Source organism: Hibiscus syriacus, unplaced genomic scaffold (genome assembly GCF_006381635.1).
Source record: "Hibiscus syriacus cultivar Baekdansim isolate YM2019G1 unplaced genomic scaffold, ASM638163v2 tig00110858_pilon, whole genome shotgun sequence".
In the NCBI taxonomy this organism is placed as follows: Eukaryota; Viridiplantae; Streptophyta; class Magnoliopsida; order Malvales; family Malvaceae; genus Hibiscus; species Hibiscus syriacus.
Genome location: NW_024062890.1, coordinates 551264 through 623352, shown reverse-complemented (window position 1 = coordinate 623352; position 72089 = coordinate 551264). Strand labels below are relative to the sequence as shown.

Below are 72089 nucleotides of genomic sequence, written 5' to 3'. Positions count from 1 at the left end.
TATCGACACAAAATTAAACAAGTGTCGATACATGTTGTAGACATATTCTCTCATAAAACTGGTATATTTATACCGATTACATTGTAAATTTACCTATTACATTATACTTATGGATGCATATGTTTATGGGATCGACACTTTTTGAAAATGTATCGACACTTTATGCGTTCACCCTTTTTGGCATCCATTCTGGACCAAAAGTATCGACACAAAATTAAACAAGTGTCGATACATGTTGTAGACCTATTCTCTCATAAAACCGGTATATTTATTGTAACATCCGCAATATCGGGTTAGTGACCAAATTGTAAAGTTTTAGAATTTGGTGACTAAAGTAGAAGAATGAAATAGTTCAATGATTATTGGATATATATGATGAAGGTTATTTAGTAATTATTAAAGGAAATAAAGGGCAAAAGGGTCAATTGACCAAGAAATGAATTAAAAATGGGATTGGTAAGGATAAAAACACGTGGAAAGGGAGAGAATTCTCCAAAGTTCTTTTCTCCTTTCTTCTTCTTCTTCACGTGGAAGCCAAGAGCAAAGGTAAGTTTGATTTAGTTGTTGATTTCTTGAAAGTTTTAAGTTGGATTTGAGTCTTTGGGGGTTATATAAGCTTAAGGAAAGCTTATATGTTTAAAACACCAACGAGAGAGAATTAGAAAGGAATTTCTATTAAGGGTTTATTAATGAACTTTTATTATAAAAAGGTTTTTGAAGTTCCAAGGATGAACTTGACTTGTCAAGGGTTTAATTAAGAAGTTAGAAGCAATAGAATTGATTTTGGAACATGTTGGAAATTTAGTGTAATTCTTTTATTACGTATGGAGAATAGGATTTTGATGTTAAAGAGGTGATTAATGAATATAAATGAGTTTGAATATGTGTATGTGAGTTGAGAACATGATAGGGGATGAAAGATGAAGCATTTGAGTTGATTTGAGTAGATTTTCGGGATTAAATTGAATTCTGAGCTATGTGCATCGATGCACATTCAAGGTGCACCGATGCATCAAGGGTAAATCTCTAGAAATTGTTCAGTGTGTATCGATGCACCCATTAAAATGGAAACATCGAATGGGATTTATGCACCGATGCATAGATAGTGCATCGATGCACCCGTCTAGGGATGCATCGATACATGGGGTAGTGCATCGATGCATGCCTCTATTAAAAGTTGAAAATAGCTTTCTTTTTATCCTTTGGAGTGATAGTTTAGAATATATCAATTGGATACTGATATGTATCAATGTATGATTATGTAGATATCGAACATGAACAAGTTCCGGAACGATTATCAAGTTAAGATTCGATCGAAAGAAAAGAAATCATAAAAGTGGATCAAACTTAGTGAGGCCAAGGTGAGTGCATATGCATTAGTATATGATATGTGGGGAAAAGACTCGCGATGAGTCTACTCCCAATATTTGATTACATGATTTGATATGATATTATATGTATGAATATAGTCATAGGTGTAACATGTGATATAAGATATAAGCTAAAGAATTATAGGATATTAGATAAGACATATATATGTGGTTATAAGAAACATGATATGAAAAATAGGAGAAAAGGAAATTGTAATATGTGAAAGTGAACTATATATATAGGAATATGAGAAATGATATAAGCTATATGACATGATCTATATGATTACATGCATATGCAATATGTGATACATGTGATATGATATGAAATATATGGTTACACATACATGTGGTATATGATAGAAGAGAAAGAACAAGTGATACGAAATGTTATAGATGATAATGCCCATGTTATGTGATATGAGAGCTAGGGGTATAGTTGGCATGCCAAGAGTCGAGGGTTTACCTATGTTCTACGGAACATATGGACAATTTTACCTATGTCTTTCGAGACATATGAACAGTATACCTATGTTCTAAGGAATATATGGACAGTTTACCTAGGTTCTTTGGGACCTATGGACAGTTCTCGAGGTTCTTTATGACCTCTGGATAGTTACTGGGGTCTTTGTGACCTCTGGATAAGTCCTTCGGGACATTTATATGAGTTGTGATGACAACATAATGGTGCACAACCTCAATAGACTCACATATCTACAGTTCTCACAGGTGCACATGGGCTAATAAGAGATAACATTGAATGTAATGTATGTGATGTATATATGTGTTCTGTGATATGAATTATATGATATGATATATGTATGTTAGTGATTATTGTATATTCTATAAGATATATGATATGAGCTTAATTGATCATATAAACAAAAGAATAGAAATATGAAAGGTGATAATATGATAATGATAGGAAAGAAGATAATTATATGTATGTGTGGATTATATATATATATATAGATAGATGAATATATGAAAGGTGCATAATATGAATTATTATATGTATATGTGGGTGTGATGATTGTATGTGATATGTTAGTAGAAATTGTTCAAGCATGATTACGAGTTAGAGTTTTATTATATGTTTTATGCCTCACTAAGTCAACGACTTAGCGTGTGATTGTTTCACACGTAGGTTACAGAAGTGAGAAGAGTAAAGAGCTAAGAGGAGCAAGACAGGTTAGCCTTTTCCTTACAAAGTTTCAGATCAGAAAATAGATGATTTAAATGTGTATGGTTAATCTGAATATAGTTGGCATGTACTAATTGAGTGAGTTGTATAGGCTCTGATCGATTTTTGCTTATTTTTGGTCAATTTATGTAAATAAACAACTTTTATTTTAATGAAAGTTTTGAATTTTCTTTGAATTTTGTTAAGAGTCAAAGGTTGAAAAGTCAATGTGACACCTCAGACTCGTATTCGGGTCGGATATGGGTTGAGGGTGTTATATTTAATGGTATCAGAGCTAAGATTTAGCCGATTCTAGGCTTAAACCGAAGTCAAATGAGGTTTAAAATGTTTACATGCCAACTAAAAGTGAAAATTTCTGATCTGATAGTGTAAGTAGTATGTTGTCCTGCTAATAGAATAAGATTTGTAGGATATAGTAGAAATTTATTATAGAAATTATCGAAGTGAATCGATAGTTGACAAAACTGATGGTGATAGCAATTCACCTGCCCTGGCTAGGCAGGATGAAGAGCAAAAACCTCAGAAAGTGTCTTATAAGATTAAAGGTTGATTTCAGAAAGTTGAAATCATATCTGAATAATGATAGAAATTTTTTCACAGTTTTGAATCGAAAAAGCGATATGGAGTAGTTTTATTATTTCATGGATAATATAGAATATGGTGAACAAGTATCACCATAAGAGCGTTAAAAGATCAAATGATGCAGTGAGAATTGGTAAAAGAGTTCAAGGATGAGTGTATCAGTGACAAGTGTATAAAATGTTTAAAGTTAGAGCTTATGAGTTCGAAACGAAGGGACAACATTGTGTATAAGCAAGAGTGTTTACATGATAAGGGTTTGTAGTTAAGACGAAAAGGGTTAGCGTTGGCTAACCAGAGTACGTGATAAAAATGTACTGGAATTATAAGATATTATCAGGATATGATAACCAAATATGAAATGGATTTGGATACATTTATATATTTGGAACATGATAATGTGGTATAGTAAAGGAAATAAGGATTTGTATATTTGAGTAAAGTTGAGGATTGATAAGAAGAATTTGAGAATGTGTATATTGATGATCAGATTATAAGACAAAGGAAGTCAGAATGTTGAGTTTGAGCAAAATAAATTTCAGGATGTATGAGAATAGAGGTGAAATTGATAAGTTGAGTAAGCGAATTTTGAGATAATTTCGATTGGAAATGATGTATATGATTGGTAGAATATGGCTTGTGCCCTAGATTAAACAGAAGTTATTATCTAGCTGTCAGAGTAAAGGTGCTAGAGTTATAAGATTGGAGGAAAGATAAATTTGAGTTAATCAAATATGATATGAATCTGGATGTGGTTATGTATTTTGATCATATAGATATTATGATGACAAGAAAGATTAATTAAATGAAGCAACATGAGAACTTTAGAAGATATGTTTCTATAAAGATGTCCAGTGAAAATTCGAGGACGAATTTTCTTAAGAATGAGGGGAGATTTGTAACATCCGCAATATCGGGTTAGTGACCAAATTGTAAAGTTTCAGAATTTGGTGACTAAAGTAGAAGAATGAAATAGTTCAATGATTATTGGATATATATGATGAAGGTTATTTAGTAATTATTAAAGGAAATAAAGGGCAAAAGGGTCAATTGACCAAGAAATGAATTAAAAATGGGATTGGTAAGGATAAAAACACGTGGAAAGAGAGAGAATTCTACAGAGTTCTCTTCTCCTTTCTTCTTCTTCTTCATGTGGAAGCCAAGAGCAAAGGTAAGTTTGATTTAGCTGTTGATTTCTTGAAAGTTTTAAGTTGAATTTGAGTATTTGGGGGTTATATAAGCTTAAGGAAAGCTTATATAAGTTTAAAACACCAAAGAGAGAGAATTAGAAAGGAATTTCTATTAAGGGTTTATTAATGAACTTTTATTATAAAAAGGTTTTTGAAGTTCCAAGGATGAACTTGACTTGTCAAGGGTTTAATTAAGAAGTTAGAAGCAATAGAATTGATTTTGGAACATGTTGGAAATTTAGTGTAATTCTTTAATTACGTATGGAGAATATGATTTTGATGTTAAAGAGGTGATTAATGAATAGAAATGAGTTTAAATATGTGTATGTGAGTTGAGAACATGATAGGGGATGAAAGATGAAGTATTTGAGTTGATTTGAGTAGATTTTCGGGATTAAATTGAATTCTGAGCTATGTGCATCGATGCACATTCAAGGTGCACCGATGCATCAAGGGTAAATCTCTAGAAATTGTTCAATGTGTATCGATGCACCCATTAAAATGAAAACATCGAATGGGATTTATGCACCGATGCATAGATAGTGCATCGATGCACCCATCTAGGGATGCATCGATACATGGGGTAGTGCATCGATGCATGCCTCTATTAAAAGTTGAAAATAGCTTTCTTTTTATCCTTTGGAGTGATAGTTTAGAATATATCAATTGGATACTGATATGTATCAATGTATGATTATGTAGATATCGAACATGAACAAGTTCCGGAACGATTATCAAGTTAAGATTCGATCGAAAGAAAAGAAATCATAAAAGTGGATCGAACTTAGTGAGGCCAAGGTGAGTGCATATGCATTAGTATATGATGTGTGGGGAAAAGACTCGCGATGAGTCTACTCCCAATATTTGATTACATGATTTTATGAATGTTAATATGGGTGATATGATTATTATTTATGCATGAATATAGTCATAGGTGTAACATGTGATATAAGATATAAGCTAAAGAATTATAGGATATGAGATAAGATATACATATGTGGTTATAAGAAACATGATATGAAAAATAGGAGAAAAGGAAATTGTAATATGTGAAAGTGAACTATATATATATGAATATGAGAAATGATATAAGCTATATGACATGATCTATATGATTACATGAATATGCAATATGTGATACATGTGATATGATATGAAATATATGGTTACAAATACATGTGGTATGTGATAGAAGAGAAAGAACAAGTGATACGAAATGTTATAGATGATAATGCCCATGTTATGTGATATGAGAGCTAGGGGTATAGTTGGCATGCCAAGAGTCGAGGGTTTACCTATGTTCTACGGAACATATGGATAGTTTTACCTATGTCTTTCGAGACATATGAACAATATACCTATGTTCTAAGGAACATATGGATAGTTTACCTAGGTTCTTTGGGACCTATGGACAGTTGCCGAGGTTCTTTATGACCTCTGGATAGTTACCGGGGTCTTTGTGACCTCTGGATAGGTCCTTCGGGACATTTATATGAGCTGTGGTGACAACATAGTGGTGCACAACCTCAATAGACTCACATATCTACAGTTCTCACAGGTGCACATGGGCTAATAAGAGATAACATTGAATGTAATGTATGTGATGTATATATGTGTTCTGTGATATGAATTATATGATATGATATATGTGTGTTAGTGATTATTGTATATGCTATAAGATATATGATATGAGTTTAATTGATCATATAAACAAAAGAATAGAAATATGAAAGGTGATAATATTATAATGATAGGAAAGAAGATAATTATATGTATGCGTGGATATATATATATATATATATATATATATATATATATATATAGATGAATATACGAAAGGTGCATAATATGAATTATTATATGTATATGTGGGTGTGATGATTGTATGTGATATGTTAGTAGAAATTGTTCAAGCATGATTACGAGTTAGAGTTTTATTATATGTTTTATGCCTCACTAAGTCAACGACTTAGCGTGTGATTGTTTCACACGTAGGTTACAGAAGTGAGAAGAGTAAAGAGCTAAGAGGAGCAAGACAGGTTAGCCTTTTCCTTACAAAGTTTCAGATCAGAAAATAGATGATTTAAATGTGTATGGTTAATCTGAATATAGTTGGCATGTACTAATTGAGTGAGTTGTATAGGCTCTGATCGATTTTTGGTTATTTTTGGTCAATTTATGTAAATAAACAACTTTTATTTTAATGAAAGTTTTGAATTTTCTTTGAATTTTGTTAAGAGTCAAAGGTTGAAAAGTCAATGTGACACCTCAGACTCGTATTCGGGTTGGATATGGGTTGAGGGTGTTACATTTATACCGATTACATTGTAAATTTACCTATTACATTATACTTATGGATGCATATGTTTCTGGGATCGATAAATTTACCTATTACATTACACATATGCTGACTTATTTTTTGGAAACTTAATGTTTGGGAATCATGCTGGACAAAATGTTGGAAACAAATCAGTGTTTATTAATTTTTCAGTAAAAAGTCTATTTTTACCAACTACATTGTCAATTTACCTTTTACAACAATATCCATATATCGTACGTATGAACATGACTCTTAATGTGTATAAGAAAATGTACAACATCCTACTACTAACTTTTCTCATCTCATACATAATTACATTCACATACAAAATTATAAATCTTATAAAAAATTAACCCTACATTTACATCATTGCATCCTTTTGTTATTGTAGTGTCTCATGACAGTTTTTGTTATCTCATATCTTCGTTGATTTTGATTGTGGCTTACGAGATCATTTAATATTCGCGATCGATCCCACTCTCCAACAACCTATATTCAAATTGTCAGAACGTTAAGTATTGTAAACCACAACATTCAATCTACGACTTTTAATAATTTTACCACAAACGAATTTTTAATTCCACTTACAAAATCACCAGTTGCCCCTGTAGAACCGATCGATTCCATCCTCATCATCACATACATGCCGCAATCATATCTGTTACAAAATTTGAAAACCACACATGTCAATTATGAATCCTACATAAATTAAGCTTTCTACTCATGATAACATCTCATACCCATTCAATTGCTTATTCTTCTTATGCTCCACAAATTTGAAATTTTTCAAGGGGAACTTTCCTAGAGATCCATAGTATTCAACCCAAATGCGTTTCTTATTATAAAAATCTAATATTTTAATCTAAATTAAAAAAGAAGAAGTTATGATCCGAAAAGAGTATGCATTATAATTTACATAATGTCCTTTCATACATACATACATACCAATCTCTTAGCATCTTTTACTCTTTGTTTAACTGCTTCAGATGTAAACATACTATCATATATTGTTGTAACACGATTTACCATATCCAACACCAACATATACCAATGTGAATTATGGTAGTTTATTGTGATCATGATCTGCAACAAATTTCACACCCAATTTGACAAAATTCAACATTCTATATCCGAAAATATAATTTGCAATTGGTATGGTGTCTTACCTTCTCACAGTCGGTGAATTTCACATAGTTATCCAATATGGGACCCCAAAAGGTATCAATACTCTCAACACTTTCTTTGTTGTTGGCATCCAACGCCTGTTGTTGTAATTACACAACAAACATTATTAATTTACCCTTTATAACATTACTTTTCAACATTTATTAATTTAACTCACCGCTAAGAGGTATGGAAGGTAGCCAATCCTCTGGAGTGACTTTTGAGAATCGTAGCATACTGTCCAGGCGAGCAAATCAATAACCTAACAAAATTAATTACACAATCAGAACATATTCAATAAGTTTTAACATTTTCTACTTTATACTTACCACACCGCCAACCCATTCCGTAGGCTTCAACGTTGCAACGTCGTATACACTAGCGAATTGATTTCCCATTGAGATTACAGAATATTTGTATGAATCATTAGGATTAATATGTTGTCATGAAATATTTAAATATCACTCACAAAGCAATATATTCCACTTACCCCGATTCTAATCCACTATTCCATAAATAATCACAAATTGCAGCTTCGATGTCATCAATTCCGCTTGGAATATCCGCTTTTTCAACCTACAATTTTGTATACAAATTTTTGTCACAACAACATGATAAAGATCAAATTAAGTTTTCTTTTATTCAACTTACCTTCTGCTTCTTCTTCTGGGGTGCAGGACATTCCGAATCAAAATCTGTTGCTATAACACTCTCCAGTGTATAAATGACATCGACTTTCTTTCTCCTTATTTCTTCAAACTTTTCTTCTTCATCCTCCCTCTTTTCTTCTTCATATTTTTTCAGTTCATCGTATTTTTGCTCTACATAACTCTTCATCTCTTTTATTTCACCCTTCAATTGATCTCCTTCATCCCAGTATTGATCAACCACCCCCTTCACCCCCGTAAGTTCACTCCTCAATTCCACAACCTCCTTCACCACTCCATCAAATTTTTCACGCGTTACCATCTTAAGATCACCCCTTAACACCTCAACTTCTTTCACCACTTCACCCCTCAACACCTCTACTTCTTTCACCACTCCATCTATTTTTCTTTCCACTTCCCCCTTATGCCTCTCAAGTGTATCTTCGACTCTCTCAAGTTTCTTTTCGACTCTTGATTGTCTTTGCATGATATCAAATTGGATTTTTTTATATCAGCCAATTCAGACATCAAAATGTCGAAGTTACTCTGTTTTCCCTCACCGCCATCCCCCTCACCGTTATCCCCCAATACAACCATCTATTCTTTCTTCTCCTCTGCCTCCTCTACATCCTTGCCAATAACCTTCAAAATTAAATTACAATATTAAGACATTGATTATATTCTTAATATTATTTAATTACATTTATTACCCTTTCGTGCTTCCTCGATCTATCCAACTTCAACTTCGCCATCACTCTAACCATCTCCTCATTCCCCCATGCACAGATGCGTGCCACTCCAGTTCTTTCATAAGCATGCACTGCCTCACAGCCCGACAAAAAATCGAACAGTGCAACATGTATTTATAATAAAATTTATAATTTTATATAATAACTATACTATCATTTTATATAAAAACACAAAAAAAGTTCTTCAAGTCATTTACCTCTAAGATTGCTATGCACCCTTTGAGGTATCTCTGGTTGCCCCTTTTAAAGGCGATTATTGATTCAATCAATCTCGAATGGACATATTCAGTCTAATTAAATTCACCCTTCAAGCCTTCATCGCAAATGAGCTTCATATAGTCATTGTTCGTTAACGTATCACCCGTTGGACAAAGAAAGATACCGATAAGGTACAATAGAACTCTGGCCTTCAGCTCATCCCCCCCGTAAGATCCACTTTGTATTTCCTCTTCAAGTTCAGCATATGTCACCTTCTGCTTCAAACCATATTTAGAGGCAAGTGATTTCCAGTTCTTACTCTTACAGACTTCTACAACACTTTTGCCTTCATTTTCTACCCCCAATACGGCTGCAGCACATTGGATCCCGAGAGGAAATGAAAAATCACCATACTTAGCAATACATTGTTTGACATCAAATTGTGCCATCAAGGATCGACACAATTCCCTCTGAATAGGTCGATCCCTTACTCTTACCAACGATCCAAACCCTATTTCTCCCAGCACATTCAACTGACCCTTCTCCTTAAGGTGTTTAACTAATGAATTCACCCTTTTAATGTTACACCTTGTCGACACCTCCTATATTTTTTAACAATATATAATGTTATAGTTCTTATATATTTTGCATCAACATATTTACAAGTTTAATGAATACCTTATTTTCATGTGCTTTCCTCCGTTCTTTGTATTTTTTACTATCATTCCTTGACTGTGTGATGTAAGGTTCCTTTTCAGCATCACTCATCGAATTCCATTTGGACATCACATCTTTTGTTACCTAATATTAAGCATAAATGTTTCTTAATCAATACATTAACACTAAATAATGCTCAATGTCAATTTCATTTTACATATCGAACCATTCTGTGTGCTATCTTCCTTCATCCTTTTGCATTCGGCCATACTGTCAACATTTAAAATTTGTCATCAATTTAATGTTCTTAAATACTTTAATCCTATTACCATTTCAACAATAATAACAAAAAGATATTGATACGTACTAGAAGTACATATATCCATCCTTTGGTTGCTTTCGAGTCTCGGCCTCAATTTCAAAGTCATCTGCGCCACCAACAATTTTTCCACCCATTGATTCCATTTTCCCTTCATATATCAGTTTACGCAAATTAAATCAAATACTTGTTACATAAAATTTATTCAATATACAAATATAGATAACTACTCTTGTGGTAAAATGGTTTTCTTCAAAAGAATTTGAATGGCCACTACAAAATGTGTCGGCACATTTATACAACCTATAATATCATTTTCTACCTATAATATTTAATAAAAGTATCGACATTTATATTTTACCTTGAATATCACTTTCTACCTGTAATCGATCTCAAATGCTTCTTTACTCCAAAACCCCAAACAACACATAAAAACCCTATTTACGATTACTGTAATAATAAAAAACTAGGGTTTCAACAACATACTTTTCGATTCAACTGCAGCAACAACAAACAAACTTCGCTTTAGAAACGCCTTCTAAAATGCATCAACAATTACGCTTCGATTTCAAAAACTTGTCCGTTCTATCTATTTTCAGAGGATATTTAGCTATGTCCTTTATATTTTCATCGGATATGTTATTTATATTTAATCGACATAACTACCAAAGTGTCGATATTTTTATGTCAGATGTCGATACTTTCGAAAGGATAATTACCTATTTCTTTGAAATTATCGATAATTTATTACACTTACTTATTAAAGTATCGACACTTTCAATATATCCGGTAGCGCTTTACCGGTTTTATCATTTTGATACCGGTTTTATCATATTTTTACATGTTATATCGTTATGGATTGATACATTTTTATAAAGTATCGACACTTTATAGGCGCTAAAACTGCTTCTCTTTTAAATTCACAAAGTGTCGATACTTATATTAAAGTATTGACACTTTGAATATATCCGGTAGGGCTTTACCGGTATTGTCTTTTCGTGACCGATTTTGTCATATTTTTACCTGTTATATTGATATGGATCGATACATTTTTAATTTGGATACCGACAAGTTAAGTTTGCCGGTTGCCAGATTTTTTAATATTTCTTCATGATTTAGACCTACTACATTATTATTACTCAACATTTTCGGTAGCGCTAAACCGAATTTATTAAATATCTTTTAATGTATCCGGTAACGCCGTATATTAATCGTATATTAACCCGCCTTTCCTGAGACAATCCCTATAACCACATAAAAGATCATAACATATATTTAAACCAAACACTAAATATAATATATTATCAAGTAAACTATTATAAATAATATATTATTCCAAGTTCCAACACAATATTTGAACAAATCTCAAAGAATAAAACAAAATATTTCGACAAAAAAAAATATTAGATGCGTAAGCATAAATAATATTCAATAATAAGACAAACTAATATAATAATAAATAATGAATATTACTTTTATTTAACTAATCTATAGGATTTTGATGTTTCAATTCATCAATATTAAAAAACTCATCAACTTCACTAATTCGTTATTTGATTATTTAAATAATTCAAGATTTCTACTCCATTAATTTTGGATCCTTTTCGAGGATTATTTACATGGTAATATCCTCACATACTACAACTCACCTCATTCAAGTGCAAATTGATTCAAAGAAATTATTACGATATAAGATTGAGAGATGTTAATAGACTTGGAAATATTTTTGATATTTCCTTTTGTGGTGGCCAAGATTTTTAAAATCTCTATATATTTTTTTTCTCTTTAATATTCATATCACTATGAATCTCAATTGTTTTTGAACGAATTTCGTACAATATTAATGAAGGATGTAATATCAATATTTTTTATTCTACGAACTAACAAGATTGATTTAAACAATACATTTTTAAAATTATAATAGTAAATATTTTTTTTTCAATAATTATATCAATAAATTCAAATATTCATCCACATTTACAATATACAGCCACCACACAACAACTTTAAAAAGTCTAAACTAATTATAATATCTCATCAATAAATATCATATTGCATTAATAAATATTTCAATATAATAGTAAATACAAATTTCCTTTTACGAAATTTAAAACCATCTTTAAGAAAAACAATAAATAATTATATAAAAATAACATAATTGAACGAAAATTCACTTATCCATCACAAATCAACTTTAAAAAACGTCAAAAACATCTTTGTTTCGGGCATAATATCAAAATTAGCGTCCAACATTTATCAAAATGATCATTTTGCCTCCTATTCTATTTTTTGAAACATTTTAGACCCTAATATTCCATTTTAAGGCAAAATAAATCCATAAAATTTGATAGAATAATCGCTCTATCTTTTTTTAGAGCATTTTAGCCCTTAAAATTTTGTTTTAGGTTAAAAGACTCCTATATTAAAATGTAAATCATGTATTAACTAATGATTATCATCTATAAAGGAAACTTTTTATAAAAAAAAAGGTTAAAAATAAAAAAACTCTAAGAAAAAAATCCAAAATGACCACTTTAATGTTCAGATCCGGTATATATAATAGTAAAGGTAAAATTTTAAACTCAGAAAAAAAAAACACACACACGTAGCACCAGTTGCTCCAAAGGAGGTTTTCTTTTAGGTTTATAAAAACGAGTTGAATAATGTGTACTATTTTTATAATTAATCTTTAAAAATATTATTTTATTACACACACACATATATATATATCTATCTTGAATAAAAAGCCAATCTAACTAAGATACCTCAACTTAGTTTTGTGGGGATTATCTCAGAAAAGACGGATTAATATACGATTAATATACGGCGTTATCGGATATATTAAAAGATATTTAATAAATTCGGTTTAGCGCTACCGAAAATGTTGAGTAATAATAATTTAGTAGGTCTAAATCATGAAGAAATATTAAAAAATTTGGCAACCGACAAACTTAACTTGTCGGTTTGTGTCAATCCAAATTAAAAATGTATCGATCCATATCAATATAACATGTAAAAATATGACAAAACTGGTCACGAAAAGACAATACCGGTAAAGCCCTACCGGATTTATTCAAAGTGTCGATACTTTAATATAAGTATCGACACTTTGTGAATTTAAAAGAGAAGCAATTTTAGCGCCTATAAAATGTCGATACTTTATAAAAATGTATCGATCCACAACGATATAACAGGTAAAAATATGATAAAGTCGGTATCAAAATGATAAAATCGGTAAAGCGCTATCGAATATATTGAAAGTGTCGATACTTTAATAAGTAAGTGTAATAAATTATCGATAATTTCAAAGAAATAGGTAATTATCCTTTCGAAAGTATCGACACCTGATATAAAAGTATCAACACTTTGGTAGTTGTGTCGATTAAATATAAATAACATATCCGATGAAAATATAAAGGACATAGCTAAATATCCTCTGAAAATAGATAGAACGAACAAGTTTTTGAAATCGAAGCATAATTGTTGTTGTATTTCAGAAGGCGTTTCTAAAGCGAAGTTTGTTTGTTGTTGCTGCAGTCGAATCGAAAAGTATGTTGTCGAAACCCTAGTTTTTTATTATTACAGTAATCGTAAATAGGGTTTTTATGTGTTGTTTGGAGTTTTGGAGTAAAGAAGCATTTGAGATCGATTACAGGTAGAAAGTGATATTCAGGGTAAAATATAAATGTCGATACTTTAATTAAATATTATAGGTAGAAAATGATATTATAGGTTGTATAAATGTGTCGACACATTTTGTAGTGGCCATTAAAATTCTTTTGAAGAAAACTGTTTTACCACAAGAGTAGTAATCTATATTTGTATATTGAATAAAGTTTATGTAACAAGTATTTGATTTAATTTGCGTAAACTGATATATGAAGGAAAAATGGAGTCAATGGGTGGAAAAATTGTTGGTGGCGCATATGACTTTTTGTTATTATTGTTGAAATAGTAATTGGATTAAAGTATTTAAGAACATTAAATTGATGACAAATTTTAAATGTTGACAGTATGGCCGAATGCAAAAGGATGAAGGAAGATGGCACACAGAGCAGTTCGGTATGTAAAATGAAATTGACATTGAGTATTATTTAGTGTTAATGTATTGATTAAGAAACGTTTATGCTTAATATTAGGTAACAAAAGATGTGAGGTCCAAATGGAATTCGATGAGCGATGCTGAAAAGGAACCTTACATCACACAGTCAAGGAATTATAGTAAAGAATAAAAAGAACGGAGGAAAGCATATGAAAATAAGGTATTCATTAAACTTGTAAATACGTTGATACAAAATATATAAGAACTATAACATTATATATTGTTATAAAATATAGGAGGTGTCGATAAGGTGCAACATTAAAAGGGTGAATTCATTAGTTAAACACCTTAAGGAGAAGGGTCAGTTGAATGTGTTGGGAGAAATAGGGTTTGGATCATTGGTAGGAGTAAGGGATCGACCTATCCGGAGGGAATTATGTCGATCCTTGATGGCATAATTTGATGTCAAACAATGTATTGCTAAGTATGGTGATTTTTCATTTCCTCTCGGGATCCCATGTGCTGCAGCCGTATTTGGGGTAGAAAATGAAGGCAAAAGTGTTGTAGAAGTCTGTAAGAGTAAGAACTGAAAATCACTTGCCTCTAAATATGGTTTGAAGCAGAAGGTGACATATGTTAAACTTGAAGAGGAAATAAAAAGTGGATTTTACGAGGGGGATGAGCTGAAGGCCAGAGTTCTATTGTACCTTGTTGGTATCTTTCTTTATCCAACGGGTGATATGTCAACGAACAAGGACTATATGAAGCTCTTTTGCGATGAAGGCTTGAAGGGTGAATTTAATTAGACTGAATATGTCCATTCGGGATTGATTGAATCAATAATCACCTTTAAAAAGGGCAACCAGAGATACCTCAAAGGGTGCATAGCAATATTAGAGGTAAATGACTTGATGAACTTTTTTGTGTTTTTATATAAAATTATAGTATAATTATTATATAAAATTATAAATTTTATTATAAATGCAGGTTGCACTGTTCGATTTTTGGTCGGGCTGTGAGGCAGTGCCAGCTTATGAAAGAACCGGAGTGGCACACATCCGTGCATGGGAGAAGGAGGAGGTGGTTAGAGTGATGGCGAAGTTGAAATTGGATAGACTGAGGAAGCATGAAAGGGTAATATATGTAATTAAATAATATTAAGAATATAATCAATGTCTGAATATTGTAATTTAATTTTGAAGGTTATTGGCAAGGAGGTAGAGGAGGCAGTGGAGGCAGAGGAGAAGAAAGAAGAGATGGTTGTATTGGGGGATGACGGTGAGGGGGATGACGGTAAGGGAAAACAGTGTAACTTTGACATTTTGATGTCTGAATTGATTGATATCAAAAAAATCCAATTTGATATCATGCAAAGACAATCAAGAGTCGAAGAGAAACTTGAGAGAGTCGAAGATACACTTGAGAGGCATAAGAGGAAGTGGAAGGAAAAATAGATGGAGTGGTGAAAGAAGTTGAGGTGTTAATGGGTGATCTTAAGATGGTGACGGGTGAAAAATTTGATGGAGTGCTGAAGGAGGTTGTGGAATTTAGTAGTGAACTTACGGGGGTGAAGGGGGTGGTTGATCAATACTGGGATGAAGGAGATCAATTGAAGGGTGAAATAAAAGAGATGGAAGAGCTATGTAGAGCAAAAATACGATGAACTGAAAAAATATGAAGAAGAAAAGAGGGAGGAGGAAGAAGAAAAGATGGAATAAATGAGGAGGAAGAAAGTCGATGTCATTTATACACTGGAGAGTGTTATAACAGCAGATTTTGATTCGAAATGTCCTGCACCCCAGAAGAAGAAGCAAAAGGTAAGTTGAATAAAAGAAAACTTAATTTGATCTCTATCATGTTGTTGTGACAAAAAATTGTATGCAAAATTGTAGGGTGAAAAAGCGGATATTCAAAGCGGAATTGATGACATCGAAGCTACAATTTGTAATTATTTATGAAATAGTGAGTTAGAATCGGGGTAAGTGGAATATATTGCTTTGTGAGTGATATTTAAATATTTCATGACAACATATTAATCCTAATGATTCATACAGATATTCTGTAATCTCAATGGGAAATCAATTCGCTAGTGTATACGATGTTGCAACGTTGAAGCCTACGGAATGGGTTGGCGGTGTGGTAAGTAGAAAGTAGAAAATGTTAAAACTTATTGAATATGTTCTAATTGTGTAATTAATTTTGTTAGGTTATTGATTTGCTTGCCTGGACAGTATGCTACGATTCTCAAAAGCCACTCCGGAGGATTGACTACCTTCCATACCTCTTAGCGGTGAGTTAAATTAATAAATGTTGAAAAGTAGTGTTATAGACGATAAATTAATAATGTTTGTTGCGTAATTACAGCAACAGGCGTTGGATGCCAACAACAAAGAAAGTGTTGAGAGTATTGCTACCTTTTGGGGTCCCATATTGGATAACTATGTGAAATTCACCGACTGTGAGAAGATAAGACACCATACCAATTGCAAATTATATTTTCGGATATAGAATGTTGAATTTTGTCAAATTGGGTGTGAAATTTGTTGCAGATCATGATCACAATAAACTACCATAATTCACATTGATATATGTTGGTGTTGGATATGGTAGATCGTGTTGCAACAATATATGATAGTATGTTCACAATAAACAGAGAGTGAAGGATGCTAAGAGATTGATATGTATGTATGTATGAAAGGACATTATGTAAATTATAATACATACTTTTTTGGATCATAACTTTTTTTTAATGAAGATTAAAATATTAGATTTTTATAATAAGAAACACATTTGGGTTGAATACTGTGGATCTCTAGGAAAGTTCCCCTTGAAAAATTTCAAATTTGTGGAGCATAAGAAGAATAAGCAATTGAATGGGTATGAGATGTTATCATAAATAGAAAGCTTAATTTATGTAGGATTCATAATTGACATGTGTGGTTTTCAAATTTTGTAACATATATGATTGCGGCATATATGTGATGATGTGGATGGAATCGATCGGTTCTACAGGGGCAACTGGTGATTTTGTAAGTGGAATTAAAAATTCGTTTGTGGTAAAATTGTTAAAAGTCGTAGATTGAATATTGTGGTTTACAATACTTAACGTTCTGACAATTTGAATATAGGTTGTTAGAGAGTAGGATCGATCGCGAATATTAAACGATCTCGTAAGCCACAATCAAAATCAATGAAGACATGAGATAAAAAAGCTGTCATGAGACACTACAATAACAAAAGGATGCAATGATGTAAATGTAGGGTTAATTTTTTATAAGATTTATAATTTTGTATGTGAATGTAATTATGTATGAGATGAGAAAAGTTAGCAGTAGGTTGTTGTACATTTTCTTATACACATTAAGAGTCATGTTCATACGTACGATATATGGAGATTGTTGTAAAAGGTAAATTGACAATGTAGTTGGTAAAAATAGACTTTTTACTGAAAAATTAATAAACACTTATTTGTTTCCAACATTTTGTCCAGTATGATTCCCAAACAATAAGTTTCCAAAAAATAAGTCAACATATGTGTAATGTAATAGGTAAAATTTATCGATCCCAGAAACATATGCATCCATAAGTATAATGTAATAGGTAAATTTACAATATAACCGGTATAAATATACCGGTTTTATGAGAGAATAGGTCTACAACATGTATCGACACTTGTTTAATTTTGTGTCGATACTTTTGGTCCACAATGGATGCCAAAAAGGGTGAACGCATAAAGTGTCGATACATTTTCAAAAAGTGTCGATCCTAGAAACATATGCATCCATAAGTATAATGTAATAGGTAAATTTACAATGTAACCGGTATAAATATACCGATTTGTAGAGAGAATAGGTCTACAACATGTATCGACACTTTTTTAATTTTGTGTCGATACTTTTGGTCCACAATGGATGCCAAAAAGGGTGAACGCATAAAGTGTCGATACATTTTCAAAAAGTGTCGATCCCAGAAACATATGCATCCATAAGTATAATGTAATAGGTAAATTTACAATGTAACCGGTATAAATATACTGGTTTTATGAGAGAATAGGTCTACAACATGTATCGACACTTTTTTAATTTTGTGTCGATATTAATTTAAATATCGCGTGTTTTTCCCCTCTTCATTATTTATTCTGTCTCCAAAATTGACAAATAAACCCTAAACCTAAAGGCTTCTAAACTCTTCCTCTTCGACGAATACTAGCGTTATCATAACAGTGACGATCAGATATTCAGGTAAATTTATCGATATTTTATGGGTTTGATTGATTTGTATATTGGAGTTTTTTTCCTGAATGTGTTTGTGTTCCATTGTAATAACATCCATACTCAAAATGGCTCCAAAACGTAAACGTCAGAAGCGCGAAGCGCGGTCTTTCTCAAAGCTCTTCTCAACCCAGTTCTTCTCAACCACAACCTCCTTCTGAAACAAACGATTCTTCTGAGGAAATCAGGTCCTTCGAAACTCTGAACTTTAGATCCGATATGGAGAAACAAAGATGGCAAACGAGTTTTAAAGTAAGGAAGATTCGTCCCGAACTTGTCATTGACATGGGTTTCTTGTTTGATGATAAATATGCATTTAGTTTTAAATCCACATTTACATCTTGGGGTTGGCTTGAATTCCTTGGTGTAGATCCAAAATATTACCCCAACCTAGTTAGAGTCTTCTACAACAATGTTTCCTTACAACACTAGCCTAATAAGACTAATATAATAGGAATTAATACCCATGTCATGGGGAAGGAAATATATATATCTCCAGAAATTATTGCAGAGGGTCTAGGTGTCGAGAATAAAGGGGACTCAGATGAAATTAATTTAGATACTACAATACAACGGGTTGCTAGAAATAGCCCAATTCACCTAGATGTAGAGTCGAGAGAGTTTCACAAAATGCTCACATGGTATATCCGGCCTAGTGGGGGAAAACATTTAACGCTTCGAGATAGCGATTATTGGTGGATAGAAAAGTATAAATCCAAATACAAAACAGCTCTAAACATTGCTAAACTGATATTTAATACACTTGTATATATGGTCATAATTGGAGAAACAATTTCAACTTCACTACCATATGGATGTGTCATCACCCATCTGTTGAAGAAGAAAGAAGTTGATTTTTCGCATGACGCCCCTGTTCGATTAATCCACAAGATTAACATGTTATTTTTTAAAAAAGTGGGATAAGATTTTGTTGAAAAACTCGGTTGGAAGCGTGTCAAGAAGGTCGGATTAGATCAAGAGAGGGAGGAAATGAACCTCATTGGCCATGAAGACGAGCAACCAATTGGAGACGCAATGATGGAAGAAGCTTCAGTTGGAGAGGATGTCACAATTAATACCGTGATGGAATACATGGTCAATTTTTGGGAGCATATTGATACCCTTGTGAGTGGAATACGAGCCGATATTTCATCATTGCGCGATGAAGTCTCCATGTTACGTGACGAAATACGTCAACGACGTCAAACGAGTTAGGTAATTCATTATTTATAGTTCTAAACATTTACACGTTCTGAAATGTATTTTATTTTCTTTTAACAGATGTGGAATAACAAGCGGTCAATGAAGATGAAGATGACGATGATGATGATGATGATGATCCAAACAAGTATATCGTGTCTGCAACGCCGCCTTCAAGAAAAATTTTAATTTTTGATCTCAATGGTCTCCTTGCCTACATCCCAAGACTGCCTGCAGGTTTTAGTTCTGTTCTTTTGTATCCTTTATTTTAACATATAAGCGTATAACTTTAATCTCATTTTCTTAATGTTGTATATCTTGTCATCAGAACATGATTATTTGAATTTATGCAATTTTGTGTAGACAATTTTGTTATTGCCATTTGGTCTTCCAAGATGATGTTAGAACTGTTGAGCAATTGAATTACTGTAGCCAAAATCGTTAATATACAATTGAATATTAACATTCAAACTTGATTACAATCTCAGGCATAACGTCGACCGTGTACTTGACAAACTACCTTTATTTTATGAGTATTTTCTATTAGTTTGGGTAAGATGAATGTCATTACAGTTTGCTGACTTTTCTTTGTCTACGATTCCTACATATTTATGTTCGACTGTTTGTGAACAGGATCAAGCAAAATGCAAAACATATGATAATGTTACCTACTGTAAAGATCTCAATGATGTTTGGAACGTGTGTCCTGATTTTAACGAGCTAAATACACTTTTGGTCGATGATTCAACGGAAAAAATGATTTATAATCCGGTAAGTTGCATTTATGCAATATGTTTTTCCGGTTAAACATGTGTTCATACATTGATTATTTTACAATTTATGTGTTTATATAAAAATACAATTACATATGTCCACATACTTTTGACGCTGCTTCCCATTCGAACGACAGTGCTCTAGGTATGACACAAATTTATTCATGCTTATGCGAATTTAGTTTATTATTAGTAAAATTGTACCTCATTAGTTTGATAATTGAAATTATTTATGTATGTCCTCAGAAAAAGGCGGAAACATACGAGTATTTGGAAAATTTGTTGAAGGCGCCTAATGTTCCGGACTTCGTTAGAAATAACCCTTTTTTGTCGGATTAATTTCGTTGTCAATACATTATTTGAGCATTGTTGTGTATGTATCTTTTGGTTTGATTATATTGTGTGTATATTTTCATTAATTATTCCATATTTTCTTCTCTGTATACAGATACATTTGAGGATTGTTGAAATATCAATATTAGTTATTAATGTATTTTACATCTGCGTGCAAATGTATCGAAACACATTATTAAAGAAATTTTTTCTATGATCTCCACAACAAAGTTTTCATACTTAGAAATATCGGTATATTTATAATCATTTTCTATAATGTATCCAAGCTTAAAGTTTCCCATAAAGTGTCGATCCATATATAAAAAGTAACGACCCAAAAAACATCGAAACCCATAATTATAATGTAATGGGTAATTTTTCAATATAACCGGTATAAATATACCGGTTTTATGAAAAATATGTCTACAACATTTATCGACACTTATTAGTATTGTGTCGATACTTTGTGTCCAGAATGGATGCCAAAAAGGGGGAACCTACAAAGTGTCGATACATTTTCATAGAGTGTCGATCCAAAAGGATTGCACGCATAAAGTGTCGATACATTTATTAAAAGTGTCAATCCCAAAAATATCGAAACTCATAATTATAATGTAATAGATAATTTTGTAATATAATCGGTATACATATACCAGTTTTATGAGAGAATAGGTCTATAATATGTATCGACACTTATTAATATTGTGTCGATAATTTTTGTCCATAATTTATGCCAAAAAGGGTGAACGCATAAAGTACATTTTCAAAAAGTGTCGATCCCAAAAACATCGAAACCCATAATTATAATGTAATAGGTAAATTTACAATGTAACCGGTATAAATATACCGATTTTATGAGAGAATAGGTGTACAACATGTATCGAGACTTTGTTGAAAAACCCCAGGTTTCATTGGCTATGCTGTCAACATGATTAACCTGGATAATCCCAGTTACAAAACTGATTCTGGCCATGATTGCGGGAGACTATATTCTACAGATTATTTGGCATTTATGTGATGATGCAGATGAAATATTAAACGGTCTCGTAATCCACAATAAAAATAGACTAAGAGAGTAAATTTTGTAAATATAGGGTTAATTTTGTATAGTTTACATTATACTCAAATTGAGCTTGACTTGAGGACATGTTAGTTTGTTATGTCCCTCATCGTTGCAGTACCCACATCGCCTAATTATCTTCTCGACCTTGTTCTTCGGTACTTCTTTTCGCTTGCGTTGTTTTCGTTGAGGGTCACGAACGTTGTTTACTACAATGCTCTGGTTGACTGAATCATTCAAACCAAACGAGTTTTCTAATTCTTCTATTAGTCTTTTCATCTCATCTCTTGCGGTTTTGAAAGAATCGTTTGTCTTTGATGCAATGTAGCATAACCTACTTGACGTTGAACGTAGAGCAACGAACCGTGCCATTTGTATCACTTCTGCAGACACATTCAAGTCAACATAACTTGGTGCAGAAGTGTTGAGTTAATCGATTGACGGAATCGACCAAGAGGTGGGTGAATTGGCAATTAAAATTTTGTGAAAGCTTTTGCAGAAAATTGAAAGTAATTGCACAGCGATTTAGAGTGGTTAGACTTTATCAACCAAAGTCTACGTCCACTACCTTAGCTATCCGCACTAAGGATTTTCCAACAAATTCATTAATTTGTTCTTTCTTTTGAGGCCAAAGAGATAACCTTACAACTCCCTCAAGAATATACCCCAATTCTTGAGAACACTCTTTTCTCAAAGAGAAGAATACAAATTTGCAAACTCACAAGGCAAATATGTTTGCACAATTCTAGAACAAAGGAAGAACACTCAAGAATAAATACAATTGAGCACAATAAGTGTTCTTGAAAGCAAAATGAATATTGAATGAAGAATAGGCTTGAAATGCTCAAACTTGAGGTTTGATGCTTTCTCTTTGATTCTCTCTTGATTCTAGTTGTTTGATGTTTCTTGTTATTGATAAATGGCTTCTAAGCTTGCTTAAATACACTTTGAATCACTTCTGAACGTTGGGGATCATTAATGAAGTTTTTGGAGCCGTTTAAGTGTGAAAACAATTAATATTTCTGCTTGGAGCGTGGGGAGAATCGGTACCCCTAATGGGGAATCAGTTCCCTCCAAGCATACTGGAATTCTCGGAGCCAAACCATTCAAGGGGAATCGGTTCCCTCTGAGTAATCTGAAAATTTTGGCTTTGAAATGGTTCGAAATATTTTGTAAAACTGTTTTGAAATTATTTTAAGACTAAAACTTAATTTTACACTTGAGTAAGGATTAAAAATGACATTTGAAAGATTTGGAATAATATTTTGATATTTGAATAATTATATCGAATATACTTAGAAAATCTTTTTGGAAAATCTTAAAATTCATTTAACTTAATTTGTTATATCGAAATATCAAAATGTATTCAACAAGAAGCATTCGCATCATTAGTCCGCCTACTTTGAATCAAAGTCCCGGGCAAATATGTGTAATCCAAGTGCTTCAAAATGTGAAGTTGATGGTGACACGGAAGTCCAACGGTCTCGAATTTTTTGCAGGAGCAAATTAGGGTTTTCGTACTAGAATCAAAACTAATTTCAAATTTCCTATTTTTTTTCTTTGTAGTTTGAAAAAATATAATGTTGACATTCATCTGATAAGGACTGAATCCCTGCCTCAATTCGATACAATGTCTCCCGTAGAAGTTCATCTTGGAACGCACAAAAAGATTCGCGGGTAAAAATCGCAGCAGCATGGCTTTCAAGGTCGAACATTTTTGTGATCTGGAAGGGCTTCGTATGGGAACTTAATTAATCCGCTTTCAACTCGTTCATACGCATTCTACTAATTCCATCTTCAATTGCACGAACAACATCTAAATATGTCTTCTTGTGTTTCAATGCAATCGCTAGTGAAGAATTCATAGACTCGCACCTTTGTGTTGAGCGAATATTGGCAAAGAAATGACCAGTTAGATATGTTTGTGCCCATAAGTGCCGTGTATTTCCCTTCTCAATCACCCATGGATTCTTTTCAACGTTGAATTCTGAAACAAGCGAACGCCATTGAATATCAAATTCCTCGGTTGTCCACCAAGAAGCCATGAATTTTGAGAATGCTGCTGTAAATTTTGGGTCACCAATGTTAGCTTGTGCATTGCGAGAAAGATGCCAAAAACATAATCTGTGCTTATCATAAGAGATAACAGATTTGATAGCCCTCTGCATTGCCCTATCCCCATCGGTGACAACTGAAATAGGTGATTTATTCATCATGGCTTCTAAAAAATTCTGTAGCACCCACTCAAAAGATTGAGACGTCTCGTCAGCGATTATGGAAGTGGCAAACACAATTGTGTTATGGTGATGATTGACACCGACAATAGGCATAATTGGTCGACCATACAAATTATCTTTGTACGTTGTGTCGAACGCAATTACATCACTGAAGCATGTGTAATCCGATCTCGATGTAGAATCCGACCAAATAAGATTATACAATGCCCTTGATTTGTCTACCGAGTATGTCATAAAAAACTCGAGATCATCATGTTTCTTATAATCAAAGTAGGCAATAAGCGCATTCACATCCCCATCGACAATTTCCTTTGCTTTACCTCTTTGAAGTGCATTGTAGAGGTCTTTATGTGTAAATCCAACATTATGATAGCCCCCTGCCTATAAATAGTTCATTACTTGTGACGTGCCAACACCGACCTCTTTCAATGTTGTTGCCTCATCGATATCAGCCTTACTTACAGCTCTATTAGAACGCATAAATAGTGTCATAGCAGGTGTGCACAATGCATGATTATGTTCCTGATAAGACTTACTTATAACCCACTGATTGTTTGTATTTGTTGCTGTAACTACGACTCTAGCCTTACATCCTGTTATTGTGACTAACGTATGAGCACGTTGACGATTAACAATATTATCTTTTGATGCTCGAAACCTTTTTTTGGAACAAGAAAATTCTTGTGTCTTCACATTCCCTTCCACGTCAAGTCGTGTTGTTCCCTTACGTGCACTAAACTCATGTTCCTGTGCGAATCCCTTGTAAAAGTACCAAGCTTGATCACGTGAACAGAAGAGCTGACCAACCAATCTGTCAGATTCATCAACATTATGTACTTCATGGCATTCCTCGGTTGGCTTAACATTGTCTGCATCAGTATGATCCATGGCAAAAATTTTATTGTGCAAGTTCAGTGAGTTGATGGATATGTAAGCAAAGGTTCATTGAACATGTTTCAGTCGTGTTGCTTTCAATAGGATTTGGTAGTTAAAGGGTGGGTCTAACATTAAATTCGCAGTACATATTTAGGTATGTACAATAACTACCTAAATATGTGTCGATACATTTTTTACAAGTATCGACCCAAAAAACATCAAAACCAATAATTATAATGTAATAGGTAAATTAACAATGTAACAGGTATAAATATACTGGTTAATTAGAAAACAGGTCAACATAATGTATCGACACTTGTGTAATTTGTGTTAATACTTATTGTCCAGGATGAATGTACAAACGAGGTGCACGCATAAAGTGTCGACACTTGATAAATTTGTGTCGATACTTTTGGTCCAGAATGAATACCAAAAAGGGTGCAACCATACATTTATAAAAAGTATCGATCCCGGAAACATCGAAACCCATAAGTATAATGTAATAGGTAAATTTTCAATGTAACCGGTATAAATATACTGGTTTTATGAGATAATAGGTCTAAATAATGTATCAACACGTTGTTAGTTTGTGTCGATACTTTTTTCCAGAATGAAATATGAATGCCCAACCAGGTGCAAGCATAAAGTGTCGATACATTTAAAATTGTATCGATCTAAAAAACATCGTAACCGATAATAATAATGTAATAGGTAAATTTGTAATGTTACCTGTATAAATATACCGGTTTACTTCGAAAATAGGTCAATGTAAGCGATACCTATTACATTATATAAGAGCTACCTAATATGTTATTGTACTTGATAATATTTCCGGTTAAATGCTTATTACATTATATAAGCGCTACCTATTACATTATATAAGTTCTACCTAATATGTTATTGTACTTGATAATATTTCCGGTTAAATGATATAACATTACCGGTCAAAATTTTAACCGGTCACGCCGTTTTTTAACCGCCGCACAGCAGAACTACCCGTGGTTATGTGATTGTTTTGTTATGGATGAAAATATAGTTGATCCATAACTCTATGAATCACATAATTATGACCTTGACAATATATATTTTAGTGTTTGAGCTTCAAGGTGTCCACAGGCAGGTGTAGTTATATATTCAATGATCAACATCTTGCAGACAGGATACTCGGTTGGGCACAATTAGCGCAAGGCATGGAACCCACGGCTTTCAGGAAAAGCGCTTCGGCTCGTTATATTCAATGAAGTGGGGCAGAGGCTGTAGGCTCTCAGAATCACATTTCAACCCACCCCAACCATATGTCACTCAGCTTTGTTGACTAACAATGACAAAAATTCTAAAATAGTAACACTAGTATCACCGGTGGTGGATCCACGTCTACTTGAGGGTGGGTGGACATGTGTCTATAATGAAATCTGAATTTTCTTCGATTATTAACATATATGCTCCCACCCTCAAAAATATTTCTATATCTGCCACTAAGTACCACCCTTGCTCATACATGTACATCATGATGCAAAGTTTGTGGACAAGATGTTCAGTAAGTTAGCCATGCATGAGGGAACTGCAAGTAATATTATGATGGTCTTGTTTCACTTTCTACATATTGCTGTTTTTTTTCTCCCACCCCATGTTATTCGTGTTTGAAAGTACCTGGATCTTCAGTTAAGCCCAGAAAGGGCACATAAAATTCCTTTCTAGTGTCACTCAACTGTCTGCAAGTGAACTTTTTGGGAGTGTGATAAGGGCAGGACACAGATCAGGTTGTCTCACTATGTAAATTTGATCACCAATCTTACCGGTTGAGTCCTGGTTTCGGTACCATGTCCATAAAGCCCAAGTTTCGTTCTTCACCTGTCATTCATGTCGGGAGAAGTTAGACGCGACGCAGGGTTCACCATAAAATCAAGAAAAAATATAAACTGGAGAACATATTAATACTGACTGAGTAATGGGCTGAAATTGAACTCAGAATTGGTTTGTTTTGCAACAGATTAATCGTGTTTTCTTTTATTTTTAACTGGTAAAACATTGACTGATTAATGGATCTATCTAAATTTGCTCCCTACTTCTAGCCAATGTCTGCAAATTTTCCATTCAACTTCACTAGATAAGCATAGAAAAGGTATTCCTGCAAGGTGCAGATGTGATTAAGGGCACCACAAAAATGTTGACAGTGACACTCAAATCAAAGTTTCCTCGGGTGCATTTGGAAATATCACCAACAAAGCAAATTAGTATATGGCAAATTAGTATATGGCAAATTAAAAATACAAATTAAGAAGAAGGGGAGGAAGAAGAGAGTTTTCCATATTACTCTCCCACTACGTGTTTCCCTCCTATTAAAGGGGAAAAATATATTTAATGTCAAATGACCAATTTTCTCTTTACTTTATTTAAAAATTACTAACAACTTTCAAGAAATATTTCCAAATAAATTATTGAACTATTCAAATTTTCTACTTTAATCACCAACTTCTAAATTTTTTACAATTTAGTCACTAACCCGGTATTGAGGATGTTACAGATACTGCATGAATAGTACTTATACTATTCATGTGTACCGATACCAAAGGTAAGAGAAGTATCGATACTCTCTAGGTAGTATCGATACTACCAATTGTTTTTCAAATAGCTCAAATTCCAAAATGCAAAATAGGTGCCGATACTACTTTACATTATAGTATCGATATTGGTCAGGCTCAACGACTAGTTTATTTAAATATTACAAAGGTAATACCGATACTCATTAAAGGAGTACCTATATTCCATGTACTGGACAGTTTTATTTTGTAGAAAATTAATCCCCAACAGCTCTATAACAAACTCATTCCAACCTATAAAAACAAGATGAGGACACTTGAAGAAGGATTAGAACACCTATCCAAGCAATCAAACACAAGAGAAATGTTTTTCAATCTTTATTTTTCTTTTTCTTTTTTTGTAAATATTTGTGTGTGATCTTAACTGTATATCTTTAGGTCTTATTTTTATTAGCTTAATTTTCTTGTACATACCCTACCTTAGAGAGGTTTTCTTGTTTACATTTTATTCCTTTTGTAAAGGGATTAGTTTTGGCTAAGCCTTTGAAAATCTAGGGAGTTGTAAAGGTTATCTCTTTATCCTGCAAAAAGAAAGAACAAATTAGTGAATTTGTTAGAAAATCCTTAGTGAGGAGCTAAGGTAGTGAATGCAGACTTGGTTGAGAAGTCAAACCACTATAAATCCTTATGCAAATTGTCTATCTCTTAATACTCCTTACTCCCTAAACTCGAAAAGCTAATTCACCCCCTCTTGGCAATATTCGGTTGATCGATTGAGCTTCATCGTTTATCCCAATAGTAACTACCACGATTTCCTCGACCTCGTATGTAGTTTCTACTGCTTCACCATCGTTGACATTCATCTTGCTTTGTAGGGGTGGGAATAGGCCATGCTTTAAAAGGCCTAAGCCTAGCCTACGATGAATTTTTTAGGCCTGAGCCTGGCCTATAGCCTATCAAAGGCTTTTATTTTGACTCGGCCTGGCATGATAGCCTTTTTAAAAGCCTTCTTCATATTAAACCTTTAATATTCCTTTGATAGTTGTTTTTACCAAAAAAAAGTTGCACGCCTTCTATAATAGGCTAAACAAGGCCTTAATATATAACTTGGCTTAATTTTTAATCTAACGTCAATTTAGTTGGTAGTCCTACAAATATATTAATAATATAAACTGAAACCACCAGATGATATAAAATAATGCAAAACAAAAGAGAACCTCATACTTGAGGTAGCATCATCCAAGTCTATCAAACCAATATATTAACTATTACAAACAAAAAATAAAGCCTACATCTCCATTCTATTTGAACAGAACTGATACATAAAATATATACCAATAAAATTAATAGTAACACCATTTCACCCCAGGGGAGATTTCCATTTCATCAAAATCATTCCAAACAACTGAAGTTCTTTTCCTCTTTCTCCCGACAACTGGTTCTTCATGTTCATTTTCTTGATTGTTAGCTTCTACTTGAGTTAAATCTGCAGGAACTTGTACATTCACCTCATTATCATTTGTATGAGTGAATGCTATTGGTTCACTAATTTCCAAGGGAGAAGGCATCTACTATACATAGTAAAAATATGAATTAAAACATGACACAACATAGGACAACAACAAGAGGAACCATTAAAATTGATGTCCCAAAACTACATTGCATCTGTAATGAAAAAGCTATCTAAATATAATAGTTATAATGGCATGTAAAAAAGTATTGATAGAAATCATATATCACCAAGTAACAAAAAAAACCAACGTGAACATGCCTAAATCAAGACTCATAATGAAACTTGTTAAAGGAATAAGAAGATGAAAGAAAAAATGGCAAGGTTTTGAAGTTTTACCTCTATCAAAGCTTGAAGTGAAAAGGATACGATTTTTGTTTGCTCTGTAATTTTTATTAGTTGTGTACTCTATTTTACTTCGCCATGGTACTTTCTTTCGCTTTCAAGTTTTCTGTTTGGTTTCTGAGAAAATTATTTGCAAGAGAATAACTATAATGTTTTTGCTTTCTTGATTCCAGATTATCCCAGAGAAAAACCGCCGTGAGACCTCCAAGTACCTCTTCCAAGGTAACTAAATCAAATAAAAAAATCCCATATCCATTTCGAATTTCCTTCATTATATTTGGATTTTAATATGGGTTTTTTTGTAAAAACAGAGGGTGATTGCTATGCAAAGAAGATTACAACTTGGCTAAGCACCCAGAAATTGATGTTCCGAATCTTCAAGTAATAAAGCTGATGCAAAGCTTCAAATCTAAGGAATACATGCGAGAAACATTCACTTGTATGCATTATTACTGGTACATTACCAATGAATTGTAATGGTTGCCTCATATTGTTGTTTTCTAGGTGCCAGACCATGGGTCTCGTAGAGCAAGGCATGGGCAGATATGGGCACAATGTGGGTCTTGCTCGGGGTGCTGGAATTGGCAAGACCAATGCAGCTTAATTAATTAGCTGTTGGTGTTCTTCACGTGGGACCATGGGTGGCTGGATGGGGAGTTGAACCTTTATCTGCTCGTGGGTGGTGCTTGGGCAGCAGGGTATGGCCTTTTTGCATTTTAAAATAATTTATGTAATATATTTTTTTGGGTAAAATATTGGTGCGTACAGTATATATACATATATATAGGCCGGCCTATCAGACTTATAAGGTTTTTTAATAAGCCTAAGTCTGGTCTATTTAATTTAATAGGCTTTTAAAAAAGTCTGAGCCTAACTTTTTTATTAAATAGACCAGTCCAGGCTAGGTTGTAGGCCCCTGTAGGCCGGCCTGGCCTATTCCCACCCCTATTGCTTTGCAAGACTTGCTCTAAATTTTCAGAATCTTCATTTTGTTTCATCTTCTGCTCATGGGCTTGGAGTGAACCCACAAGTTCATTGATCGATATTTGAGACAAATCTTTTGATTCTTTAATTGTCATGACCACGTAATCGAATTTTCTTATCAATGACCGCAAATTTTTTTTCATCACTCTAACATTGTCAAGTGATTCACCATTTCTTTTCATTTCATTTACTATTACTTTTATACAACTAACATAGTCATCAATACTTTCCATATTTTTCATTTTCAACATTTTAAACTCAGCTCTAAGAGATTGTAAGCGTACTTTTTTCGCTTTTTCGGTACCTTGGAGAGTTTTTTGCAAAATGTCCCACGCTTGTTTTGTAGTCTTCGCAACGATTTTTTTTTTCAAATGTAGGTTCATATACTCCTTGAAAAATAAAGAACAACGCCCTTTTATCTTTCTTGTGGGATTCCTTCAGTGCCCTTTTTCTTCATTTGACAAGGGTGTTTCTGCTGCTGCATTTTCCGGTTTGGCGTAATCTTCCTCGATGACATCCCAACAATCTTGGGAACCTAGTAACGCCTTCATTTGGATACTCCAATTGTCATAATTCACCTTTGTCAATCTCGAAATTTGTGGTTGAATCATATTGGTCATCTTTTCCACCACGTTAAACTCAAACCAAACTCTAGATACCACTTGTTGGAAGCGTAGGTGGACACTAGATAATTTTTATAACTCACACATATTAATATGAACCAAAATACAAATACGATACGAACACTAGCTTCGACTAGTTTACAAACACAACCCCGCTATTCAAAGATTTGCTAAGCTTCACTTTCTAACTCTTGTTTTTGTTTTCACTCACTACTTACGTTACATTCATACATGCTAATTACACATATTTATAGGTAAAGAAAACCGCCTTGTAATTGCTTCTAAATTACGTACTTTATAAACGTCTGCCAACTCAATTTGCTACTGCCATACACGTTGATAAGCTTCCTTGCCGTGACAAAATCTGTAGTACATGCCATTTGCTTGCTAATTCACAAATGTTTGCTGCCGTTATTACTTAATTAATAAGCATTGCCACTTCATCATCCATGTGGTGATTAGCATATCCATACATTTCTTAAACTTGCATTGCGTAATAAAATTCCATGTCCATTTTCTTTTAATTGCTGCCATGTCATTTTATGAAGTTTCTAAGAATGCCGACATTAAAAAATCTAGGGAGCACCTCCATAAGTCTTTCCTTTAGCCTTTAATGATTGTTGATTAAGATTCACAAGATGCTTTAACATACTATATGTATAAGTCAAATAATTTGTATCTCCATATCGATGACAGAAAGATTTTGCTTCTTAATTATATTTGTCACTTTTGTCATTTTTGTAATCTCTGCTTCTAGTGAGTTTAAAAAGTCTTAAAAGACAACCTCGTCCACGTCCTTGATCATGATTATGATTATGATCACGTTTATTACCATGACCACAATTGTTAAAATGATATTTATTCTTTTTGTTATAAGATATCACATTCACTTTTGGGAAATGAATAGTTAGTAAGATGAGACTCGTGATTTTTCATTAATAATTCATTGTTTCGCTCAGTTACAAGAAGATAAGATATTAACTTAGAATTATTCTTAAAAAAAATCACGATATTTTATCTACATGACAACATTATTAACGTGAAATGTGGAGTATACTTTTTTTCTAACATTTCTTCATATGTGATATCACAATACAAATTTTTAATTGATATACTATTAAAAGTAAACAAATGAATTAGATCAAATGTTATTATTAATAATTAATCATAATGTAAAGTTTAAGACTAATAATCATCCCTGAACTATAATATATATATATATATATATAATATTATGAAGTGATTACAATGTCATTTAAATTTTTCTTAGTCATTGATAATATATACCTTATAAATATAACTGTTCAAATCTGAAATTTTTGTGGAGAAAAACACAATATTTTATTTTATTATTGAGGTTATTTTTATGATATTAGTTAATATGACTGTCGATTGTATCATATTAGTTGTAAACAGCCGTGAGTTTTAAGATTTGCTTGCCAGCCAGCCCAACAGCCAAGGACATGAAAGGGAGTATATTAAATATTTATGAGATAGGTGACTCACAGTTCTTATCTGATATGCACAACAGTTCAATTGTATTGTTTCTTTCACATTTTACACCTATTTCTAATCCAAAATACCATATATATCTATTTCTAATCCAAAATACCATATATACCATGATATATTATTAATGTGAAGAAAAGGGATAATTTAAAAAAAATTAAGGGGTACATTTTAGCTCTTGAATCCCACATTGATAAGAAACAAATGTTAACACTCCAGTTATGTCTATAAAAACTAAAATTAATGGTCTTTACAATTTATGAAATTAAATTATATTTTTTGTCTCCATAATTAAATTTTTTAAAGACATGTTTTATTAAATGCATTTATATTGTCATTTGCCACATCATTTGAAGGTGCTTCCTACAAAATAGTAGAAGCTGCTTCTTGTAAAATGTGTATATGCTTATGTGACGACAAAATTTGTTTGTGAAATTAATTGATTTTGGGGGTTAGATAAAAAAAAGTAATGGGGTTGGACAGGTTGATTGTTATTATAGTTGTTGCAGTTATAGCATGTGGAAGCAGAGCCGTCAATGTTAGTTTCGACAAGAATTATCACGTTACATGGGGAAACTATCATGTGAAATATGTAAATCAGGGAACTGAAATCGATGTATCGATGGATAAAGCTTCAGGTATTATTTATTAGATTAACATCACATTTATGTCATTACGTTTGAATTCATACATATATGTAATAGAACTGTATTATAATATGTTTTCTTTTATTCAACATGTCATAGGGGCTGGGTTTGAATCGAAAGTGGAATATGCTTCGGGGTTTTTCCAGATAAAAATGAAGCTACCCCAGAAGGATTTTTCTGGAGTTGTTGTGGATTTTTATGTATGTTATCTTTGGCTCTATAACCAGTGTTTGTGTGTGTTATTCAATGAAAACTTCGATGGGTTGATGAATAATATTGTATGCATGCAGTTGACATCGGATATAGATAACAAAGGAGGAAACCATGACGAGCTGGATTTCGAGTTTTTAGGTAGCGACGGGCCACCTTTTACGCTGCAGACGAACGTTTTCGCCAATGACGGCGGAGGCAGAGAGCAAAGGATTCATCTCTGGTTTGATCCCACTTCTGGTTTCCATACCTATGGAATTCTCTGGAACCAACACCAAATAGTGTAAGTAAAACGGAGGTGTTCATGAGTCCGATCGAATAAATCATTCAAAGTTCGGAGCAACTCGATAAATCGTTCGGATAACGGAACCATCAGGTGAAGGACGTAATTCTTGTTGATCGAATTTGCAGGTTTTACGTGGACGATACACCCATACGGGTATTCAAGAACAACACAGACATCGGGGTGAGTTATCCATCACAACAGTTGGTGGTTCAGGGCAGCATATGGAATGGAGAAGCTTGGGCATCGGGTGGAAAGAAAATCGATTGGAGTAAAGCACCATTTGTTGCTAGTTATCAAGGCTTTGATGTGACTGCGTGCCAATTCCAGGGCACTGCTAACAAAAATGTGTGCTACATTTCTAACTCAACTCAGTGGTGGAATGGGGATAAATACCTCCAACTTGACCCATATCAGAACCAGGCTTTACAGCGTACTAGAACCCAATACATGTACGAAGACTATTGTACTTCTAAAACTGCTAGTATGCATAAAGAATGTAGTATTAATAACAGTACACATGGATGGGTCGAGGAGGTTGGACGGAGACAGATGTTCCTTTAAAAATTTTAAATTATCATATATTTTTAGATACTTTTTGTGCATTTTTTATTGATAACTTATTTCTGCATCTAAAATTTTATAAGTTGTCCCTAACATAAAATCTTACTTCCTTCTTTGAACGTACATGATATGATTAAGATAGGTGTAAATACATGAATGTACACTTATAAATATGAAATAAGGGAACAAATAGTTTTCTAAATTAGATTGTTTTATATACAAGATATAACAAATTATTGGTACATGTATGGCATTCCTGTCTTCCCTTGTTTATAAAGGTATATTATAATTTAGTGAAGAAATATATTTTTAAAATTTTATACAATAAAGAATTGATAGAATAATAAAGAATTTAAATAAAAGAATTATATTTATTTTTTATTAAATTTGCGTCGAGTTTACATATATTTTTAATATTTTATCACACCAGCCGTTGTGCTTTAATGCTCCGTCTGTCAGATATCTGCTCACCGGTGAAGGAGCTTTTAGCTCTCTTAACTTTCCATTCCATTTTTTTTTTCTTTATTATAGGGCGAATACAAAGTAGTATCTGTTCAAAGACTCTCAATCATTTGACATTGAACGCTCATATCTATTCTATATTGCATACATGGTGCTCGAACCCAGGACCTCTTGTGTCAAAAAGCACGTTACATGCTAGTAGGTTCTTGATGGGAACAGGGAATGAGAGGGGTGCCATTGCTATTTCACTAAAATCTACACACGCTGAGGATGTCTTGGGTGTTACTAATGCCAAGGATGGAAGTTGTGAACTGCAAGTCGATGTTTTTCAAGTTGTCCCTTGGTATGTTAAGGTCTATTTCCATTCTCTGCGAGTGTGTTGATCAACAACATAGGGTTGTTTCAGAGATTATTAAGAAGATACATGTTTCACCTTCCAAAGATAAAATGTCTCCTGGTGGGATGGGGGTAATTCTGAAACCCCCTTACAGAGTGAACACTGATGCTTTAACTATAGAGTTTGATGAGGTGTGATTTTCATTATCTTTATTTAGCTATTAGTAAAATATAGTTTTGCAAATTCTATTTAATCAGCACAGGTCATTTTCTTTCACTTGAGAAGCAAATTTATTAAGGATTTGTTAAAACTGTTAATTTGGGTTCATAGAGGAAAGATGTAATATCAGCACATAGTATTGGTGAGTTCATTTGCTGCATTGGAGTCCAATTAGTTTAGCTTTAAAATGGCAATCTGTGTCTGTAATATATATTATTGAAAATGCACCATATCTGAATTCAGACATCGTCTGTAAAGTTTTGTAAGTTCGAACGAAAACCAGTTGGCTAACACCTTAATGTTGAAACATAGACATCCCAAACATGGATTGGACTTACCATCAGCTATTATTAGCTTTCCCCACTTCCATGCAAGCATGGATTTTCTGGAATTGAACAAGTCACCATGGTTGTCAAAGTTTCAGGTATTAACCTCCTGATATTTCTGCTCTTAAACATAACCATTTTTTCCTGAAAGAACTAAATATAAGCAGTCTGTAATCTTTCTTATTTATATTAGCTTGATTTGATGCAGGAAAAATGTCCTGTAATGTCCTACACAGAAGTATTACTTGTACCTTTAACAACTGATTTTAGCATGCCTTACAATGTTATCACAATCGAATGCAGTCTGCATTGTACTTTGGATGATTGCTCAATGTACAGAAAAGGCGTGTTGCTGAGGAGACTTAAATACAAAGGTGAACTTATCTCATTGAATAGGATATTATCAGCTATTTCGAGAATGTGGTTAACATCAGTCTTCTATATTTTTGTGTCTAACCTTTTATGTGTAGTTTACTTTTCTTCTGTCATAAATTGGTCGGAAAGGTAATTAAAAGGAGATCACAAACAGCAATCAAAAACCCTTTTCTATGTGGTTTGGTTACATTATATATGGCCTGTTAAACAGTGTTCTTGTGGTTGCAACTTGTTATGGTTTAGATATCGCAGCTTCAATTTGACTGATTTTTTTTTTCTGCTTGCAGCTGCCAAGAAAACTGGTCGGTTGTCTGCTACAATCGAAGTTGTCTGCAAAGCTTAGAGGCGGCAAGTATCCCTTCAATGGATTTTCATTGCAGAAAGTACTTCTCTGGTTTAGGTAATTCATGTTTATTGCTTAAAACTTTTGAGCACTTTCCCATTTACACCAAATTGGGCATGTAATCAACAATCTTTTTCCACAAAATAACTTACAAGAATCAAACCCCCCAAGTTACATAAAAGAATCAACCAGAGCTGATCCTCTTGCTAGGTACACCTGCAATCATTTCATCTTCCCTCCCCCTCTTCATGTTGCCACTCAAATAACTGCATTTAAAAGGCGTGCTGTAAACAGGGCTAACTTTATTGTTTCCTTTCCCTTTTAATTCTACAATATGAAGCACCAAACGCATCAGTTGAAATGGAAAATGAACCAAGGAATCAACAGATCATCTAAATGATTGTTCAATGGTAAAGGGTTTGAACAAACCTGAGTTTGTCTCATTAATCTTTAATTTCTTGAGCAAGCTGTGATTCTCCATGGAACTCTTTCTCTTGAAGCCAATCCCATTACTGCATTCACCTCCATCATGGGATCCTGTATGCCAAGGGCTGAATCTTAGTTAAAGATGAACAAGCTGCTTTCATATGACAGAAGGTGAATAAAACCAAGTCCCATAGCCAATTCTCAGTCATTTTTAATAATGTTCATCTGTATTTTACCTGCTGACCTGCTTTCCCTTAACCTTTTGTTTTCAACCGAGCAAATATCTTTCAGGTGTCGCTTTGCAGTAATTCCAGCATCGTTTATTCCAGGATTCCCAGCTGAATCTCCACTCAAATTAACATCATCTTGAGGTTCATGTGCTCCTACATAATAATAATAATAATAATAATAATAATAATAATAATAATAATAAACACTCTTCAAAAAAGGATCCAAAGAAGAAACAAGAAACAAAAAGGTAAAGTTAATAGTACTAAACTTACTCTTAATCCCAACTTTGCAAAGCTTGCCATCAACAATGAGAGCTCTCTTATGATCACCATCAGTCCCAGTTGACAAGCCCTTAGAAGAGAAGAAAGAAAGCAGTGACCTCCAAGTAACAGAAGAAGAAACGAGATCAACCCCTCGGCTTATAAAGTGGCCGTTGAGCTTTACCGTTGATGGGTCTAGGCCGAACAATCGAGATATGGAGCCGACGTCCAGTTTGTGGCTATCACATGCCACGAACCGAACTAGCTTGGATACTGAAGGGCAGAAAAGCCGGATTGTTCTTGGTCTCTCCTTGTTATAACCCGACATGGATTCTGAATGACTTCTTACCAGTTTGTTCCTTTAGGCTATGAGAGGGAAGCTTTGGGGGAGGGGAGGAGTTTCTTACTATATTACTTGCTAGTTGGCTGTTGCTTTCAACTTCCAATGTCTTCTGGAAGTGTCGAAGACAGAGTTGTGTGCTTGGAAGAGCGTGGGCCCATGGGCTTTTAAAAGGATTGGCCTTGCCCAATATCAGTTTCTTTTGTGGCATTGGAATATAGACCTCTCATCTCATGCCCAATAAATTTCTTTGTCGGTCGTGAATTGAATAAGAATTGCTCAAGATGATCGGATGCCGTCTTAGCTCAGTAGGTAGAGAGCATGGCTTTTAACCATGTGGTCGTGGGTTCGATTCCCACAAATGAAGATGATTTAAAATGTCGTTTTGGCTTTCCATCCATTATCCAGTTTAACCAGAATATGTACAATATTTCTGACCTCAATCGTAACATTCACGTACGGTTCGGACTAAGAATGATGCCACTTTTGGGGCACTTCTCCACCGGAGGAAGCTATACAAATTCATTTTTGAGAAGAATAAAAACAACAACAAAATAACAATTAGAAATATTTGAATTATGGCCATTTAAAACTTTCTTAGAACCACATCAAGTTTCTTTTCAACGGTGTTCTTTCATGTTCTTTTATAGACTTGTAAACTAACGGAATGATACGAAATAGAGTATATTTATGTTCGTTTGATTAATTGTAACCTAATAGACGAACGAACACGAACAACTTGTTGAAAATTGGTTCCCAACTTGCAACGAAAGTTGAGAAAGAATTTCCACCGAATGAAAATTGTCAAAAGGAAGCTGAAAATGTTGATTTTTTGGGCAATGGTATAATTGTAATTTAGTCATTGTACTTTAGGGTATTTATAAGATTAGTCATTAGGCTTCAACTATAAATACCCTAACCCATTTAGCTTCAAAACCATCCCAAATCATTTTAGCTTTCTCCCAATACTAGAGAATTTACAGATTTTCTTTAGAGTTGTTTTCTCCTTTTTATCAAGAGAGAATTGTTATTGTTTTCTCTTTGTTAGATCGAAAGAAGTTGTAATTCCTATTTTCTCATAGTGAAATTCTTCTACCGTTGCCCGTGATTTTTACCCTATATTATTTAGGGGGTTTCCACGTAAAATTTGTGTCTTTTTTATCTTTATTTTATTTTCTCAAATTATCAGTTGCGATTTTTCTCTATCCGATAGTCATATTTCGCAACAATTGGTATCCGAGCCAGATTTGAGTGTGTAATATCTACTTATTGTCTTTGTGGTTGCCACCAAAAGGTGGATCCTCCAACATAAGAAAGTAAGAAGGTATTACCCATTCTTTGAAGGTTCCAGAGAACTATTCACGATAATAAAATAGTGGGAGCTATCCGTATTAGAAGCTATGACAACGAAATTTGATATTGAAAAATTCAATGGGAGAAATTTCTCATTGTGGAAATTGAAGATGAAGGTCATCTTGAGGAAAGACGGTTGTATAGCAGCTATCAGTGAAAGACCGGTAGATTTCACAGATGACAACAAATGGATCGAAATAGACGGGAATGCTATGGCAAACTTTCATCTAGCATTAACAGATGAAGTATTGTCAAGCATCGAGGAGAAGAAGACAACTAAGGAGATATGGGATCATCTCACCAAATTGTACGAGGCCATATCGTTGCACAATAAAATTTTCCTTAAGAGGAAATTGTACACTCTCCAGATGCCAAAATCTACTTCAGTGACGGAGCACTTAAACACACTGAACACTTTATTTTCTCAGCTTACATCCTTAAGTTGTAAAATAGGAGAACAAGAATGTGTTGAACTTACACTTCAAAGTCTACCGGATTCGTATGATCAACTCATCATCAACTTGACAAACAGTAATGTCATCAGTCTAGTCTTCGATGATGTTGCAGCTGTTGTTCTACAAGAAGAAAATCGGCGCAAGAAAAAGGAAGACAAACAAGAAAATCTGTAACAAGCAGAAGCGTTGACAACGATGAGAGAGAGATCAACAGAACGTGGCCAAAGTAGCAGTCACAAACATGGTAAATCAAAGTCGAGAAGCAAAAAGAATCTAAAGTGCTACAACTATGGAAAGAAGGGTCACTTGAAGAAGGATTGTTGGAGTCTAAATAAAAACTCCAATCCACAAGGCAATACCGCAAACACTTTAGATGATGGAGATGCTCTATGTTGTGAAGCGTCAACCACCGTGGAAGGAAGAAAAAGGTATACAGATATATGACTCATTGATTCAGGAGTAACATATCACATGACCTCAAGAAGAGAATGGTTACGTCATTATGAACCTGTCTCAGGAGGATCTATGTATAGTTACAATGATCATGCCTTAGAGATCGTTGGCGTAGGAACCATCAAATTGAAGATGTATGATGGAACAATTAAAGTTGTTCGAGATATGCAGCACGTGAAAGGCTTGAAGAAAAATTTATTATCCAACGGATTGTTGGATAATAATGCAAGCAAGATTGAAACACGGAAATGAATCATGAAGGTGTTCCGTGGAGCGCTTGTGGTGATGAAAGGCAAAAAGATAGCTGCAAACTTGTACATGATGAAGGGAGAGACTGTGCTAGAAGCAGAAGTTTCTGTTGCACCATGTAGTTCAGATTCTGCAATGATATGGCATCAGAAACTTGGACATATGTCAGAACAATGAATGAAAGTCCTTGTGGAGCAAAAACTACTTCCAGGCTTAACAAATGTATCACTTACTTTGTGTGAGCATTGCATAACAAGTAAGCAGCACCGGTTGAAATTCAACACGTAAAATTCTAGAGGCAAAAGTGTTCTAGAATTGGTTCATTATGACGTATGAAAAGCACCAATTACATCCCTAGGCGGAGCAAAATACTTTGTCTCATTTATTGATGATTACTCCGGGAGATGTTGGGTGTACCCTATTAAAAAAAGTCAGATGTGTTTTCAACTTTCAAAAACTAACTTGATTCTGAAATAAGATCAAGTGTTTCAGAACAGAAAATGAAGGAGAATACACAAGTGAAGAATTTGATGACTTTTGCAGAAAAGAATGCATCAAAAGATAATTCACAGTGGCAAACACTCCTCAACAAAATGGAGTGGCAGAGTGGATGAACAGAACCTTGTTAGAAAGAACAAGAGCAATGTTGAGGGCTATAGGCCTAGAAAAATCATTCTGGGCAGAAGTAGTCAATACAGCCTGTTATTTGGTAAATCGAGCTCCATCAATTGTAATAGAGTTGAAGACCCCAATAGAGATATGGACTGGTAAACCAGCTGATTATTCAAACCTTCATGTATTTGGAAGTATTGTGTATGTGATGTACAACTCTCAAGAAATCTCAAAGCTGGATCCAAAATCCAGGAAATGCAAATTCTTGGGGTATGTTGTTAGAGTAAAGGGGTATCGCGTGTGAGATCCCACTGCCCGCAAAGTGATTATCAGCAGGGATGTTATCTTTGTAGAAGATAAACTACAAAGAAAAGAAGAAGATGATAGCACTGAAAAGTCAGAGACTATACAGATACATGTGGAAAAGGAGTTTGAACAAAGAGATTCTTCTGAAGCAGAACTAGCACATGATGAACAAGAACCAGAGAGTTCTGAAGCTCCAACAACTCGTCAATCAGATCATGTGAGAAGACGTCCCAATTGACACTCAGATTATGTTATAGAATGAAATATTTCATACTGCTTTTTAACAGAGGACGGTGAGCCATCAACATACCAGGATGCAATAAACAACTCAAATGCTTCACTGTGGATGATGGTGATGCAAGAAGAAATTGAAGCCCTTCATAAAAATAATACATGGGACCTTGTGCCACTACCACAAGGAAGGAAACCAATTGGTAACAATTAGGTCTTCAAAATCAAGTGAAATTGTGACGATCAAGTGGAGAGGTATCGTGCAAGACTGGTGGTAAAAGGATATGCTAAAAAAGAAAGTGTTGATTTCAATGAAATCTTTTCTCATGTGGTTTGACTAACAACATTTCGAGTAGTTTTGGCAATGTGTGCTACATTGAACCTACATCTAGAGCAGCTAGATGTTAAAACAACTTTTCTTCATGGAAATCTTGAATAAGAGATTTACATGCTCCAGCCTGAAGGTTTTGAAGAAGACGAAAAGAAGAACTTGGTTTGCAGGTTGAACAAATCTTTGTACGGTCTAAAACAGGCGCCGAGGTGTTGGTATAAGAGATTTGATTCCTTCATTATGTGCCTTGGATACAACAGACTTAATGCAGACCCTTGTGCTTATTTCAAGAGGTTTGATGATAACAATTTTGTTATATTGTTGTTGTATGTGGTTGACATGTTGGTTGCAGGACCCAACAAAGATCATATTAAAGAATTGAAGGCACAACTGGCTAGGGAATTTGAAATGAAGGACTTGGGATCAGCAAACAAGATTCTAGGGATGCAAATACACCAAGATAGAAGTAATAGGAAGATTTGACTTTCATAAAAGAATTACTTGAAGAAGATCTTGTCACGGTTCATCATGCAAGATTGTAAGCCAATTTCTACCCCTCTTCATATTAACTTCAAATTATCCTCCACTATGAGTCCTAGCAGTGAAGAAGAGAGGATGGAGATGTCTCGAGTGTCGTATGCATCGGCAGTGGGAAGTTTGATGTTCGCTATGATATGCACAAGACCAGACATTGCACAAGCAGTGGGAGTGGATAGTCGGTACATGGAAAATCCAGGAAAAGAGCATTGAAATACAATAAAGAGGATCCTGAGATACATCAAAGGGACCTCAAATGTTGCATTATGTTACGGAAGATCAAATTTACTTATCAATGGGTATGTTGATTCTGACTATGCAGGGGATTTGGATAAAAGCAAATCTACTACAAGATATGTGTTCAAAGTTACTGGTGGAGCTGTAAGCTGGGTTTCAAAATTGCAGTCAGTTGTGGCTAAATCCATAATAGAAGCATAATATGTTGCAGCTACAGAAGCCAATAAAGAAGCAATTTGGTTGAAGATACTAATGGAGGAGCTTGGACACAATCAAGAGTATGTATCTCTGTTTTGTGATAGTCAAAGCGCCTTACATCTAGCAAAGAATCCAACATTTCATTCAAGGAAAAAGCACATACGAGTTCAGTACCATTTCATTCGTGAAAAGGTGGAAGAAGAGACGGTAGATATGCAGAAGATCCATACCAAAGACAACATAACAGATTTCATGACGAATGCGATCAATGTTGATAAATTTACTTGGTGTCGATCCTCTTGTGGTCTGTCAGAGACGTAAGTAACATGATGGTATAAGGTAGAAAGAATGGTGTGAAGATATGATTGTTCCAATCATATCTTCAAATGAGAGATTGATGAAAATTGATTCCTAACTTGCACCGAAAGTTGAGAAAGAATTTCCACCGAATGGAAATTGTCAAAAAGAAGCTGAAAATGTTGTTTTTTGGGCAATGATATAATTGCAATTTAGTCATTGTACTTTAGAGTATTTACAAGATTAGTCCTTAGGCTTCAACTATAAATATCCTAACCCATTTAGCTTCAAAACCATCCCAAATCATTCTAGCTTTCTCCCAAGACTAGAGAATTTAGAGAGTTTTCTTGAGAGTTGTTTTATCCTTTTTATCAATAGAGAATTATTATTGTTTTCTCCTTGTTAGATCGAGAGAAGTTGTAATTCCTATTTTCTCATAGTAAAATTCTTCTACCGTTGCCTGTGGTTTTTACCCTATATTATTTAGAGGTTCTCCACGTAAAATTTGTGTATTCTTTATCTTTATTTTTATTTTCTCAAATTATCAGTTGCGATTTTGCTCTATCCGATAGCCATATTTCGCAACACAACTAAACAAATCAAACTTTTTGTTTGCGTTCATTTATCAAGGAATGAAACTTGTTCGTGTTTGTTTATTATCGTTCATTAAAATGATAAACTAGCATAAAAGAACATAAATCACAATAACAGTAATCACACAAAATTCATTAATATAAGCTGCAACTTCAGAGTTAGTTTGTTGGAACATAAATGAACGGATTACCGAAAGTTCACAAACATAAATGAACGAAAGACTCATTTGTTCGTGCTCGTCTATTTAATTAAACGAAATCTTATTTATGTTCGTTCGTTTAATAATAAAATAACATAAAATAATTTTTATTCTTTTATCAATTGTAATGTATTGATGTTGTTAAATTAAATATATAAAAGTAAGAATTAATGTAATTACATCCTTAATTTTTATAAACTGTTGTAAAATTTTCACTTTGATTCTTTTGTCATTTTTCAGTCAATTTAACCTTTAACTTCCATCCCATCTATTCCATTAACCCTTTGACTTTTTTCATTAGAATAATGATGTTTTCAATCATATTTTTTTACATATGAAAAAGTCTTAAAATTTTTAAAATATAATAATAATATTGTCAATTGAGTTTCATTATATTGGTATATTTACTCGTACAATATATATAAGAGGATACGAATTTAAGTATTCAACATTCTTCTATTTAACAATAAAAAATATGAAGAACCTGCCATATCTATTTTTATAAACATCGGGTGTGTGTATATATATATATATATTAAATTCAACTAACAATTGAATTCTTATTAACTTCAATATTAAAACTTTGTAGTTGTAATAGCAAGAAAATTAATAGATTGAATTTGAAGCATTAGTTGTTAATCCACTGGTAGGTTTAATATTTTTATCTTAAATATTGTATAGTTGCAATTTTTATTAAAAATTGATTATTAGTAAAAAAATGTTAACAAAAAGAATACTTAGAAGTTGACAACACATTTTTTATTTTCCCCCTTTTTGAATTAATTAAATAGATATGATTATATTATTTAAACTATTTTTTAGAAATTAAGGTATTATATTTAACATCATATTTAAAATTTTAATTCAAATTTTGGAAAGTGCAAATGATAATTAATTAGCAAATGCCTAAATAAATATTTATTTTTAAGACAAACAAACAGAGAAAAAAAACGTTAAAAGAAGGATATGAGAAATGTCTGAACAGAAGCCGACAAAGAAAAATAAAATAAAAAAGAAAACTAAGAGTTAACCGCGGAGGAAGACAGAGTCTCAGCTTTGATCACAAGTCAGCCGCCATTAACAGTAACGGCGTTAAATTTAGGACTCTTAACAGTTCAGACTTTAACCAGCACATCCTTTTAAGGCTGCTATTGTCACCGCCAAATTAATTCATTTCAGTCACCAAAAACCATAGCTGTGAAGAAACAGAGTTTTGACAAAGTGAGAGGTAAGCAGAGAATGGTTAAACGTTACCGGAGGTGCCGGTCAATGGTTGATAATCCTCTCTCTCGATCTCTCCTCCTTTCTTTATTTTCCTTTAAATACTCTTTCTCTATCTAAAACTCTTCTCATTTCTCTTTCTTTTTTCTTCTTTGAATTTCGGTTGAATAGTTCTTCTACAAGATGGAAATTTTGTTCTGGTTATAAGAAAGCTGAATTTGTTTTTGTTCTTTTGAGGATCTGGGTGTTCTTTCTCAAGTTTGCTGAAGAAAGAAATGGCAGTAAGTTCTTTTTTATCTTTACTATTTTCTTTCCTTTTTCCTTTTTTTTGGGGGGGGGGGGTTGGTGTAGTTTTCATTGTTCTTCTGTTTGTTTCCTGAGAAATTTTGACATAAGTAATAAAAATGATGATTGTGGGATTTGAGTTTTGTATACTTTGAATGCTATGTTTGCATATACTTGCTGAAATTTAGTGTAAATGAATATTAGCCGGAAATAATTCTGGGTGAACTTAAAGTTATATGTTCGTGTTCATCTTTATATTTGTTCCGAAATCGATAAAACTTGTATGTTTATCATCAAAAATTCATTGCGTGTGTTATTCCCTTGTGGAAAATCTGCTGGCTTTTCCTATTTTGAGCCATTTTTAGGTTAGCTCCATTTATGTGTTGAAAAAAATAATAGTTTAACGGAATAAAATTGATATTATTTATAATAAGTTATGTTACTTAGTGAATAGATTTGTTATAATAAGTTATGTCACTTGATGAATAGATTTATTTTTTAATTTAAAGTTGCATCTATTTAATTATACTTATTAGTTTTTCAATAAATTTTTTTCATGAAATATTTTAATTATTTATAAAAAGATCATAACATTTTGATTCATATCCCTTCTCCTATAAATAGGTTAGTTGAGACACAACTTGAGACATAATTCACAAAGTTGAATAAGGAAATCACTTAGAAAATTCCTGTAATACCCCCAATCCGTACCCGACCCGGATACGAATCTGAGGTGTCATATTGATTTTTCAAAACATTTACTTTTACAAAACAACTGAAATTCTAGTTCTTATCGAAAAGAAAACTGAATAATTCACATGAATTACAATAATACGATTTTACAAAAAAAACCGATCAGAGCAAGTCTTGTTCAAATTTTTATTTACATGCCAACTACTTCATTATAACAAAATACATACAATTCAATATTCTTTTCTGATCTGATATTCGGAAAGGAGAAACTAACATGTCTAAACCTTCTTTGCTCCTTAACCTTCTCGGAATCTATGTGTGAAACATTCACACGCTAAGTCGATGACTTAGTGAGACATAAAACATATAATGGAAACTCTAAATACTTAACAATGCATAAATAATTCATACTATGATATCATACAAAACCATGGAATATTCATAGTATCAAATGTAGACATACTCATATCTCGTCATTAACCTCATTTCATATCATCATATCATATAAGATCATGTACTATTACATATAACGAAATGCATACTTACACATCCATCATCATTATCATCATTAATATTCTTATCATTATCGATAATTCCTTTTATCATATACTATTGAACTTATTATCTATACAAAACATATAACACATTTCACAAAGAAACACACATAACATCACACAAAGTTTATTTCTATTATCACTTTTATTAGCTTATGGTACACTTGTGAGAACTAAAGATATGTGAGTGCATTGAGGTTGTGCACAAATGTTGTCACCACAGCTCATAATTTGCACCGAAGTGTCACATAATTGTTTCGCAGGACCACATAGGTTTGCAACGAAGTGCCACATAATTATCCCGAAGGACCACATAGAACCCTCAACTCTTAGCATGCCAACTATACCCCTAGCTCTCATATCACATAATATGGGCATTATCATTTATTTTTGTCACACATTCCCATAATCACACAAATATTCACATGACTTATATCATTTCACGTATAGTCACATGGTCATATCTCATAGCATATCTCACATGTTTCATGTAACATTTTCATATGTTTCATGTAACATTTTCATATGGTCACTTAGTCCATTGACTTATAACACATATCACATAAGTTCATGTCACATAACATGTAATACAAGCAAGGTATGTTAACATATTCATATAATCACATGGCTGATATCATATAACTTATCATTTATTATCTTATGTTCGCATATCAACCCATATAATTTACGCATTTACTCTTACACATATTTTAATATAGTCCGAATATCAATACAACATAGTTTATCTCACAGATTTACATAATCATCTATATCACATAAATTTTATACTATTCTCACATATTCACTTAGTTCAAGTTCACATAATTTGCTACTTATACATATTCTCATATTGTTATATATATATACATATTATCAACTAATATTACATATTAGTATAATTCCTTATCTTAGTATCCTCTAGCTTATATCCAATTCTCATATTATATATAAATATATATCAATGCTACTTATCTTATCTTAATCTTCATTTAATCACATAAGTCCATTATATCATTTCACAAAGATCTAATTCATATAACTTATACCTTGTTATCTTATATTCACCTAAATCATTATCATACATTATAACATATGTCCTATAGTTCACTTAATTACTTAAGTCGACAACACAAAGCTATGAAATTCATATCACCTGGTTGACAACTTGTTCTTCTATCTTCTCATAGACATATAGACACCTAGATTCTTATTACCTATTTTATATTACATTTTCATATAATCTTTTATATTTTTACCACATAACTTATATCACTTTCTCTTGTTATTACCTAATTTATTGTTATTTACATAACTCATAATCATCTAACTTATATTCCAGGTTCACATACATAGTGCATTCACATAGCTCATGGAACACACATAGTATCACATGTAACGCATACAATAACATATGACACATAGTATCAAGTGCATGCTTGTATTCATGGATTCATGTACTCTAATATGAAAAATAGACTCATCGCAAGTCTTAATCCATAGAATATCATACACTTAATATTAAGCACTCACCTGGCCTTACTAATCCATTCAAACACGTACTACTCTTGCACACTCTTATAACTTCGAACCATCTTGGACTTGTCTTCGATCGATATCTACACGAATATACAATTCAATGAATATCGAAATTCAAAATACTCAGAAAGATTCTTGCCAATATAAACTAAACAAAGCACTGATTCCTTAATTCCCACTTAGGTAGTATCTGTACTACAAACACAGTACCAATACCTCTATACTTGTAGTATCGATACCCTTCTACGGTATAGATACCCATTTTCGATTCTGTAATTTCATTGTAAAAAATGGTACCGATACCTCCCATTTGGTATTGATACCCATGGTACCGATACTACCCCTTCAGTATCGATACCTCATGAATATTTATCTCACTTTTTACCTTATGGTAATGATATTGTTCATGAAATATTGATACCCTACGAAAAATTATCACATTTTACCTTATAGTATCGATACTCACTCAACCGGTACCGATATTACTAGCCCAAAATATGCTTTTTAACCCAAAAATTTCCAACATTCTACCCAAACTCTACTTATTTAACTCTCTTCATGCTTTTAAACTCAACTATACATACTTAAACCATCTTATAATCATACAACACACCATCATCTTCAATATCTCATTATAATTCTTGAAACTAAAAATCTTACAAATTTTCCAACATGTTTTTGATTCACTTCTATTACTTCTAACTTATTAATTAGACCCTTGACAAGTCAAATTCAACTTCAAAATCTATTTACTCATTCTTTTTCAACAATTCACTCAAAAACTTGTTTTACTTAATCTCTCATAACTTGCAAATCTTTGAATTTTTACTTATCTTTAAGCTTCCTTAATACCCAAAGAATCAAAATCAACCTTAAAATGAAAGGAATAATCACAAAGAAGTATACTCACCTTATGCAAAACCCACAATGGAGAGGAAGAAGAAAACTGAAGAAGACTCTGGATACTCTTTCTCTCATTTCCCACGTGTTTTATATCACTTAAAGAGAAAAGATAAAAATCTTTCATTTGAAAAACCCATAATACCCTTCCAATAATCCAACTTTGATATCAAGTCCCAAACAAAATTTCCAAAATAGATCCTTGAACTTTTCAAGTTATTCAAATTAAACAACTAACTTTTGAATTCTTACAATTTGGTCACTGGCCCTGTTTTGGGATGTTACAATTCCTTTCAAATTCGTTCTTTCCGGTGATAGAGAAAGGCAAGATTGTGTTCGATTGATCACTACGGTTGTGCTTACTGTTGTGATCGTTTGTTGTTTGTATCCTGTGAGACCGACGTCCAACGTTACTCAAAGCACCTAGGAGAGGATGAATTTATCTTAAGGAAACTGTTCATACAAGTCTCAACAAAAATTCTTCTTCGATTTATCTTGCTCTACTCTTCCTATTCAGTGTCTACATACGAGTAAACAAATTACGTTCCTCTATTTTAATTTTTTATTTATTTTGCTTCGTTTGATTATATAATAATATTTATTTATTTTTATTTTATCTCGAATTAACATTTTTTTTATAACAATCTTAAGACATATTCATTTTTTCCCTAATCCGAGAGGTCATACAAATGATTGTATTATTGAAATTATAGCCAAGGTGAATTACTAACGAACGAACAGATGTGAGGCTTGTATTTTGTCTTTTGTGGATGTCTTGCGCTTTAAACCATAAATTGTCCAAGCCGTGCATGATGTAAAGCATCAAAAATTCTTGAGTGATTGTGCACCAAGCTTTGTTATTTGTTGTTGCGCACAAAAAGCTTTGTCCTTTGTTGATGCTTCAAGTTGGCAACAATGAAACTAATGATGAAATTAATACCAAGTGACTTAAGTTATGTTATCATTCTGGTAATATGAATACGAATCAAAATAGTTTGAACAGACACTTCCACAAGTTAAGCCTTATAAGACATGTAAGTTTCCAGATTATTTTTATTTTTATTTTTCTAACTAGGTGTTTTGCGATTTTAGCACTATTGATGTGTCGAAAAAGCAAAAAGTTTTGTACACATAAATGTGTTGTACTTTTGTTTCGGGTTTCAATTTACTAAATTTTCATCGTTCAACAGAAGTTAGTTCTATTTCGAGAATTAATTTATTAAATTCTCGTCGTTAAATAGAAATTGGTTCTATTTCGGGTTTTAATCTCATTGTCCAACAGAAGTTGGTTTTATTTCAAATTTTAGTTTTACTAAATCCTGACGTTTAACGGATTAACAAAAATATTGTTGATTGGGAATTTATGTTTCGGGATTTTAATTTTACAAAATTCCATTCGTTTAACATAAATTACTTAATTGTTGGATTTTAGTTTTAACTAAAATTCGTTGCGATAAATAGGGTACCGAACGAAATTATGATATGTCTGTAAACAAAAATCGGGTCTATAATTATGTTTCAGGATTTTGATCATGTTGTTCAACAAAATTTATTTGATTTACTGTTGATAACATAAATCGTTTGGAGGTAACAACATTGTTACAAATTTTGTTTTAGAATTTTAATTTCTAATGAAATTTTGTTCAACGGAAACAAATGGTAAAATAAATTGAATTAACTTTCAATTTATTGTTGGATTATTTACAAATTATGATTACGTGTTTTAAACGAAACAATGGTAACCCCACTGATTCACCTAACTCATGATTTGAAATGTTGATTTCTATTCAGTATTTGATAAAATTCAACGATGTCAGTGGTTGTGAGCCACAACAAGAATCATGTGAAATTCATAGATAGAATTTCAAGACATAGCGACATAAAATGTTATATTTAATCATGTTGAATATGATCAAATATGGTCAAAAAATATGGTCAAATATAGGATGATACTCCTATTCATAGAGAGGATGAGATAGACGTTGTTGTCATTAAAGCTTGAAACAATTCTAAGTTTCAATGTCGAAGTTACATCTTGAATTGATTGTCAGATACACCATATTATGAATGACATTTGGTCATTTTCTGAGTTGTCACAAAACATGTGGAGGAAGATATTTTATTAGCAAATTACCTTTAAATAAGGTAACTTACAAGAAAATATGTGAGACACCAGATTAGTTATAGAAATGTAGAAAATTTTCTACAACTATATTAAAGTGTAGGGGTGTCTTGTATAAGTATAATGGTAAGTCGAGACACATACGTCGTCGACATAATATCATTAAACAATTGATCTCAACTAGAGTTATCTATATTGATTTTGTAAGATTAAAAGATAACATTATTGATCCGCTAAAGAATGAGTTGAATCGAGATCAAGTTGATAAACATCGAAAGGAATGTGACTAAAGCCCATTAATATTTAAGGCGTTATGTGAAGGAAAAACCAACCTAGTTGACTAGAGATCCCAAGATCTAGGTTCAATGGAACAACTTACTTGCATAGACCTTGTGAGGTCACTGTAGGGGTATTTATCCCAAGTCCATTCTCATGATGAAAACAGTGACTAAAATGTGGAAAAGGCTAAGCAATGCTTTTAATGACCACTATGTTTTTCGGTGAGCCGAACAACATACGACACCTATGTGAGAGTGAAGTGTAGCTGCTTGAAAGAGACTATTGGGACATAGTTATCTAAACTCTTGCAGAACCAGGAGATGTCCACGGCTATATGGACATAACAATAAAAACCAAATTCTTGTCAGTGAGATATTTGTGTTAGGTATGTTATCGCTTACACCAACAACAGAACAGTTCAATGACATCGCGTCTATTGGACAGCCAGTAAGGTAAACATAATTTCACAAGGGAAGGTTCAAAGGGAGACGCCTACATATCCTATGCAAATATCGAACGTATAATCTATCACCATATCGAGTCATTATTTGAAATCATCAATTTCATTCATGTGGGGGATTGGTGAATAGACTTATTATAATAAGTCATGTCACTTGGTGAATGGACTTATTTTTTAGTTTAAAGTTACATCCATTCAATTATGCCTATTAGTTTTTCAACAAATTCTTTTCATGAAATGTTTTAATTATTCTTCAAAAGATCCTAACCTTTTGATTCATATCCCCTCACCTATAAATAGGTTAGTTGAGACACAACTTTGAGAAACAACTTTGAGACACAATTTACAAAGTTGAATTAGGAAATCACTTAGAAAATTTATTTCAAATTCGTTCTTTCCGGTGATAGAGAAAGGCAAGATTGTGTTCGACTGATCAATACGGTTGTGCTTACTGTTGTGATCGTTTGTTGTTGTATCTTAGGAGACCGACGTTCAACGTTACTCAAAGCACCTAGGATAGGACGAATCTGTCTTAAGAAAAATGTTCATACAGGCCTCAACAAAAATTCTTCTTCGATTTATCTTACTTACTCATCCTATTTAGTGTCTGCATACGAATAAATAAATCACATTCCTCCATTTTAATTCTCTATTTATTTTGCTTCGTTCGATTATATAATAATATCTATTTATTATTTTTATTATTTTATCTCAGATTAACATTTTTTTCTAACACTATGATCTGCTAATCTTTGTCATTAACCTGTTAATGATGGAGGAGAATTTTGTTTGTGTATAATCTAATTTGCTGTCATTGTAGCAACGGCAACAGCGCTCCCATGTGCCCAAGTTTGGCAATTGGGAGGGTGAAGAGAATGTTCCCTACACGATTTATTTTGATACGGCCCGTCAAGGTCGCAGCGGAGGAAAGATTGTAAACCCTAATGATCCTCAAGAGAACCCGGATTTGCATCAAGATTTTGTAGCTCCTAGGTCTAATCCTGGTTCAAGAGCGAAACCGGAAGTGGATGAACCGGTAGGACAAGGACCTGCTAGAAGGGGACATGAACGCCAAAGGAGCAGGGAAGAAGGTTACCTCAGGCAATATGCTGACTCTCCAACACGACACGACAATGTCAACCGCAGAGCTTCAAGGGACACTACACCTTCACGTTATGGTCGTGGATTAAGCTCCAGTGAAGCACCGAAGCGCACTACTAGATCAAGCATTGGATCTGAAAACAGCCTAGAGAAATCGCCTATGCATCACCAGGCACGAGTCGCAGGGAGAGGTAGCATGCCATCACCTGCATGGGAAGGAAAGACTTCGTATGATAGTAGCCATGGTACACCTGGGAGATCCAGACTGAAGCCAAGTGCTAGAGGCGATGAAAGTGTAAGCTATTTTTCTTCTTTTCATTTTATCATCATACATGACATGAACTCGAAAATAAACGCGTCGCTGATCTACTGGTGAGCTTGAATTTGTCTGCAACACTTGATAATGATATTGCATTATTCGCTTGTATGAACTCTTCCACAAACAATGGCTCTTCTTGAGACAAACTTGTTGCTAATAATCTGGTTTCCGATGTCACAGCCCGATAAAAGTGCCGCTGTTCCAAAATTTGGTGACTGGGATGAGAGTAACCCGGCATCAGCGGATGGTTATACTCACATATTTAACAAGGTGCGGGAAGAAAGGAACAACGGGGGTAGGGTAGCAGGCATGGGGGGCGATCAATCCCCCATACAACAATGCTCGAAATCGGAGGCCATCCAACAGCAGTGGTGTTAAGGTATGTTGCTTTGCAATGCATATGAATGGTTATTTTTTCATAATTCGTAATCGAATATGTGTTTTGTTTCCTCCAGAGTTGCTGCCTCCCTTGGTGCAGAAAATGAGGGATGTGAAAAGCTTGTGGATTTGTTACGAGTTGTGTGGATATTATTACTGTAAATACATTGAAGGCTCCTTCGGATCCAGCAGAGTAAATTAACTGCTCTATTTGTGTGCTTCCAAACATGTTTCACTTATATTTTAAACTCTTAGCTTGTCTATTTGTAATTTGCTTCTCTTTTTCGATTGTTCTTCTGTATTTTTATAGCACTAATTGTCATTTGTTATCTTGAATTTTCACTTTCTTATGCGTGGAATTGTCTCAATTTTGTGATTTTCTTTTCTGTAGCCAATTAAACTTGGTATGGATCAAATTCAATCTAGTGAGATTATGGGATAATGAAGAAAATAGTATTTTCTTTCTGAGCATTGAGCATTCTCTTAGAAATCATGAAAAAAAAAGGCTTAAGCTTCTTGCACGGATGGGGTTTGCACTTGTGGATTGCCAACAGAAGTTTCAGTACATGAACCATGAAGTGAAACAAAAGAGGAAACAACTCACTCGGTGATTATACGGAATCTTGTTCTCTCAATAAGTCTTCAATTTGAATAGTTATGTCTGCAGAGTATATGTACGTTTTCAATAACTAAGAAAGATACTGCCTTAATCACTTTAGTCAGATTATTTAAAGAAAAATGGAACATGAAAGATCTATTCGAACAAATTATACCTAAATATGGACCCTACTACCATAAATTGTTGATTAAATACTAATTTTTATAAATTTAAATATATTAAAATAAATATACAGTAAGTGTTGAATTTGATTTAATATCACTGAAAATGTTTATAATGCATATAAATTAAAATAAATAATAAATAGTTGTATCCATTATAAAATAACGTGATTCATGTTTTATTAATGAAATATATTAATCAATCTTTTGTACTATTTTTAATCTAATACTTAATCTACCTATCATGGTAATTAATCTGCCAATTATAGTAATTATACTCACTATGGTAATCTTTAATCTGACCATTAATGCAAAAGTAGCGCTAAAATGTTGACTCTAAAAAGAGAGCCAAGCGAACGCTCTAAGCGAAAGATTTGTGCGCGGTGGATGCATTTGTAAGCGAATACGTAACGAATTCAAAGTGGGGTCACGTCACGTGGACACTCTTCAAGCTCACACCGACGCGCGACCTTCATAATACACTGTTGAAAAATCTCTTCCCCTGATTTATAAAACCCTAGACGTGGTAATTTCACCGGGATTCTCCACTTCGCTCAAACCAATTTCCGATTTTTTTCTTTGAGGAACGTTCTTGATTTCTCGATTCGATTTTCTGAGTGTATCAAGGTATCATATTTGATCTCCCATTCTCTTCTGACTTACCAATCTTTCCTTTTTGTTCTTTTTCAATTCTTTTTTTTATTTGATGTTTTGGTGTCTAATCGATCTTCCGTTGTTAAGAATTGGGTTTCTTTTGCTTCTCCATTTTTTTCTTTTTAAATCTTTCTAGGAAATGGTGATGATACCTTTGTTGCTACTTGGACTTTCTAGGAAGCAAAGTTTGTGAGAGAGAAAAAAATTCTTATTTTTGTGTCTCTGGATGCCCTTTCCTATTACAAGCTCTAAATCACTAGATTGGTTTGATTTCAGATTGAACTATTTTTCTGTAAATGTCATTAACATTGAAATCAAGTAAAGAAATTGTTTGCTTTTAGTGAAAACATGATACAGTATCTGTTGTGAATGTACCTGAGGAAGTTGTATTTTAACATCATTTAGGTTTTATTGAGGCTGCAATCTTTGAATAATTATTGCTTTGAAAAATCATAAGCTGAACATGAGCAATCTTGAAGTGAGGGAGCCTTCTCTCAGAGGGTATCGAAGGAGAAAGGCAATGCTTGATCTGAATGTTCCACCCAGTGAAATCAGAGAAATGGAGGGTACTTCGCAACAGGCTGGGTATGAGGAACAAACTATCCAATCCGTACAGCTTGGACCACCGGAAACTATTGATGTTGAGGCTATTGATGATGATGCAATTGAATCTTCAGCTACAGCTTTTGCAGAAGTATGTTCCTCTTGTTTCATTATGCTTCGTTTTCGCTTAAAGTTTCCATGACCATTTGCATCGTGCTGATTTTTATAAACTTATTGGGATATTTTATCAGGCTCAGAACAATTCAAGGAGGAACCGTGGAAGGACTGTTGTTGATGTAGATTCAGGTAGGTAAACTTACGAAGAATGCTGTTTATAGTATTTTTGTTTGACCTCGCATGATACCTGTATTATCATATGAACATTGCGTAGAAGAAGCTTATTTGATGTGCTACCTTGTAAATTCATTCTATTTATTTTTACGAGTCAAAAGATTCCTTCTTAATAACAATGTCGAAACCCCATTAACGACTGAATTTTAAGGTAGATGTCCTATGGGTTTCAAACCCGGTCTTGACTTAGGTGCTTTGTTAGTTTTAGGTTTAGGGTCATTGGGACAAAATAGCCTGCCCCTTAAATTGTTGAATATAAGGAATGTCAGCTCATTTTTTTCATATTTGAAATAAGAGAAATTCGATGCACGTTGATCACGCTCCACTTAACCAAATATGATATAATCCAAGTGAAAATCTGGGTGATATTGTGTGCCTTGAATTGATTAAAAGATGCTGATGAATCAAATGCTTCTATATGTAACTCAAGAGAATTGCACTAAAATGGAAATAAAACAGGAAGTACTATTAGTAGTTTTACTTGGCTTTTTTATGTCTATATTTTCTAAAAAGATCTATTCACTTCTTTTGCTGTATGCTGAGCACTGCCCACCATACTCTTTTTGGGTCTGTGCTTAATAACATAGCTGTTTACCTTTATTTTAGGGGTTTGTTAATAAATACAATTCATTGGTTTTTAACATAGCTGTTTACCTTTATTTTCGAGGTTTGTGGTATGTGGGTGATTTACTAACGTTGATATTATTGCTTTAAAACTTTGTAGCCTGATAAAATCTAATGTTTTTCTTGTGTGAATGCATCGGTCTATCAATCTATGGACTAGTGATTCTTATTTTACTTATTTATTCTTCGTTGTTAAAACCCTATGTTGCTCTTTGTTTTTAGTTGGTGTAGCTCACATGTGGTCAACCCATGATAATCCGAATAGGCTCCGAAGACTTCCTACGATCCCAAATGTTATCAATTTGGAAAGCTCAACAGAGTCAGTGGTAAGAACACTTCCTTTTAGTGTTTTGTTCAAAATGTGTGATAATGTCGAATACTTTCAAGGAAATATGAACAGATTTGGCTGGTCATCAGATCTAGAGAGATCGTGACTAGACATCTCTCCTAGTTTTTGTCCATGCATGTGTGTTGCATTTCTGGGGGGTGGGGGTTTTGAACGCTCTAGACTTGCTAAATGTTTTATTGGCAGGTGGAGGAAATTATATTGTCACAGCCACCACGAAAGGCACCAACCTTCAACTGCCCAATTTGCATGGGGCCGTTATCGGAGGAGACGTCAACAAGGTGTGGCCATATATTCTGCAAGGCATGCATTAAAGCTGCACTAGCTGTTCAGGCGATATGCCCAACTTGCAGGAAAAGAGTCACCATGAGAGGACTAATTAGGGTCTTCCTTCCATCGGTCGCTTGAACATGAACTCCATGCCTAACTAGTAACGTAAGTTTATTAGTCTAATATCTTTTTGCCCCCTTCTTTTACAAGGTTAACTTTTCCATAAGGCCTGGAACTGAATTATATTTCAACTGTGAACAATCTGTGGAAGATTTGCATACCTGCCCCCTAGAAAACATAAAAGAGTGTGCTCTGATTGATTATAACATTTTATTTCAGGGATAATACAAAGTGCCTTTAGAAAAAGATAAAAGAGTCGATTCATCCTGTTGTTTCAGTGGAGCTAATTTTGGAATTTCAGACTTGTAGTTTCAAAACTATGTTTTATTGGACAATCTTCTTAATTCAATACCTCAACTTCATTATTAAATAGTTAATGACTATCAGGGGCGTGGCTAAGGGTGTGCAAGGTGGGCGACCGCGTAGGGCCCCCAGAAAATAGGGGTTTCGAAAGGGTCTCGAAATCGAGTATATCTATCAGTTGTTGTCATTAATAAGCATAAAAATAGGGGTCTTGAAATAGAGTGTATTTATCAATTGTTGTCATTAAGAAGCATAAAAATAGAAGTTCCGAAATCGAGTATATCTATCAGTTGTTACCATTAAGAAGTATAAAAATAAGAGGTCCGAAATCGAGTATATCTATTAGTTATTATCATTAAGAAGTATAAAAATAGGGGGCCTGAAATCAAATTATCTAGAAAATATGGACTCTTTTATAAGAATTTGCACAGGGTCTCTTACAATCTAACCATGGCCCTGATGACTATAAATAATGATTTACACATTGAAAAAAGAGAAACAAATCACTGTATGCTATTTCGCATAAATGTAGAATTTTTATTTTTCTATTTGAGCTTTTATTGTATAATTTTATGCATCAATATGAAGTAATTCAGTAGGACTTTAACATTATTTTTACGACTCAGCTTTAGTTTTAAGGCATTTTATACGGAATTTAGGGAAGAGGGTTTCAAAACTCTCTTATAAGTTTTAAAACTTTATGGGTCGGTATCGAAATTCTCCTTAGAATTTCAAAACTTTATGGGTTGATATTAGGGATGGCAACTCAATCCGAATCCGACGGGTTCCAACCTGACCCGACCCGATCGGGTCGGATTTTTTAAAAAAAATTCGGGTTCGGGTCAGGTCGGGTTTTTTTTGAATGCACTGTTTGGGTCGGGTCGGGTTTAGGGTAAAAAAAATCCGACCCGACCCGACCCGAAAAATATATATAATTTTATCTTATATATTTAGGGATAATTACAATAATATCCCTTCATATATAATTTTTTTCAATTAAGTTACTGTTTTCATTGAATTAAATTTTTTTTATTATTATTTCGGGTCGGGTCGGGTTTCTAAGTCATATATTCGGGTCGGGTCGGGTCGGGTGAAACATTAATTTTGTCGGGTCGGTCACGGGTGAAGAACCCTTTCTTCTCGGGTCGGGTCGGGTGGCCCAAAAACCCGACCCGACCCATTGCCATCCCTAGTTGATATCAACACCACCTTCAATATCGATGTCCAAAATAGGTACTAGAATTTGGTTTCGATACTTCCTCCTGCGATCTTGAAACCCTTGTTAAATAACTTGAAAACATTCCAAACTGGTACAATATTTTGAAACCATTTTGCAACCAAATGACACCATTCTCGAGCACGAAATATTTATTTAAAATACAGATACATTAATTGATTGAGTGGTCAATGATGTTTATATTGTCCTATTTTATGTGGGTTTAGATTTTGACATTTGCTTAAATGTAATACCTTTTATTTAATCAAAAAAATATTTATTTAAAACAGTTAAAAGGCTACCACACTTAAAATAAAAGGATTATTATTCAAATACTTCAATTCAAGTATTTAGTATGATAAGAAAATATTTCACCTAATGACAGATATGGCTTTAAGATTACAAGTTCATAGCGTCCACTTAAAAAATCATTTACTTAACATATTCATAATTAAAAAATATTGACAAAACATTTAATATGCATGTCATTAGTATTGAGAAGAAAAAATATTCAACATGATTGTTATTTCTCGAGATCTAATGCAGTTTTAAAATAAATTAACTTTCAATAATAAATTGTACAGGCAGAAATACTACACGCTAAGTCTTAAGTTTAATGGTACCAATAGTAACACATATATTAATCGTAATTAAATAAAACATATTTTGAAAGTAAATAGATTTAAATATAACATTCTTGACATATTTTCATCATATAATTTTACTACATGTTTGGTTGAATAGTATGGACTCTTTAATAGGTAATTGGGTAGACATCTTGAAAAGTGAACAGTATGGTCTTGAAAGATGAATAATATGGAGCATGATTTCTATTATAACATTTTTGAAAACCGGTCTAGAATGATTTAAGGACTGAAAAATGATAAATAGATAGCGGCTTTAGTGAAAAGAGAGAACTTACATGCTCAAATGAAAACAAGAAAAGATTAATGGTTAAGGGGTTTATTAGATCATACAATGATTATTGTAAGGAATAAAAGAATGGAGGATCGGTTTCATAATTTCACCATTTTCTTTTTTATGAATAAATTACTTAGTGACAAGCTGCCAAGAAATTGCTAGTACTACATGTCATCCCAATCATCGGATATTGGCTCCTTATTTGGTTCACAAAATTTTTGCTGGGTTTTTGTTCTTGTTTTTATTTATTTATATTCATCTTGTCCATGCACTGTGTCAAAACAAATTAGTTGCAGCAGTTCATGCAAATGATGAAGGCATTTAATACAGCAAGTGTAAACATCTATATTTTGTTGTCGGCTTGTTGGCCTCAAGCTCATAAGTAACCGGTCCATGCCTCCCCCGTTAATGTCAGTGCATTGACCTCCAAACAAATTCAGGGTTCAGCTTCTGTTAAATTCAAAATAAGGCATTATATATAGCTTTGCATTTGCAATGCCTTTCTTCTTTCTAACAACAATGGTGAATCATGATTCAACTAATATTCAACCCTTATTATTTTTGTTAAAAACTTGTAGATATCTAATTACCATTAGATAATGAGATCAAAATAATATTACTTGGCTCTAATAGAGGGGACTTTTACACCTAAAACTGAAGACCCTGCAACTAGTATTTAGTTGCTTGAACCAGATTATTCGGCTGAAGAGTCTGGTCCCATCTCTTCTGAAGCCGAGAAGCTATTGTTGACTCGTTTGGTTTCCCACTCACCATTCTCTATTGCAGTCTTGGACCACTTCTGTGCTTCCACCTCGAGCCTTCGCCTGTGTTCTGTAATCATTGTTGAAAACAAAACTATTTAGTATTTAAATGCCAACAGTTCGGTTAATAAGGTTAGAATCTATAGTGGAAAGGTTTACTTTTGTTGGTGATCGAACGGCGAGTATATGCCAAAAACTCATCCCACTTGAACTTCCTAAGCTCTTGCTTTTCCTCCTCGGGAAGCTCAAAGTTCGGCTGTCTTCCACACATGAATGCAGCTCTACACATAAAAATACCAATCAATGAGTTATATTGGACTATTCAATCTTCATCCGAAACCGAAACAGTAATATTTGTACTACATATAGTGGCAACTAACGATAGTTTCTGAAAATTGTAGTAGTGATCACTACAAGCCAGATAAAAGCCAGCTTATTACCTATCATATAAGCGTGCAGCTTCTTCTTGTGAACCAACTGTTCCTAAGTGAATCTGCTTCTTGTCGACTTTTATTGCGGCCTGCCATTTCATATTTTTGAAGTATACACCCCTCATTAGACATGGTTCTTGGTTTTGAAGATGCTTCCTCCTGTGTCGCTTCCTGCGTTTAATTGGTTGACCTACAGATAATAACATTGTACAAGGGCATCACTCAAAATGTAGAAAATCTAACATGGCTGCCATCATCTGATTTTGATGCTGACACGTAATGATATGTTCTATCTGGAAGCACCATTTCATTAACTTTCTCAAATTGCAATGCTTCCATTCTTAAGTCAAGCATGCCATTTATTGCGAGCAGCACGCTACAGTAGCAGCAAGGAGGGATAAAACAAAAATAGGATTCTGAAGATAAGATAGAACAGTCCCAAAATATTTGCAGATCAGATCATTTTCATAGCTTAACAATGTTGATTCTCTAGACAGTAGTGACATGCTTGAACAAATGATGTCAAAACTACGAAACTTTGACGAACCGATTGTGCAATAACTTTTATTTTTCTTTTGAACAACAATAAACATATATACTGGCCTCAAATCTTGGATGCATGAAACAATTCACGAGAGGCATGTACTCTTTCAGATCAGAAGAGAAAGGAATTTGATAAGCTGGAAACTTATTGATATCATCTTTAAGACAAGTAAAATTGCAAACAAAGAAAGAAACATCAATGCAAAACCATAAGCAAGTATGCAAACCTGGAAAAGGTTGATTATGATGCTCTTTTGATGAAACGGAACCAGAAACATTTGGTGATGCAGAGTCAACCTTGGCAATGCTTTTCTGAGAATCAGCACCAAACAGTTACAGAAGTAATTGTTAACTATTAAAAAATTAAACGTCAATTATTATTTAACATATATATAAATAGCTTCCAATTGATGATGTGAGTAAAAATATACTATAATAAGCACAATGATATGAACTAAAATCCAGAACCGAAAAAGGCACTACAACAAATTCTGAAATGAAAACAGCTTTTTTACCTTACAAATGAAACCAGTTCATATCCACAGTTTACATTAATGATATGAACTTTTGAATAATTCCTTATAACATAACTAGACATGCAAACAACATCCATTCATTCAACTATAACTATAACACCAACCATGAACATTGGCCGATCACGTGAAAGGATGCAACCGTGGCTGTCTACCATGCAAATACAGTTAGCAAAACAATGATGAAGATAAAATGCAATCAAACATTATCAATTAAAAAGGCATATTACAAGTCCGTCCTAAAATATGGAAGTAAAGATGATCAGCTATAACGGAGAAGTTCCAAACTAACAAATGGTCTTTTTCTCCCCTTTCTGGGGACAAAGGTGGATGAACTCATCCGCACACCAGTAAATATATTTTACGGACAAAACTTAATTACAAGACCGATATAAAAAGAGGGAAATAAACCATTTAATACTATCTCAGTTAAATTGATTAGTCAAGTTATCTTACCCCATTCATTTGGTTGATGAAATCTAAGGGCAAGGGATGCACACTAACTGATTTTGCATTTTGACTTGAACTTTCAGGTGTATGTCCGTTATCAAAAACTCTAGGAAGTGGAGTCAAAAAGGAACTCCTCCCTGCAAAAAGGCCATCAAATACCATGAATGGCATTATTCAGCATAACTTAGAACCTGTTCAATTACATTCCATCTAAGTAACTCGTAATTTGATCAAACAAACTGACCTGGAAAGCAGAAAAGCAAAGAATTGGAGGACACATTTTACATAAAAATGTATAGATAATTTCCCTACTAATAGCTATCAATAGAAGCAATTTAGTTATGCAATTTAAAGTACATCTCAACCAAAATTTACCGGAGCAGAGTCCCAGGAGCTTGCGTCTGCGTAAGCTCACCATGTGGGGAATGCTGCGAACAACGGTTTAATTGATCTTCCTTTGCATTTATCCGTGTCTGCTTGTAGGATTACAAATGATGGGCGTGTATAAGTAGATTAAACAATTTGAAAATGAAAAACATTAAAGAAGAATATACTGCAAAATGAACGCATGGCAGATGAAAATAGGTGGCTGACAGAGATAGAAATAGTTTCATAAGCTAAACAAACAAGATATTACATATTAATGACCAAAAGGAAAAAAGGTCAACAGTTACAGTGAAAGCCATTAAAACTACGAGTTCACAACAGTATCATGATGCAAATAAGCAATTCGGGCAAAGAAATTAAAGGAAAATGGAATTGTCATGTGAAATCCTCTGATGTTAATAAGCTTTTTGTTATCAAATATCAATGCCAGTTAAGGCAAAAACACAAGTACTTCCTGCAGAAATTCGGTTGGCTGAAAACCAATCATTTTCTCGTTATTACAGACGTCTCAGTTCAACAATGTTGCACATACACTAAAATATAATCCTTTGTATGAATTGGATGTTCTAAAAGAATACAGCAGAGTTGATACTGGAAAAACAGAAATCATCCATAAATGAAATTAGAGAATAGTATGAACTGCAAAACCCATGAAAAGTTTTTAGCAATCCACAATAGAGGAGGAATAGTATTCACTTCTAATAGTTCACCGGGCTCCGGATAAGGGGACAAGGTGACATAAAGGCTTTTATGTAAAATAAATAAATAAATTCATCATAAATCATAATTTGCATAAAGTGAAATAAAGCCAAAACTTTAATCATTTGAAACTAGCAAAGCTGAACAATGAGTTTGCCTAATAAAGATCCCAATAATTTCCCATAAGTAAGTCAACCCGCCAACCTACCACCCTCATGGAAGCAGATGCAGTGAACAAAACAATATAACACAAAAACCCAAACCCCAAAACAGACAAAAAATCATCAAAGAGAAGAAGAAGAAGAAGAAGAAGAAGAAGAAGAAGAAGAAGAAACCCACAAACTCATAAAAGCGAAAAAATGGGCATAACCCAATGACCAGGAAACGCAAAAATTACCCGTTACAAAGAAGATAAACAACACCACCAAAGAAAAAGACAAGTCATTGTTTTTATCTTTTGTTTGATACCTGAGAAATAGGAGAGGAAACAAAGAAGGTGGTAGTGGAGTTAGCGTAGAAACCGAGAGAAAAAAAAGGCCAGGCTTTTAAGGTTGACAATATAAAATCTGGTGAAAAAAATAGATATAAAGTTTGTTGTTTAAAGGGACGGGAGGAAGATGGTGATTGAAGAGGAACGAAGATAGAAAGAAAGGAAAAAGAAAAGTGTGATTATCAGAAGTTGGTGGTGGCTCTCATGAGTCATGCATCTACCACCTACATCAACTTCTGTTTGTTTGCGTTTTGTGTTGATTTTTGAGTGAAAAAAGCTCCCATTTTTAAGGGTGGGGAGTTGCTGCTTCAGATGGCGTAAACAGGAGAAAGGAAAAATAATCAAAGCGAAGCAAAAGGCCAAATCCAAAGGCAAAGTCTTTGTAATCTGTAGAGATGATGAGAAGAGGAACGTGTGCTTGTAAAACTATTATTATTCCTCGATTGCCCCCTTCTCCTTTCTTGTAAATTTCAAATCTCTTAGGTTTCTTTAGTTGTTTTTATATTTACCTTAATACCCTCATCTTCATTTGTTTATCAAATGGAGTATTTTAGAGTTAAAATAATTAGTACTAGACTATACCCTTCGTGATTCTTTTTAAAAAAAAGTAAATTAAAATTTTAAATATAATAATTAATTGATATTTTATGAAAAAGATTTTGTTTATAGCTAAAATTCAATTAGTATAATAAATTATATAAAGTATGAATGTGAATGTGTAAATGTGATACAAATTTAAATAAAATAAATTAATATTTATAGTAGTATTAACTTAAATCAGATGAGTAATATTAAATAATTATATGTATAAATTATAAATTATGTTTATGAATATTATTTTAAAGGATAAAAAAGTAAGCATATGCGGGAAACATCAACCCCATTCCATCTTTTCTTTGGAAAAAAAGAAGAAGAAATCAACTTAAAACGACACAAAATGCGTGGATTTTGCCATCCCTAACTGTGGGTTATTGGAGGATCAAGCAAAAGAAGAATGGAGGATAATGATGTCATATCACATGGAAGTATAAGCAAAGTGGGGTTAAAAAAATGGGCAAAATGGGGAAAGCAAAGGAGAAAAGAGAAATTATAATGGTGTGGGTTAGTTGGTTGGTACTTGGTAGCACCGACGATGTCGTGATTGGATGGACCGCCTGCCGTATCACCCCTCTAGATAATGTCCCTCCAACCCTCAACCCTTCTAACACCTTTTTGGGGGATAAATTCTCTAAATACTCACTCAATTTTTAGATTTTGATCACTTTAAACAAGTTTTTTTAATCTAAATACTCCTGTTAAGAAAATACTGTTTTTTTCACCCCAAGTGTTAAACTTCTAACAATTTACATTTTGATCACCTAAATTTTAATATATTGATCATTCAAATAATTTTGTTGATATTTTAGCCATTAAACTATTAAATTATTTAATAAATATTGGTAAAGCGTTTGACCAAATAAAACCCAACTTTAACCTATCAAATTAAAACCCGTTTGACACTGTTTAATCTCTTGTCATCAACCCCATTCATCAAATTGTTCCATTGCTACTTTCGATCCTTTGAGGAAAAAATCATTAGGATTATTAATAAAACATTGGGTAAAGTACACTGATGTTCTCTGCCTATGACTATGGGATACTGCTTTTATGAGTCTTCTGCTATTAAAAATTATAAAAGAATTCATCAATTACGAGGAGTTATTTTATTGAGTCCCTCAACTATTAAAATTTATAAAATTATTATTCGTCTATTCATTATATTTCGAATTCGTCATTTTCTATTAAAAGATAAATGGTAATATGTGTTGGACGTTAACCTACTGACTGAGATATGATAAAATTTGATCTAATAATCTCAAACGAGTATCATATCTTATCAGCATATTAACGTGTAGCTTAAACGACCATTATTTTTTAACAGAAAAGGACGAGTTTGGAACATAATGAATAGTTGTGTGACTATTTTGTAACTTTAATAGTCGATGGACTCAACAAAACAACTCCTTATAATTGAGAGATTATTTTTATAACTTTTAATAATTAAATGACTCAATAAAGTAATATTGTATAATCGATGAATCATTTGTGTAATTTACCCTAAAACATTTTAAATGCAATCTAATCTACCATCTTCAAGTGTAATAGAGCGGCTATTTCTTGGTGGCATATTTAATTTTTTAAAACCCTAAAACATTTTAAACCCTAAACCATGAATACCCATAAATTGCAAGTCTTTGAGACATGCTAAGAAAATTCTTATAATGAGTTTATTTTTCTTAATAATTTTGAGTAATTATAATGTAATATTTGTTTTTTTTAATTTTAATAATGCAAACACATCCTACAGATATAAATGTTTAAACACTTAACTTATAGAGAAAATAACATTTTTTTAATCGTTAATATCACTTGATGGATTTTAATATTTGATATTTGATATATTGTGAGAGTTTATTATAGACCTATATCACTCTATTTCACAATTAATGAATGTAGAATTCATAAACCGAATTGAATCTATTGCAGGAGTCTTGATTTATCTTTTCCTCTACTCAAAAACAAACATTTCATAGATCTTAAAGAATTGAAATACAACAGATTCCACGGTGCATATCCAAATGCTAGAACAATAATGAAGTATAACGAAACAAAGCAAAGACCGCTTATAAAAACTGTAAAATTAATGATTAATTATGTTTTTTTTATGTACCACCAGATATAAATTATCATGAAATAATACAATTTTTAATCATTAATAACGTATTTTTTAAGCTAAGCCAACGACTTTAGCTTTCAAATTTCTTTTGCATACGAATTAACATCGGGAAATAACTTTGATAATTATTATAAAAAATATTATAAATCCTCTAATAATTTTAATATATAAACCTTTATTTAATTTCTTTCATAATATTTCTCTAAACTAAGCCAATTGTGATCCATTATCGGCCTTGGAATCGATCGAATATGATAATCAATTTCAATGGAAGAAAAGTCATGACACGAGTCTTGATCAACAAATTGTTTTTCTCTATAAATTAAAAAGAATTTAACGTGCGTTAACAATTAATGTTTTCTGTCTGTGCGTTTAGTGGACACAAAATACCCTCCTCCTAGCCGCTTGCTGATTGACTTTTTTGCTGCAACTTTGACTGGCCCATCATCCAATAAAAATAAATAAAACTCTGGATAGCACATAAATATTATAAAAAAATAATTGAATTCTGATGCTACACTAAAAAAAATATAGAAAATAACTTCAGTGATCGAAAATGCCTTATAATATACGATTTTAACTAATTTTTTTTGGATTTACCAAAATGACCAACAAATTCGCAACGCGAACTCCAATTTCGCAACCCAGTTTTCAATATCGCAATGCGAATATGTAAATCGCAACGCGAATTTGTAAATCGCAACACAAATTTGTAAATCGCAACACAAATTTGTAAATCGCAACACAGAAGTCAAATCCGCAACACAAAAGTCAAATTCGCAACGCGATAGTCAAATTCGCAACACTGAATTTCAAATTCGCAACACAAAAGTCAAATTCGTAACGCGAAACACAATATTAATTTCGCAACACAAATGTAAACAATATTATCGTAAATCATAACCTAAAACCCTAAATCACAACTCAGTCTCATCTCCATCTCTCACTCTCTACGACGACATCCATCCCCATCTCCGGCGAAATCCGTCTCCATCTCCGACGAAATCCGTCTATCTCCATATCTCAGAGCAACCCTCACAACCATTCACGGTTAAAAATGAAAAATCAACCACCGAGGGTTAGTTTTTTAATCTCTTATTTTTATTTTGAAATTTTTGTATTATTATTATATTTTTCTTATATTGATGATAAATTTACTAGTAATTTCAATATATATAAAGATTAACCATTTCACTGAGATTGCTTAGTAAATTCATTCGGTTGCTGCCAATACTGCTAAACTGTTTAGTCTTTAACCCTGTGAAGTTAGTATTTGTCTTTGTTTTGTCTTTTTTGTTGAAGAAATGCAATTCATTCAAGTTTCAATTTGCAGAAGAATAGTTTTTGAAACTTAGCAACACGAAAATGAAAATCGCAACACCAAAATCGAAACGCGAAAATGAAAATCGCAACGCGATTTTGGCGTTGTAATTTTCATTTTCGTGTTGCGAATTTAAGTTTCAAAAACTATTCTTCTACAAATTGAAACTTGAATGAATTGCATTTCTTTAACAAAAAGACAAAACAAAGACAAATACTAACTTCACAGTGTTGCTAATTTAAGTTTCAAGAATAAACTACTACTCTTTATGTTGTCCTTGAACCTGCACTAAACTTATATGTTATCCTTTTAAATGTTTATATAAGTGCTTACTTCTGGAATATTATTTGATGCATTTTGTGAACTATCATGGAATAATGACAGCATGTGAATACCGTGCTAGTTTGAAACATATTTAGCTTTGTTTTCACTGTTTAATATCATGTCTGTTTATAGTGTATAATTTGTAATTTTTGATATATCTAACTTGGTATGTTTATTGTTTTTGTAGAATTTTTTTTCGGTTGCATTGACCTTAAAGAATAAATTAAGCCTAGCCACTAAAATTGCGTCGACGCTTACACCTCTACAAAGAAAATTGTTTGAGGATACTTGTTTCGGGCCATGGCTGAAAGTACAACATACGGGTGGAGATGCTATGTTGATACATTTGTTTCTTCAGACCATGACTAACGATCTACCTGAGAGGATACAACGTGGTGATGAAGAGATATGGTTTCATTTTCCTCCGGCACCGGAGTATTGTGATATCCTCAATACTGGGTTAGTGACCAAATTGTAAAGTTTTAGAAATTGGTGATTAAAGTAGGATAATTGAATAGTTCAATGAATTATTGGAAATATGATGAAGGTTATTTAGTAATTATGGAATGAATTAAAGGGTAAAATGGTCAATTGACAAGTAAGATTTTTTATATTTCTTTTATAAGATAAGGAACCACGTGGAAAATGAGAATTATCCAGAGTTTTCTTTTTTCTTCTTCTTCCTACCGTATCTCCAAGCTCAAAGGTGAGTTTCTTTGTTTATGGAATAATTGTTGATTTTAAGGTTGGGTTTTGATTATTAGATGATAACTAAGCTTAAGGAAAGCTTAAGTTATCTTAAAATCAAAGTATGATGGAGTTAGGAGGGATTAAAGATTTGGGGTTCTTGGGTGAAATCTTAAAATAGAGTTCATTACTCAAATTGGAAGATAAATTTGACTTATCAAGGGTTAAATTAAGAGATATGAAGTGATAAAATGAGTTTTGAAACATGTTGGAAATCTGGTATAATTCTTGAAGTTAATAAAGAGGAGAGAATATTAAGGTTCAAGACGAGATAAATGAATATAAATGAGTTTGAATAGGAGTAAGTAAGTTAAGAATACGAAATGGAATGATATATGAAGTAATTAAGTTGAAAAGAGGGGATTTTCTGGCATAAATTGGATTTCTGGGCTATGTGCATCGATGCACATTCAAGGTGCACCGATACATCAAGGGTAAATTTCTAGAAATTGTTCAGTGTGTATCGATGCACAGGAAGTGCATCGATGCACCCTTAAAAATGAAAACATCGAATGCAATTTATGCATCGATGCATAAGGAATTTATCGATGCATAAGGAATGCATCGATGCACTTCAAGGGAAATAGAATTATACCTTTCTTTTGGTCTACGAAATGATAGATTGGAGTATATCAATTGGATACTGATATGTATCAATATATGATCATATAGATATCGAGCACGAACAAGTCCCGGAACGATTATCAAGTCAAGATTCGATCGAAAGAGATGAAATCATAAAAGTGGATTGGAACTTAGTGAGGCTCAGGTGAGTGCATACAAGTTAGTTTATGATGTTTAATGGAAATAAGACTTGCGACGAGTCTATTTCCTATATTAGAATGCATTAATTTATGATCATAGGCATATGTTTGATTTAGGTATATGTGATATATATTACAAAATGTGTTAAATGATTTGTGTGAATACATGTATTGTGATAAGTATAGGAATTAATATGAATGGTCTATTTGATTACATGGGAATGTGAAATAGGTTATATGATAGGTGACCATACATGTTAATAGTATACGTGATCAATTATAAGAATCAATATAATAGATTTATATGACTACATGAGAAAGGTGATGAGTTAAATAAGATTAGACTATAGAGTAATATGAGAATAATATATTAGTGAAGGGAATTGAGTATAAATGATGATACCAAAACCATAAGATAAGTATTTACTTATAGGATAATATGATATTATATGAATATAAAATATAAATTTATGAGGAATAATTGGGTGTTATATGATTTATGTATGGAAATGATCTATGTGTAAGTAAATTACGTGATGATGTGACTATGTGTGAAATAGAGTAAACTAGGTAAGTATAAGGTATGTAAATATATGGTTATGGAACAAAGTATGTAATAATACAATGTTATTTGAGTTATTTAACAATAAGTCATAAGATTACATGCTTAAGTAACGTAAGTTATAAGATAAGAAAATATGGGCTTACAGGTATTTGCGGATATATATATATATATATGAATAAGGTATGATATATGTTTATGTAAAACCATGCAAAGTGAAATGAGAAGGGAACTACATGATTATGTGATCATATGAGAATGAAATAAAGAGCCATGAGATATATGAAAGAAAAAGTATATGTGATAAGTGAAAGTGAATCATATGATTATATAAAGATGTTCTACGTGCAAGTGATCTACGTGTATGTGTGATTTATATGGAAATGAACTACTTGACTACGTGTGATCTTATAAAAATGTAATAAAAGACTATGTGTATATGCGAATGCGTGATAACATAAAGATTAATGCCCATGTTATGTGTAATGAGAGCTAGAGGTATAGTTGGCATGCCAAGAGTCGAGGGTCTACGCGGTCCTTCGAGACATATATGTATTCTTTGGAATATGTGTGAGGTCTTTTGAGACACATACTTGATCCTTGAAATATGTATATGATTCTTAAGGAATGATATGTGGTCCTTAGGGACAACCTTATATGGCACTTCGGTGCATTTCTACGCGGCACTACGGTGTAATTCTACGTGGCACTTCGGTGTATTTATACGAGCTGTGGTGACAACATTAGTGCACAACCTCTATAAACTCACATATCTATAGTTCTCAGAAATGTACATGGGCTAGACAAATATATAACAATAAATATATTACATGTGAAAAATATGCTTTTGTGATATATGTTGATATGTGTATTGCACGAGTCATATGATGATATGTGTATTGTTTGGTTACACGATGCATATGTTGGTTAACAGAGTTAAGTTCAAGAGGATATGATCAACACATATAAATGATAATAATATGGATAGTGAAATAAGGCTAATGATAGAAATGATGAGTGAGGAATATATGTGTGTATATGTTTTTATATGTAATGATATATATATTTCATATGTGTTACAGGGATTTGTTACATGAATAAGGGTATGACTGATAGTAGTAATGGTTCATACATGATTACAAGCTATAGTTTATATTTTATGTTTATTGCCTCACTAAGTCATCGACTTAGCGTGTGCTTGTTTCACACGTAGGTTACCAAAGTGAGAAGAGTATAGAGCAATGTGGAGCAAGACAGGTTAGTTATTCTTACCAAAGGTCAGATCAGAAGAAAGACGAATAATTTGTATTTTAATACATAAATTTCTAGTTGGCATGTATTCAAGACAATATATTGTATAAGCTCTGAATAGTTTGATAAAGGTTTTGAATAAGTTATATGTAATAATAAATTTTAAATTACTCACTATTTTATACAAGTAAAGGTTTTTGAAAAGTCAATGTGACACTTCGGACTCGGATCCGGGTCAGATACGGGTTGGGGGTGTTTTATTTAATGGTATCAGAGCTACGGTTTAGCCGATTCTCGGCATAAACTAAAGTCCAAAGTGTCATAAAATATGTACATGCCAACACAAAGTGAAAATTTCT

General features: G+C 33.1%; 5 protein-coding genes across 10 annotated transcripts; 3 read left to right on the top strand and 2 right to left on the bottom strand.

The window, feature by feature from the left end:
- Nucleotides 1-33169: 33169 nt before the first annotated feature.
- Nucleotides 33170-34404, top strand: LOC120143588 (xyloglucan endotransglucosylase/hydrolase protein 2-like). Its single transcript, XM_039157891.1, has 4 exons — nucleotides 33170-33338; nucleotides 33447-33547; nucleotides 33638-33840; nucleotides 33969-34404. The coding sequence occupies exons 1-4, from the start codon at nucleotides 33170-33172 to the stop codon at nucleotides 34402-34404; spliced, it is 909 nt and encodes a 302-aa protein (XP_039013822.1).
- Nucleotides 34405-36541: 2137 nt separating this feature from the next.
- LOC120143514 lies at nucleotides 36542-37784 on the bottom strand. Of its 2 annotated transcripts, none has more exons than XM_039157821.1 (4): nucleotides 37396-37784; nucleotides 37129-37230; nucleotides 36896-37003; nucleotides 36542-36793 (listed from the first exon to the last, which is right to left on the bottom strand). In XM_039157821.1, the coding sequence occupies exons 1-4, from the start codon at nucleotides 37709-37711 to the stop codon at nucleotides 36651-36653; spliced, it is 669 nt and encodes a 222-aa protein (XP_039013752.1). In that variant the 5' UTR covers nucleotides 37712-37784; the 3' UTR covers nucleotides 36542-36650. The 2 variants fall into 2 exon arrangements, with proteins under 2 accessions (XP_039013752.1, XP_039013751.1); XM_039157820.1 differs by having other exon boundaries at nucleotides 36543-36793; nucleotides 37129-37275.
- A 7305-nt stretch (nucleotides 37785-45089) lies between these two features.
- On the top strand, nucleotides 45090-53799 carry LOC120143557 (RPM1-interacting protein 4-like). Its single transcript, XM_039157859.1, is given in 6 exon segments — nucleotides 45090-45178; nucleotides 45223-45277; nucleotides 52646-53221; nucleotides 53426-53572; nucleotides 53574-53624; nucleotides 53701-53799. Coding segments are annotated over 5 exon segments (810 nt in total). The 5' UTR covers nucleotides 45090-45178; nucleotides 45223-45271; the 3' UTR covers nucleotides 53731-53799.
- Nucleotides 53800-54908: 1109 nt separating this feature from the next.
- LOC120143559 (E3 ubiquitin-protein ligase RNF4-like) lies at nucleotides 54909-57637 on the top strand. 3 transcript variants are annotated; one of them, XM_039157863.1, is made up of 6 exons: nucleotides 54909-55030; nucleotides 55463-55751; nucleotides 55852-55906; nucleotides 56798-56901; nucleotides 57108-57356; nucleotides 57531-57637. In XM_039157863.1, the coding sequence occupies exons 2-5, from the start codon at nucleotides 55521-55523 to the stop codon at nucleotides 57327-57329; spliced, it is 612 nt and encodes a 203-aa protein (XP_039013794.1). In that variant the 5' UTR covers nucleotides 54909-55030; nucleotides 55463-55520; the 3' UTR covers nucleotides 57330-57356; nucleotides 57531-57637. The 3 variants fall into 3 exon arrangements, with proteins under 3 accessions (XP_039013794.1, XP_039013796.1, XP_039013795.1); XM_039157865.1 differs by having other exon boundaries at nucleotides 54912-55030; nucleotides 55537-55751; XM_039157864.1 differs by having other exon boundaries at nucleotides 54912-55030; nucleotides 55453-55751.
- A 2547-nt stretch (nucleotides 57638-60184) lies between these two features.
- Nucleotides 60185-64151, bottom strand: LOC120143558 (ethylene-responsive transcription factor-like protein At4g13040). 3 transcript variants are annotated; one of them, XM_039157862.1, is made up of 7 exons: nucleotides 64024-64151; nucleotides 62845-62942; nucleotides 62524-62606; nucleotides 61714-61798; nucleotides 60953-61133; nucleotides 60672-60793; nucleotides 60185-60582 (listed from the first exon to the last, which is right to left on the bottom strand). In XM_039157862.1, exons 2-7 carry the CDS (start codon nucleotides 62885-62887, stop codon nucleotides 60446-60448), a joined length of 651 nt encoding a protein of 216 aa, XP_039013793.1. In that variant the 5' UTR covers nucleotides 62888-62942; nucleotides 64024-64151; the 3' UTR covers nucleotides 60185-60445. The 3 variants fall into 3 exon arrangements, with proteins under 3 accessions (XP_039013793.1, XP_039013792.1, XP_039013791.1); XM_039157860.1 differs by having other exon boundaries at nucleotides 60431-60582; nucleotides 62476-62606; nucleotides 64024-64148; XM_039157861.1 differs by lacking the exon at nucleotides 64024-64151 and having other exon boundaries at nucleotides 60382-60582; nucleotides 62476-62660; nucleotides 62845-63147.
- Between the last annotated feature and the right edge of the window lie 7938 nt (nucleotides 64152-72089).

Coding starts and splice junctions, on each gene's coding strand:
- LOC120143514 (XM_039157820.1), bottom strand. CDS start 37,711: ATGTCGGGTTATAACAAGGAGAGACCAAGAACAATCCGGCTTTTCTGC. Junction 37,004..37,128: donor AAGGGAAAGCAGGTCAGCAG/GTAAAATACAGA, acceptor CTTGGCATACAG/GATCCCATGATGGAGGTGAA. Junction 36,794..36,895: donor GATTAATGAGACAAACTCAG/GTTTGTTCAAAC, acceptor TTCATATTGTAG/AATTAAAAGGGAAAGGAAAC.
- LOC120143558 (XM_039157860.1), bottom strand. CDS start 62,887: ATGGTGAGCTTACGCAGACGCAAGCTCCTGGGACTCTGCTCCG. Junction 62,607..62,844: donor GCTCCTGGGACTCTGCTCCG/GTAAATTTTGGT, acceptor GCCTTTTTGCAG/GGAGGAGTTCCTTTTTGACT. Junction 61,799..62,475: donor TCATCAACCAAATGAATGGG/GTAAGATAACTT, acceptor GCTGATTCTCAG/AAAAGCATTGCCAAGGTTGA.
- LOC120143559 (XM_039157863.1), top strand. CDS start 55,521: ATGAGCAATCTTGAAGTGAGGGAGCCTTCTCTCAGAGGGTATCGAAGG. Junction 55,752..55,851: donor CAGCTACAGCTTTTGCAGAA/GTATGTTCCTCT, acceptor ATATTTTATCAG/GCTCAGAACAATTCAAGGAG. Junction 56,902..57,107: donor AAAGCTCAACAGAGTCAGTG/GTAAGAACACTT, acceptor TTTTATTGGCAG/GTGGAGGAAATTATATTGTC.
- LOC120143588 (XM_039157891.1), top strand. CDS start 33,170: ATGGGGTTGGACAGGTTGATTGTTATTATAGTTGTTGCAGTTATAGCA. Junction 33,339..33,446: donor ATCGATGGATAAAGCTTCAG/GTATTATTTATT, acceptor AACATGTCATAG/GGGCTGGGTTTGAATCGAAA. Junction 33,548..33,637: donor GAGTTGTTGTGGATTTTTAT/GTATGTTATCTT, acceptor GTATGCATGCAG/TTGACATCGGATATAGATAA.